This window comes from Rattus norvegicus, chromosome 5 (genome assembly GCF_021556685.1).
Source record: "Rattus norvegicus strain SHRSP/BbbUtx chromosome 5, alternate assembly SHRSP_T2T, whole genome shotgun sequence".
Taxonomy (NCBI): domain Eukaryota; kingdom Metazoa; phylum Chordata; class Mammalia; order Rodentia; family Muridae; genus Rattus; species Rattus norvegicus.
The window spans coordinates 62,267,736-62,339,092 of record NC_141538.1 but is presented as its reverse complement, the minus strand read 5'-3'; the positions used below and the strand labels follow the sequence as shown (position 1 = coordinate 62,339,092).

The 71,357-nt window shown below is 46.2% G+C and overlaps 2 protein-coding genes across 2 annotated transcripts in view; both read left to right on the top strand.

Annotated features, from left to right (window-relative positions):
* Positions 1 to 2,745, top strand: part of Spata31f1 (SPATA31 subfamily F member 1) — a 6,138-nt gene extending 3,393 nt beyond the window's left edge. The window contains 1 exon segment of the mRNA NM_001399152.1: positions 1 to 2,745. This exon segment is cut by the window's left edge and continues 1,170 nt beyond it. Coding sequence (NP_001386081.1) covers positions 1 to 2,575 — 2,575 coding nt within the window. The 3' untranslated portion in view covers positions 2,576 to 2,745.
* Positions 2,746 to 61,743: 58,998 nt separating this feature from the next.
* LOC134486931 (protein SPATA31F1-2-like) lies at positions 61,744 to 69,251 on the top strand. The gene is made up of 4 exons (XM_087551588.1): positions 61,744 to 62,863; positions 63,461 to 63,506; positions 64,734 to 64,794; positions 65,468 to 69,251. Exons 1-4 carry the CDS (start codon positions 62,720 to 62,722, stop codon positions 69,069 to 69,071), a joined length of 3,855 nt encoding a protein of 1,284 aa, XP_087407714.1. The 5' UTR covers positions 61,744 to 62,719; the 3' UTR covers positions 69,072 to 69,251.
* Positions 69,252 to 71,357: the final 2,106 nt, after the last annotated feature.

Genomic DNA, 71,357 nt, shown 5'->3' with positions numbered 1-71,357 from the left:
TCTTCCCCCTTCTTCAACTTCTCCAAATGAGTCTTTGTGTGAGCACCAGCAAAGAGCTCAGATTGGTGTCCCGTTTCTGACTCTGTCAGAATGTAAAACCTTGGAATGGCATCTTCTACAAAGACAACTTCAGCTTCAGTGGGGCCTGCCAGCTGTCATCCCTGGGTCCCCATATACGCAGAGCCACACACAGTATAAGCTGTGTAATAAAGCCAAGCCGTGCGAGACTTTAAAAGCCTCCCGGCCACGAAAATCCTTCTCAGTCCTCACCAGAGAGCTTTTCTTCATCCCACGGCACGCACGCAGGCTGCTGGAATTCCACCTGCAGAAGCAGCTGATTCACCAGCGCTGGGGGCTGCCCCAGAGGATCCAGCACTCCATTCATATGCTCCTCTCCTCTCCCGACCAGCAGTCCCTGTCCTGCATGGGCGGTAGTCTACCCGATGTGAGCATCTCACAGCCAGAGAACCCAGAAGTCGATAGGTCTGGTGGCGTGTTCTCATCCACAGCCGGCAAAGGGTCAATCCCTATGCCACACTTGTTTGCTGAGGCGAAGGCAATATTGAAAAGCCATGTTCATACCAAATGTGAACAAATCCACAAGTGTAAGTTTCCTGCCTGTGTCCAAAGCTCCCGGGACCACAGAATTCCTGGGAACATGGCAGCAGGGACTTTATTCCCAAACATTCCACAAGGTCAGCCCCTGGAGCTCCAGGCAGAAAACAACCCTGACCTACATCAAGAAGTTGTTCCCTGGAAACAAATGGACCTTGACCAGGACACACAGGCCTTTTCAGGTGCTTTCATTGAACACTGTAGGCGACCCCAAGCCCTGTCTGAGGAAACCATTAAGAAACTGGAGACCACTTTAAGGCATAAGTATTTGGCCTTCCTGTCAGGCCTGCAGGCCCTTTATTGCGTGGCCCCAACGAGAGCAATATCCCCAACTGTTGACCAATTTGTAATCACAAACATGCCCAGGCCTGTCAAAAGCCCACAGAAACCCGTACGTCAGAAGTCCCCATCTGAAGGTCCGTGTTTGAGTGGGCTTGTGTCCGGTCCTCAAGATGACAACGAGACCTCTGCAAATATTGAGGAGGAGCTCCAGCCTGGAGTACAGATGGATGGAAGGACAGAGAAGGTGCCTCCAGAGAGAGAGCCTCTCCTGAATAGGCCCTACTCATTTAACACAGAGATCATGGAGAAACTGAATTTCCACCTGAAGAAAAAGGTCCTGGAGATAAAGTTGGGACTTCCTCTAAAAGCAAATGCTCTCCAAGAGTCATCTGCAGCAGACCCAGAGAGTGACTCCATACAGGAGTCTCTCGGGAGTCCGTGTTTATCAGAAAGCACACTGTTCCAGGAACAGCCCGCCTCAGGTGACTTTCCTCCAGCCCCAGATCCAAACGAGGTCCACCTTGAACTGCCAGCTACTGCAGTGCCAGCTGCATTTCAGGAGCAAGAGCGACCGAGTTCAAGAGCAGTGCCCCATAGTTCTGCCCCGCAGGGCCCCAGGCCCTTATACTTCTACAGAAATATGATTGAGGCCCAAGTGCACTATGTTCAGATGGGAACCGGTGAGGAAACCCCCAATCTAGGGGAACCCTTTAGCACCGAGTCCCAAAGCTCACGCAAGAGTAAATCCTCCAGCCATGTCCCCACAATGACAGGCAGAAACCTGGGGAAACCCAAGGCAGCGGGAGACCTTGGAGAAGGGGATGCTGGTCTTTTGCTTTCCCTGGTCAGTCAAAAACCACACCAAGATGGAGAGCTGGAAGTGGAAAAGAAGACCCTGCACAGAACACCTCAGGGGTCCTCACAACAGGGCCATAACTTTCAGCCTGAGGGTGTCTGTCCACACAGCCCCCGGGAATCCCCTGAGCTCGAGTTCCCAGCTCCACCTCCAGAAATCTTTATGGAGATAGACTCTGAGCAGGACACAGAAGACAGTCAAATTGAGGACTCCATTGTCCTGGAAGCTGCAAGGATTGCTGAAGTCCCCCATTCTGAGGTCTCCCAGGCCTCCCAGGCCTCCCAGACCTCCCAGGCCTCCCAGGCCCCCCAGGGCCTGCCTTCTCCATGCTCACCAATTCAGAGAAAGCCTTTTCAGGCCCAACCTTGCCCGGGTCACTTTTCGCCAGGGCGTATGATGCCAGCCTCTCCTAACACTAGGCCCAGCCATCTTCCAGAGGCTGGCTTGAAAAATAAGATGAAATTCTTTTTACACTCTATTAACCCCAAGACAAAGAGCAGAACATACACGGAACCGCCCGTGGTCTTTACACCTGGAAAGGTGGCCAAAACCAGCAAAGAAAATGTTGAAAGGGGTCTGCTTCGAACCAAGAGCCCCACCAAGAAAACTAGGTCAGAGGACTTCAGAGGGCCCAAGGCCCAGTCTTTGTCCTCTGAGAAGCCAGTGATAGCTCCCTATCTAACTCCTTCCTATATTCTAGACAGTAAGTTCTGGCCCCGCTCTCGGCAGCTTGGCCCTGTCTCAGTACTGGGCAGCTCCCACTATTGTCCTCGGCACTGTCCGAGGTTGGCTTATGCCACTCAACAGAGAAACCCACCCTAGATCCCAGGGTTCACCTCAGAAATGTTGTTCTGCTAATGGAGACCACTCAGGGTGATGGCAGCCTCTAGGCTCCCCCTCTTCTGTATCCTTTAAAGAGAACGATTATTGTTATTTTCTCTAATGAACAGGTGGATTAAAGAGCCACCCATAATATATTCTGTACCTGTAAACTAAGAGTTACCTGTCTTTTCTTGTCTCTGCTGTATGTTATTAAGGAAGGGGACAAAGGAAGCAGCAATATCCGGCCCCACCCCACCCCACCCCCGTCTGGAGAGGAAATTTAGTCCCAAATTCTCATGGCTCTTTCCAGAGCACACCTTTCTTCAAGGGATACTTTTGAGTCTATATTTTTGAGGCAGGAAGTGGGATGCTGGGAGAACAGAGAGAGGGAGATACAGCCAAAAGTAAAGTAGCTAAAAGGAAAATGCACATGGTGCATATGACAGACATCACGCCTGAGTTGTGGACTCTCTGTGTTCACCTCAGTGGCGTTGGGAATATCTTCCTGAGAACCCATTCGGAAGCCTGGTACAGCCCCTTTGCCCGGTCCTTATGCTTCAGTTGTGTGGCAGCCATAGGGACCTCCTTGGAAGGAAGAGCCACGGAGGGTGGAGCACAGAGAAGGAGCTCTTGTACTTGGGACAAAGCTGCTGTGTTCCTGTCTTCATGCGAGGAAACTAGGGTCAGCCTTGTTAGCACTAACGCCTAAGCAGGAGGCTAGCCCAAGGCCCAGCTGTGTGGAGATAGGATTGTAAGGCCATTGTAAGCTGCCTGCATGGCCAAGGAGTGGATTGAACATTAAAGACTCTTCGCTAGCATTCTACAGCACCAGAAGCTATGTAAACCCATTTGAGCCTGTTATGGCCAATAGCTTGTACCCAGCCCTACTTCCATCCCCTTCTAGAACACACACACACACACACACACACACACACACACACACACACACACACACACACACACACACACACACACCTACCTCTGTCTTTTTTTTTATTATTAACGAGTATTTCTTATTTACATTTCGAGTGTTATTCCCTTTCCCGGTTTCCGGGCCAACATCCCCCTCCCCCTCCCCCCCTTCTTTATGGGTGCTCCCCTCCCCATCCTCCCCCCATTGCCACCTTCCCCCCAACAATCACGTTCACTGGGGGTTCAGTCTTAGCAGGACCCAGGGCTTCCCCTTACACTGGTGCTCTTACTAGAATATTCATTGCTACCTATGAGGTCAGAGTCCAGGGTCAGTCCATGTATAGTCTTTAGGTAGTGGCTTAGTCCCTGGAAGCTCTGGTTGCTTGGCATTGTTGTACATATGGGTCTCGAGCCCCTTCAAGCTCTTCCAGTTCTTTCTCTGATTCCTTTAACGGGGGTCCCGTTCTCAGTTCAGTGGTTTGCTGCTGGCATTCGCCTCTGTATTTGCTGTATTCTGGCTGTGTCTCTCAGGAGAGATCTACATCCGGCTCCTGTCTGCCTGAACTTCTTTGCTTCATCCATCTTGTCTAATTGGGTGGCTGTATATGTATGGGCCACATGTGGGGCAGGCTCTGAATGGGTGTTCCTTCTGTGTCTGTTTTAATCTTTGCCTCTCTATTCCCTGCCAAGGGTATTCTTGTTCCCCTTTTAAAGAAGGAGTGAAGCATTCACATTTTGATCATCCATCTTGAGTTTCATGTGTTCTAGGCATCTAGGGTAATTCAAGCATTTGGGCTAATAGCCACTTATCAATGAGTGCATACCATGTGTGTTTTTCTGTGATTGGGTTACCTCACTCAGGATGATATTTTCCAGTTCCAACCATTTTCCTATGAATTTCATAAAGTCATTGTTTTTGATAGCTGAGTAATATTCCATTGTGTAGATGTACCACCTTTTCTGTATCCATTCCTCTGTTGAAGGGCATCTGGGTTCTTTCCAGCTTCTGGCTATTATAAATAAGGCTGCTATGAACATAGTGGAGCACGTGTCTTTTTTATATGTTGGAGCATCTTTTGGGTATATGCCCAAGAGAGGTATAGCTGGATCCTTAGGCAGTTCAATGTCCAATTTTCTGAGGAACCTCCAGACTGATTTCCAGAATGGTGGTACCAGTCTGCAATCCCACCAACAATGGAGGAGTGTTCCTCTTTCTCCACATCCTTGCCAGCATTTGTTGTCACCTGAGTTTTTGATCTTAGCCATTCTCACTGGTGTGAGGTGAAATCTCAGGGTTGTTTTGATTTGCATTTCCCTTATGACTAAAGATGTTGAACATTTCTTTAGGTGTTTCTCAGCCATTCGGCATTTCTCAGCTGTGAATTCTTTGTTTAGCTCTGAACCCCATTTTTAATAGGGTTATTTGTCTCCCTGCGGTCTAACTTCTTGAGTTCTTTGTATATTTTGGATATAAGGCCTCTATCTGTTGTAGGATTGGTAAAGATCTTTTCCCAATCTGTTGGTTGCCGTTTTGTCCTAACCACAGTGTCCTTTGCCTTACAGAAGCTTTGCAGTTTTATGAGATCCCATTTGTCGATTCTTGATCTTAGAACATAAGCCATTGGTGTTTTGTTCAGGAAATTTTTTCCAGTGCCCACGTGTTCGAGATGCTGCCCTAGTTTTTCTTCTATTAGTTTGAGTGTATCTGGTTTGATGTGGAGATCCTTGATCCACTTGGACTTAAGCTTTGTACAGGGTGATAAGCATGGATCGATCTGCATTCTTCTACATGTTGACCTCCAGTTGAACCAGCACTATTTGCTGAAAATGCTATCTTTTTTCCATTTGATGGTTTTGGCTCCTTTGTCAAAAATCAAATGCCCATAGGTGTGTGGGTTCATTTCTGGGTCTTCAATTCTGTTCCATTGGTCTATCTGTCTGTCTCTGTACCAATACCATGCAGTTTTTATCATATTGCTCTGTAATACTGCTTGAGTTCAGGGATAGTGATTCCCCCTGAAGTCCTTTTATTGTTGAGGATAGTTTTAGCTATCCTGGGTTTTTTGTTATTCCAGATGAATTTGCAAATTGTTCTGTCTAACTCTTTGAAGAATTGGATTGGTATTTTGATGGGGATTGCATTGAATCTGTAGATCGCTTTTGGTAAAATGGCCATTTTTACTATATTAATCCTGCCAATCCATGAGCATGGGAGATCTTTCCATCTTCTGAGGTCTTCTTCAATTTCTTTCTTTCAGAGTCTTGAAGTTCTTATTGTACAGATCTTTTACTTGCTTGGTTAAAGTCACACTGAGGTACTCTATATTATTTGGGTCTATTATGAAGGGTGTCGTTTCCCTAATTTCTTTCTCGGCTTGTTTCTCTTTTGTGTAGAGGAAGGCTACTGATTTATTTGAGTTAATTTTATACCCAGCCACTTTGCTGAAGTTGTTTATCAGCTTTAGTAGTTCTCTGGTGGAACTTTTGGGATCACTTAAATATACTATCATATCATCTGCAAATAGTGATATTTTGACTTCTTCTTTTCCGATCTGTATCCCCTTGACCTCCTTTTGTTGTCTGATTGCTCTGGCTAGAACTTCAAGAACTATATTGAATAAGTAGGGAGAGAGTGGGCAGCCTTGTCTAGTCCCTGATTTTATTGGGATTGCTTCAAGTTTCTCTCCATTTAGTTTAATGTTAGCAACTGGTTTGCTGTATATGGCTTTTACTATGTTTAGGTATGGGCCTTGAATTCCTATTCTTTGCAGGACTTTTATCATGAAGGGGTGTTGAATTTTGTCAAATGCTTTCTCAGCATCTAATGAAATGATCATGTGGTTTTGTTCTTTCAGTTTGTTTATATAATGGATCACGTTGATGGTTTTCCGTATATTAAACCATCCCTGCATGCCTGGGATGAAGCCTACTTGATCATGGTGGATGATTGTTTTGATGTGCTCTTGGATTCGGTTTGCCAAAATTTTATTGAGTATTTTTGTGTCGATATTCATAAGGGAAATTGGTCTGAAGTTCTCTTTCTTTGTTGTGTCTTTGTGTGGTTTAGGTATAAGAGTAATTGTGGCTTCATAGAAGGAATTCGGTAGGGCTCCATCTGTTTCAATTTTGTGGAATAGTTTGGATAATATTGGTATGAGGTCTTCTATGAAGGTCTGATAGAATTCTGCACTAAACCCGTCTGGACCTGGGCTCTTTTTGGTTGGGAGACCTTTAATGACTGCTTCTATTTCCTTAGGAGTTATGGGGTTGTTTAACTGGTTTATCTGTTCTTGATTTAACTTCGGTACCTGGTATCTGTCTAGGAAATTGTCCATTTCCTGCAGATTTTCAAGTTTTGTTGAATATAGGCTTTTATAGTAATTTCTGATGATTTTTTGAATTTCCTCTGAATCTGTAGTTATGTCTCCCTTTTCATTTCTGATTTTGTTAATTTGGACACACTCTCTGTGTCCTCTCGTTAGTCTGGCTAAGGGTTTATCTATCTTGTTGATTTTCTCAAAGAACCAACTTTTGGTTCTGTTGATTCTTTCTGTGGTCCTTTTTGTTTCTACTTGGTTGATTTCAGCTCTGAGTTTGATTATTTCCTGCCTTCTACTCCTCCTGGGTGTATTGGCTTCTTTTTGTTCTAGAGCTTTTAGGTGTGCTGTCAAGCTGCTGACATATACTCTTTCCTGTTTCTTTCTGCAGGCACTCAGGGCTATGAGTTTTCCTCTTAGCACAGCTTTCATTGTGTCCCATAAGTTTTAGTATGTTGTACTTTCATTTTCATTAAATTCTAAAAAGTCTTTAATTTCTTTCTTTATTTCTTCCTTGACCAGGTTATCATTGAGTAGAGCATTGTTCAACTTCCACGTATATGTGGCGTTCTTCCCTTATTGTTATTGAAGACCAGCTTTAGGCCGTAGTGGTCTGATAGCAGGCATGGTATTATTTCTATCTTTCTGTACCTGTTGAGGCCTGTTTTTTGACCAATTATATGGTCAGTTTTGGAGAAAGTACCATGAGGAGCTGAGAAGAAGGTATATCCTTTTGCTTTAGGATAGAATGTTCTATAAATATCTGTTGAGTCCATTTGGTTCATGACTTCTCTTAGTCTGTCTACGTCTCTGTTTAATTTCTGTTTCCATGATCTGTCCATTGATGAGAGTGGGGTGTTGAAGTCTCCTACTATTATTGTGTGAGGTGCAATGTGTGTTTTGAGCTTTAGTAAGGTTTCTTTTTCATATGTAGGTGCCCTTTTATTTGGGGCATAGATATTTAGGATTGAGAGTTCATCTTGGTGGATTTTTCCTTTGATGAATATGAAGTGTCCTTCCTTATATTTTTTGATGACTTTTAGTTGAAAATTGATTTTATTTGCTATTAGAATGGCTACTCCAGCTTGCTTCTTCCGACCATTTGCTTGGAAAGTTGTTTTCCAGCCTTTCACTCTGAGGTAGTGTCTGTCTTTGTCTCTGAGGTGTGTTTCCTGTAGGCAGCAGAATGCAGGGTCCTCGTTGCGTATCCAGTTTGTTAATCTATGTCTTTTTATTGGGGAGTTGAGGCCATTGATGTTGAGAGATATTAAGGAATAGTGATTATTGCTTCCTGTTATATTCATATTTGGATATGAGGTTATGTTTGTGTGCTTTTCTTCTCTTTGTTTTGTTGCCAAGACGATTAGTTTCTTGCTTCTTCTAGGGTATAGCTTGCCTCCTTATGTTGGGCTTTACCATGTATTATCCTTTGTAGTGCTGGATTTGTAGAAAGATATTGTGTAAATTTGGTTTTGTCATGGAATATCTTGGTTTCTCCATCTATGTTAATTGAGAGTTTTGCAGGATACAGTAACCTGGGCTAGCATTTGTGTTCTCTTAGGGTCTGTATGACATCTGTCCAGGATCTTCTGGCTTTCATAGTTTCTGGCGAAAAGTCTGGTGTGATTCTGATAGGTCTGTCTTTATATGTTACTTGACCTTTTTCCCTTACTGCTTTTAATATTCTTTCTTTATTTTGTGCGTTTGGTGTTTTGACTATTATGTGACAGGAGGAGTTTCTTTTCTGGTCCAATCTATTTGAAGTTCTGTAGGCTTCTTGTATGCTTATGGGTATCTCTTTCTTTAGGTTTGGGAAGTTTTCTTCTATGATTTTGTTGAAGATATTTACTGGTCCTTTGAGCTGGGAGTCTTCACTCTCTTCTATACCTATTATCCTTAGGTTTGATCTTCTCATTGAGTCCTGGATTTCCTGTATGTTTTGGACCAGTAGCTTTTTCTGCTTTACATTATCTTTGACAGTTGAGTCAATGATTTCCATGGAATCTTCTGCTCCTGAGATTCTCTCTTCCATCTCTTGTATTCTGTTTGTGAAGCTCGTATCTACAGCTCCTTGTCTCTTCTTTTGGTTTTCTACTTCCAGGGTTGTTTCCATGTGTTCTTTCTTGATTGCTTCTATTTCCATTTTTAATTCCTTCAACTGTTTGATTGTGTTTTCCTGGAATTCTTTCAGGGATTTTTGTGTCTCCTCTCTATGGGTTTCTACTTGTTTATTTATGTTTTCCTGGAATTCTTTTAGGGATTTTTGTGATTCCTCTCTGTAGGCTTCTACTTGTTCTCTAAGGGAGTTCTTCACTTCTTTCTTGAAGTCCTCCAGCATCATGATCAAATATGATTTTGAAACTAGATCTTGCTTTTCTGGTGTGTTTGGATATTCCGTGTTTGCTTTGGTGGGAGAATTGGGCTCCGATGTTGCCATGTAGTCTTGGTTTCTGTTGCTTGGATTCCTGCGTTTGCCTCTCGCCATCAGATTATCTCTAGTGTTACTTTGTTCTGCTATTTCTGACCGTGGCTAGACTGTCCTATAAGCCTGTGTGTCAGGGGTGCTGTAGACCTGTTTTCCTGTTTTCTTTCAGCCAGTTATGGGAACAGAGTGTTCTGCTTTCGGGCGTGTAGTTTTTCCTCTCTACAGGTCTTCAGCTGTTCCTGAGGGCCTGTGTCCTGAGTTCACTAGGCAGGTCGCTTGGAGTAGGAAGGTTTGTCTTACCTGTGGTCCCAAGGCTCAAGTTTGCTCATGGGGTGTTGCTTATGAGCTCTCCATGGGGGCAGCAACCAGGAAGATCTGCGTCGCCCTTCCCGGGAGCTTCCGTGCACCAGGGTTCCAGATGGCGTTTGGTGTTTTCCTCTGGAATCAGTAATGTGGGCAGAGTGCAGTCTCTTCTGGTTTCCCAGGCATGTCTGCCTCTCTGAAGGTTTAGCTCTCCCTCCCACGGGATTTGGGTGCAGAGAACTGTTTATCTGGTCGGTCCCTACAGGTTCCGGCGGTGTCTCAGACGCAGGGGACCTGCTGCTCCTGTGCTCTTATCTCCAGGAACCCAGAGGCTGTATACAGTTTCCTCTTGGGCCAGGGATGTGGGCAGGGGCGGGCAGTGTTGGTGGTCTCTTCCGCTCTGCAGTCTCAGGAGTGCCCACCTGTCCAGGCGGTGAGGTCTCTCTCCCACGGGGTTTGGGAGCAGAGAGCTGCTGCGGGCAGGGATCCGCGGGTTTGGGAATCCCGCTAAAAACCGGAAGTGTCCGGTCCTAGAGGAATTTTGCCTCTGTGTGTCCTGAGTTCACCAGGCAGGTTGCTTGGAGCAGGAAAGTTTGTCTTACCTGTGGTCCCGAGGCTCAAGTTTGCTCGTGGTGTGCTGCCTACGAGCTCTCCGCGGGGGCAGCAACCAGGAAGATCTGCGTCGCCCTTTCCGGGAGCTTCCGTCCACCAGGGTTCCAGATGGCGTTTGGTGTTTTCCTCTGGAATCAGTAATGTGGGCAGAGTGCAGTCTCTTCTGGTTTCCCAGGCGTGTCTGCCTCTCTGAAGGTTTAGCTCTCCCTCCCACGGGATTTGGGTACAGAGAACTGTTTATCTGGTCAGTCCCTTCAGGTTCTGGCGGTGTCTCAGACACAGGGGACCTGCTGCTGCTGTCTACCTCTGTCTTTTAATCTACCCTCTCTTCTACCACTCGTACTCTCCCAATAGGTTTTGTCTGCACATACATCTGCACACCAGAAGAGGGCGGCGTGAGACTACAGTCATAGACAGTTGGGAACCACCATGTAAGTGCTGGAGATTAACCTGAGGACCTCTGGGAGAGTAGCTGGTGTTTCCAATGGTTGATCCATCTCTCCAGCTCTTAATTCTATGCACATGGATGCTTATCCCGCATATATGTCCATTAGGATACACAGTGTGGAGGCACGACTGTGTATTCAGTTGATAATTCCGTATGGGCAGAGAGCTAAATACTAGAAGGTCTTGGTCCTGTATTTCTAGGGCCCAGCTCCAGTCTTATACTTTTAAATATCCTTCCTCAGCTGCCTAAGGTAATCTAGAATTGCATTTGATTCACTGCAATAAAGATCCGAGGGCCAGTAGCTGGTCAGGAAGTGGAAGGCAGACAGAGAAGGATGCTGGGAAAATAATTGAGGCAGGGGAGATGCAGCCAGCAGACTAGGAGGCGAAGGGACAGACCAGAGCAGAGCAAAGGGGTAGAGCTGGCCACGTGGCAGGGCAGGGTGTCAGGATTAGTACAGTTAGAGTAGTTGGGAGACTGCCTAAGCGAAAAGGCTCAAGCTTTAAATACTAAGTCTGTGTGTCATCGTGTTGCTGGCAGGTGCGAGATAGGCCCATTCTAGATGTGTGTACATTACATATATGCATAGGCCCAGGAAGGGCAGAAAAGGGGATCCGACCCTGTAGAAGGCACAGTGGGTAGGCTGTGAGGGGGATCAGCAATTAGGATGCCCACGTGAGATTTGCCTTTCAACTATGCTCAGTTTATCTACACAAGCATTCCTTACACTACCAAGTCAATACAAAGGCTAAACAGATACCAAGTAGGGAGCAGCTGGGTGGGTGGACACCCTGGCACAGTTCTGCATGGAGACTTTGCTCCAGTTAGGTAGAGCTTGGCGACTCAACCCATGTCTGCCATGAAGTCATCCAGCCGTGACAGACCAGGAGGATGGCACTTGTAGAGGTCCCAGAAGGTCCTGGAGAGCTTCCAGCCAGATGCTAGTTCCCATAGGCAGGCGGGCATGTGCTCAGCAGTGGTACTGGAGACAGTCAAAGCTGGGGCCACACACAGGCAGCCTCAAAGTTGCCTTGCTGACGGCCTTAAGATGCTGTCTTGGGAGCACAACAGAACAATGTGATCCCAGGGGCCACTCTCAGACTTCCATTATTTTGTATCATTTCATTGGATCTTAGCTTTCCCCTATCTGGGGGCTCACTGCTCAGTCTGGGTTACTGACCCAGCAATTCCTCTTTGGGGCTAGGAAGGACATCAAACTCTGTCTTGGGCTCAGCTCCCGTCTGAGCTTGCTTATGGCCGACTCCTAGCTCGAAGGCAGATTATTCTAAGTCACATGAACTGGTTTTCAAGTTACACAAAATGGTTTCACTTATGTTCCTAACAGATCTGTTGGAGCTGGAATTACAGGGAGTTGGGAGTAGGTTTGTACATTCTGGAAATCAAACCCTGGAAGAGCAGCTTGTGCTCTTTCTTAACCACTGAGCCATCTCTCCACACAATATAGTTTCATAGCGGATAACGGTACTGATCTCAGTCAGCTAAGTCCCCTCCCATGATGTGTGTGGTAATCGCCCACCAGAGGATAATTCCTGCACCGTCTCCCACCAAAGACAGTTCCACAAGCCTGATTGCACCACGTCTTAAGTTAGGTCAGTCTTCTTTCTCCTCACCCATCCGGCTTAGTCAGGGTTCTCACTGTTGTGATGAAACCATGACCAAAAGCAAGCTGGAGGTGCGGGGTGGAGGATGGGGGGTGGGAAGGATGTATTTAGCTTATATTTCCACACCATAGTCCATCACTGAAGGAAGCCAGGACAGGAACTCAAATAGGGCAGGAGCCTGGAGACAGGAGCTGAAGCAGAGGCTATGGAGGGATGCTGCTTACTGGCTTGCTCCCCATGGCTTGCTCAGCCTGCCTGCCTGAATAGAACCCAGGACCACCAGCCCAGTAAGGACACCACTCACAATGGACTGGGCCCTCCCCATCAGTTACGGATTAAAAAATGCCCTACAGGTTTGCCTACAGCCCAATCTTATGGAGACATTTTCTTTATGGAAGATCCCTTCTGTCAGATGACTTTAGCTTGTGACAAGTTGACACAAAACTATTCAGCACACCACCCATTTCCTCACCACGCCCACTGCACTTTAGAAGGCACCAAAACCCTCTGCCTAGATTTCAAAAGACTTTTATGTTCTTTTGAAAGGGTACCATCTACTCAATAGCCACAAGATATGATCAAGATTCTGGAGTTTATTAACATGTAAGTCTACAACCAGATTGTGAGGTGCAAAGGAAAGGCCATTTCCCCAAATTCTGAGGTTTAGACAAAAGCCAGCAATCCTTGGGAACTTGTGAAGTCAGTTCTCCTCTACCAAAATGAGCCATTCCCCTTATGGCAGAAGGGACAAATGGGTATCTTTGGTGCCTGTTAGTATACCGAAGCCCATGCTGGCCTCGTCTTCCTCAGTGTCAGGAGGACGTGTTGCACACTTCAGAGTCCTTGTCCCAGCTCTTTTCGGCTCCTCCCCTGCTCTTCACTTCCCCAGCTCACAGGCTTCCCTCCCTCAGGGACTCATTCTTACCCCTTGGCTACGCTCTTGCCCTCTCTCCTGCCTGCACTCCCCTTGTCTTCCCCTCCTCCTTTATTTCTCTGCTCTGCTCCTGCTTCTCCTGTGGCTGGCCCCAGTCTGCTGACCATGTTCACTCTACTGCTTCTCTCTCTGCTCTCTGCTGTAGACTTTTCAGATGCCTCTCTGGCTGCGCTCTCTCTCTCTCTCTCTCTCTCTCTCTCTCTCTCTCTCTCTCTCTCTCTCTCCCTCCCTCCCTCCCTCCCTTTCTCCCTCCCTCCCTCCTTAACCATACCATGGAGCTGTCATGCTGTCAGTTTAGACGTAGACCAATCATCTGTCTTTTTTGCTCTTTTGCTGGCAGTGTCCTTACTTAGCTATTTCAGGAACATCTGTTTATTACTAATGAAAATGTTTTGTTCGGTTTTTCTGAAATCCTTGCAAGGAAATGGAGAAAACAAACAGGTTGAAAGGCAAGCCGGAGGAGACTGTAAGCAGAATCTAAGAAACATAAGCTCCAAAGTTGCCTTGTCCACATGGGTTTAAGCCAATAGAAAGTCTTTATTAGCCTGTCAACAACTACACTGGGTGTCCAGGATCCCAGTGTAGCCAACCAGAATCTTTCTCGGGTGAGCTTTTAAGCATGAAAGCTGCATTCTGGATTGACATACTTTAGTCAACAAGGACTCTTACCCAGAAGCAGAACTAGAGAACCCAAAAGATGAGGTTAGTGCATTTAGAGACTTTTCCTGAACTGCGGGCTTTGATGGATTAGGTCTTTCTTTCCGTTTTGGCTGGTGGTGCTGTCTCCATGCTGAGTATTAAGTGCTGAATAGCACTCCATCATGGAGTCAGTTGTGCTAAGGTCTGGGGCCTCTACAATCCAATCCCTAGCAGTGAGTGGGTGATTCATCACCAAAGGCAGCTTTGGTGGTCCCAGATGCAAAGACATCCACATTATCTTCAATTTCCCTTGAACCTGTGAGCACAGAAGACTGGTTTTCCTCTTTAATTACTCAGGATGGGACAAGCATTCGTGTCCCTAAGAAGACTGGAAACTTAATCCTTCTTTAAAGAGCCTTGGCTCAACAATGGGGCTCAAGGCTATGCTTGCAACATAAAGTCAAGATTTGAGTTGGAAAGAAGCTTTAACTGAAGTGGCCAGAGAATGACTTTAACAAAGATGACAAACATGAGTAAAAGAGTGAGAGAGAGAGAGTGTGTGTGTGTGTGTGTGTGTGTGCGTGAGTGTGTGTGCGTGAGTGTGTGTGTGGTGTGTGTGTGGTGTGTGTGAGTGTGTGAGTGTGTGTGGTGTGTGTGTGAGTGTGTGTATCTGTGTGAGTGTGTATGTGAGTGTGTATGTGTGTGTGAGTGTGTGTGTGTGAGTGTGAGTGTGTGACTGTGTGTGAGTGTGTGTGAGTGTGTGTGAGTGTGTGAGTATGTGTGTGTGAGTGTGTGTGTGTGTGAGTGTGTGTGTGTGAGTGTGTGTGTGTGTGAGTGTGTGTGTGGTGTGTGTGTGGTGTGTGTGAGTGTGTGAGTGTGTGTATCTGTGTGAGTGTGTATGTGTGTGTGAGTGTGTGTGAGTGTGTGTGAGTGTGAGTGTATGTGAGTGTGTGTATCTGTGTGAGTGTGTATGTGTGTGTGAGTGTGTGTGTGTGCGTGAGTGTGTGTGTGTGAGTGTGTGTGTGGTGTGTGTGGTGTGTGTGAGTGTGTGAGTGTGTGTGAGTGTGTGTGAGTGTGTGTGAGTGTGAGTGTGTGAGTGTGTGTGAGTGTGTGTGAGTGTGTGTGAGTGTGTGAGTATGTGTGTGAGTGTGTGAGTGTGAGTGTGTGTGTGAGTGTGTGAGTGTGTGTGAGTGTGTGTGAGTGTGTGAGTATGTGTGTGAGTGTGTGTGAGTGTGTGTGTGTGTGTGTGTGTGTGTGTGTGCATGCGCAACATTTCGATAGTCTGAGTATTTTGTTATTTATCTATTTTTGACAATTTTTAGGTCAAACGTCTGACCCCTTGGGGGAAAGATACAAATTAAGGTCAAAGTTACAAGGATGGAATGTAGAGAACAGTCCTCGCCTCTGGCAGGTCGACATTTCTAAGCCCCAGTTTCTTTTGGGGGTGGTTGTGTTCGTTAGGTGTTATTGCTGGGAAGCCACCATGAGAGTCTTATAAAGGAAAACATTTAACTGGGGCTGCTTACAGTGTCAGAGGTTCAGTCAATTATCGTTGTCGGAAACACGATAGTGTGCAGGCAGGCATGATGCTGGAGACTGAGCCGAGAGTTCTACTTCTTGATCCACGGGCAGCAAGGAGAAACTGTGCGCCACACTGGGTCTAACGCCAGTAGAGGAGACCTCAAAGACCACCCTAACAGAGACACACTTCCTCCAACAAGGCCACACCTCCTAGTAGTGCCACTCCCTATGGGCCAAGCATTCAAACCCATGAGTCTATGGGGCTCATTCCTATTCAAACCACCACAGTCGGGGAGGACAATTCTACGTGTATATCCAAAACCTCAATTGGTATTATAATTAATTTAACATATTAGTAAAGACGATTCTTAAATCCACTTCTCTGGCCCAGTATTTCCTATGAGTTCTAAATCATACAAATGGCTTTTTTTTTTTTTTGGTTCTTTTTTTCGGAGCTGGGGACCGAACCCAGGGCCTTGAGCTTCCTAGGTAAGCGCTCTACCACTGAGCTAAATCCCCAGCCCCACAAATGGCTTTTAAAGCAAAATAAAACCAAAACAAAAGCAAAGGAGCCATAGTTCTATATTCCTCCAGAGATGGTGTGTATTGATTAAAGTTTTCTAGACAACATCTTTCTCATAAAACAGCACCAGGGAATGGTTTCACCACTACATTTGTTTGCTCGATGCAGATGGGCACTGGGCTCTAATCTTGATAATTCTCAGCTACCCCTCTCCAATTTGCTGACTGTCCTTGGAATTCAGTTTCTCTCCTTACTTGTCTTAGTAACTACATCAGTGTTTTGAGTACTGTGGTGGCCATAGGAAATGGCATTATTAGGAGGTGTGGCCTTGTTGGAGGAGGCGTGGCTTGTTAGAGAAAGCGTGTTACTATATAGGTGGGACTTTGAGGTCTCCTATGCTCAGCCTCTGCCCAGTGCGATGACTAGCTCCTTCTCCAGCACCATGTCTGCCTGGATGCTGCCATGTTCCCACCATGATGATAATGGACTGAACCTCTATAACTGTAAGCCAGCCCCAATTACATGCTATCCTTTATAAGAGTTGTCTTGGTGATGGCATCTTCACAGCAATGACAGAAATGGAGGAAAGAGCTGCCAGACTGAAGTGACACTTGGGAGGGGGAAGTGTAACATCTGTGGTCTGGGTCTGAAATGCACTTGAAAGCATGATGTGCTGCAAGCACGGTCCCCAGCCTGAAGTGCTGTGTTGAGTGAGCGTGGCTGTCCCTTTGGGGGCATTAGAATTGCTATGAAGACAAATTGCTCTGGGCTTTTCTGTGAAGGGTTATTCAGATCTCCTTAACTGAGGTGGGAAGAACCACCCTACATGTGGAAGGTACCATTCACGGCCTGTGATCTCAGACTCTGACTGCCATGACTTCTCTATTAGATAAAAACCCTTTCTCTTTTAGCTGTTTTCATCAGGCCTCTTGACACACCAAAGAGACAAGTAACTAGTGCCCCTGGCAGGGAGATGTGGCTGAGGAGGGCTTAGCAGAAGGTGAGGTCTATGGGTGTGTGCATGTGATGGGGAGACAGAACTCTGCCCCCTTGTTTCCTGGCCCTTCTGAGATGAGCAGTTTGTCTTGACCACACACTGCTGACGATGAAAAGCTGCCTCATCACCCAACACAGCAAAGATCAATGACTCTGATCTAAAGTCTCCAAAACCAGGGCTGGGGAGATGGATCAGCAGTCAAGAGCACTGGAGGACTTGGCCAAAGGACCCTGGTTCAATTCTCATGCACCCACATAGCAAGCCCCAGCTGTCTATAGCTCTGGTTACAATGAATCTGATGCCCTCACAGACATATGCTCAGGTAAAACATCAATGCACATGAAATAAGTAAATAAAATTTCTGAAACCGTGAGTCAAAGGGAAGTCTTCCTCCTTTATAAGCCCCATGGGTATTTTCTTTTTCATAGTAACGTAAAGCTAGTATGGATGGTGTGTCCGATTCAAGAGATTGGTCCTGACTAAAAGCACCAACGTCTTGTCGGTGGTAGAGAAATGGTAACATTAAAGATGAGACATTCTTCTCACAAATAAATGGGTACCAAGCAGAGACACAGACAGATGATAGCAGGGAAGGGAACCATGAAGTTGGCAAACTGGAGATAAGAGAGAGATTCTGGAATGAACACACACACACACACACACACACACACATCAGTGTTGTTCCTCTAGAGAACACTAAGGCCACAGGAGGACTTAGGCAGTTGTTAGCAGGTGGATATAACAACACAGTGGAGGTCACTGGTCATGCTTGCGAGGCAGATGCTCTTGGGACACAGGGAAAGCTTAGGTTGTGTGGAGCCTGCTCGACAAATCTGAACATTCAGAAAGGGATGGGGATAGAAGGGAGTGTCTTAGAGCTTGAATTCACAGTGTCCCACACAGGCTCATGTTCCAGTACCCAGTCCTCAGTTTCTGGCACTGTTCTGAAGACTCTAGAGACATTAGGACAGTGGATCTTAACCTTCCTAGTGCTGCAACCCTTCAATACAGTTCCTCATGTTGTGGTGACCCCCAACCATAAAATTATTTTTGTTGCTCCTTCTTAACTGTAATCTGCTACTGCAATGAATCATAATGTAAATATCTTTCTTTTTTAAAAAAAGTTTATTTATTAATGAGAACACTGTAGCTGTCTTCAGCCACACCAGAAGAGAGCATCGGACCCTATTACAGATGGCTGTGAGCCACCATGTGGCTGCTGGGAATTGAACTCAGGACCTCTAGAAGAACAGTCTGTGCCCTTAACCGCTGAGCCATCTTTCCAGCTCCTACATCTGTGTTTTTCAATGGTCTTAAGCAACCTTTCTAAAGGGTCTTTCCATACTCCAAAAGGGGTCATGACCCATGGGATGAGAATGCTTTGTTAAGAGTTGAGGCTGCGGGGTTGGGGATTTAGCTCAGTGGTAGAGCGCTTGCCTAGCAAGCGCAAGGCCCTGGGTTCGGTCCCCAGCTCCGAAAAAAAGAAAAAAAAAGAGTTGAGGCTGCAATTCCACCAACAATGGAGGAGTGCTCCTCTTTCTCCACATCCTCGCCAGCTTCTGCTGTCGCCTGAGTTTTTTATCTTAGCCATTCTGACTGGTATGAGGTGGAGCTGGTACAACTTCTCTGGAAATCAGTCTGGAGGTTCCTCAGAAAATTGGACATTGCACTACCTGAGGACCCAGCTATACCTCTCCTGGGCATATACCCACAAGATGCCCCAACATATAACAAAGACACATGCTCTACTATGTTCATAGCAGCCTTATTTATTTGTAATAGCCAGAAGCTGGAAAGAACCCAGATGCCCTTCAACAGAGGAATGGATACAGAAAATGTGGTGCATCTACACAATGGAATACTACTCAGCTATCAAAAATAATGACTTCATGAAATTCATAGGCAAATGAATGGAACTGGAAAATATCATCCTGAGTGAGGTAACCCAATCACAGAAAAACACACTTGGTATGCACTCTCTGATAAGTGGATATTAGCTCAAAGGCTCAAATTACCCAAGATGCACAGACCACATGAAACTATAGAAGAAGGATGACCAAAATGAGGATGCTTCACTCCTTCTTAAAAGGGGGAACAAAAATACCCATAGGAGGGGATAGGGAGGCAAAGTTTAGAGCAGAGACTGAGGAACACCCATTCAGAGCCTGCCCCACATGTGGCATATATATATATATATATATCCACCAAATTAGATAAGATGGATGAAGCTAAGAAGTGCATGCAGAACCGGAGCAGCAGAGCAGGTCAAATACAGAGGCGAATGCTAGCAGCAAACCACTGAACTGAGAACAGAGCCCCTGTTGGAGGAATTAGAGAAAGAATTGAAAGAGTTGAGGGGGCTTGAGAGCCCATAAGAACATAAGAACAACAATGCCAACCAACCAGAGCTCCCAGGGACTAAACCACTACCCAAAGAGTACGCATGGAGTGACCCAGGGCTCCAAGTATATGTAGCACAGGATGGCCTTGCTGGGCACCAATGGAAGGAGAAGCCCTTGGTCCTGCCAAGGTTGGACCCCCAGTGTAGGGGAATGTCGGTGGTAATAGGGGGTGGATGGGGAGGGGAACACCTTATAGAAAGGGATGGGGAGGGGTTAGGGGGCTTATCGACAGGAAATTGGGAAAGGGAATAACATTTGAAATGGAAATAAGAAATGCCTGATTTTAAGAGGGGGGGGGAGGGAGAGAGAGAGAGAGAGGGAGAGAGAGAGAGAGAGAGAGAGAGAGAGAGAGAGAGAGAGAGAGAGAGAGAGGAGTTGAGGCTGGCTGAAGCAGCAGAGTTCGTAAGGTCATAATCACTTCTGGTTGTGGACCCAGCTTCTTGCTTCCAAGTGTGGATTGATCCCCACAAGCTCCTCCCACCACATCTTCCCTGCTGTGCTGGCCTGAAATTCCCTGAAACCATAAGCCAGAACAGGTCTCCTTCCTTCAGCTGCCCCATGAGGTAATTTGTCACAACAATGGTGAGAAAAGCAACTGATACAGAGTAGATGAGACTTAGTCACTGGGAATAAGGAACATGGGGGATGACGGCACAGATACCATGGACCTCTAATTGTATATCTCACGTCTCTCAGATATGTTCTTCTTCCCATCTGTCATAGCGTAGCAAGAGCAGAAGAAAGAGTCCTTGAAGTCCTTTACAATGTGGAACTAGAAATGTGGATATTCAGGGTTTCTAAGAAAATACTAACCAATCTGGTCAAACCAAGAAGGAGTAACAGAGGACTTGCTCATATGACAGGACTCCATATTGTCCAGCACTATGTACCTACTTCTAGCAGAGAATTCAAGAAGTGTGTCTGCGTCTCTTCTCTGAACAGGGATGAGCCTATGCCTAAAGATTAGAAGCCCAGCCCATAGCTGGCACTAGGGACACGGGCCTAGGCTCCAGGTGTTTTCCTGAAGCGTCCCAAAGATAAAAGGAAGTCTTGTGACAGTCACATCCTCTCTGCCTGGTGGGAGCTGGGCAGAGAGCCACACATGGAGGAGTCTGGGGACAGGAGGCAATAAAGGGAATTGACTCAAATGTCATGGTGGCCCGAGGTAGGAAGGTGGGTTACCATGCACACATCCTGGTTTAGGGTGGAGCAGGTCCTTCCGATGGCTCCCCGCAGGCTCCTGCCTGTCATAATCCACCATGGGCTCAAACTGCTGACCAAATTCCTAAGCAAAGGTCTGGGGAGATGAACTGCAACAGAGACTTTCGGGAGCCTGAGTTCTCTGCAGAGAAGTGAGCTAGAGGACAGAGGCGGAGGCCATGACTCAGCAGAATGCTGATGGAGGACAGAGCCTTCCCATCCCATCCCACAATCCTAGCACAATCGCACTCATTCCCTTTCCTTAGACTTGAGGGAGGGAAACTCTGAAGAAGCAAAAGCCTCATCCAGGCACAAATTCAAGGCTTTACTATAAGGGAGATGACTCAGTCACTAAAGGGCTTGGTGTGCAAGGATGAGGGCTTGAATTTGAATCCCCAGAACCCACATAAAGGCAGGCAGAGAAGCATGCACCTGCAATCCCAGCCTCCTGCAGCAAGATGGGAGGCAGAGACAAGGGAAGCCTCGTGTTGTTGAGCTTAGCTGTTGAGATCAAAAGAAAGGGCCTCAGACTAGGTGCAAGGTGAGGCCCTAAGCCTCAGGTGGTCCTCCAAGCTCCATAGCTACACAGGGTCTCACACTCATACACATGGAGGTGCCCAGGCAACATGGACACACATGCACACGTGTGCGCACACACACACACACACAGAAAGACGGAGACAGAGTTTTCAAGAGCAATTCACTAACTCACTACTCTACATCAACATTTGGTTAGAAACCTGTAGTTCACTCCTGATATGACATGCTGTTGTAAATGGCCCAGACCTTTCAGAAGCTCTTCCTTGGCGTCTCTAGAAGGGTAATTCAAAGTTGTGTAGAAGAAGCTCTGGCAACTGATCATAGGCAGGAGGAGAAGGGTAGCCTCTTTATGTCACGCCTGTTAAATGCTGGGCTGTTGAGGACAGAGCCTACAGCTGCCTCACTCTTGTGCCTGCTCACTGCAAGCCGGGGAGGGAGGACAGAAGCCTCGGGATGTGTAAGTCACGTGGGAGCAGTCTGCATCATGGAGCGGTGTTTGAGTCTCTCATGTTTTCCCAACCTACAGAGGCCTAATGTTCCAACTGGAATCGTCTGCCCATGACTTAGGCCAGGAATGTCATAGAAGGAGGGACAAGGACGATTTCTGTGTCCACTGCAGAGAGAGGAAGGAAGTGTGTGGTGAGCATGGTGGTATTATATCTGTGATCCCAGTGTTCGCTAGGCTGAGGAAGGAGACTGTGAGCTGAAAGCCACCTTCAGACAATGACACACCCAGGAAGAAAGAACCTCTGCTGAGGAATCGTCTCCATCAGACGGGCCTGTGGGCACATCGGCAGGCATTTCCTTGATTTGCTCATTGGTGTAGGAGGGCCTAGCCCACTGTGGGCGGTGCCACCCCTAGGCAGGTGTTTTTTGAGAACGGTAGCTCAGCTAGCCAGAAGGGCACACTAGCGTGCTTCATTAGTTTCTGCTTCAAGGTCTTGTCCTGATGTTCTTTCTGCCTTGGTTTTCCTCAATGAAGGACTGTAAACTTGAAGTTAAAATAAGCCTCTTCTTCCCCAAGTTGCTTTTGGTCTTGCTCGTGGTCTGTTACTTTTATTCACAGCAACAGAAGCCAAACTAGAAAAAGGAGAAAGAAGATGTGGAGGAGAAAGAGAAAAAGCCAAAGGAGGAGGGCGGGAAGCATTGAGGGAAAATGAAAACAGCTGGAAATCAATGGGCACACACGTTCTGGATGATGTACGCACAGCTGACCAGACGCACAGCAGGTCTGGCCGGGTTCAGAAGGCTGCTCGTTCCCATGGCCAGAGATAACAAGGACGGAATTCTCACGACATGTTGGGAAGAGAGCATGGGGCAGGGAAGGGGACCTGGGAAGGAGTCAGGAGAGGTCTTGTTTTGGAAGGGTTGGATGTTGCAGCAGGCTGCCGCTTTCCCACTCCACATAACTTGGGTCATTCCTCAGATAGAAGAACCACACTGGGGATTTCCAGAGTGTAGCACTTCCAAGGTCAGGCCCGCTTCAGAGGGTACAGGGCCAGGGGCCTGGGCAGGCAGCCTGACCCGTGGGAATCCAGACAGCGGGAAGGGAAGCCATTATTTGCGGTAAATAGTGCTCGCAGCTGGGGTGTGTCAGGTGGAAACAGGGAGGGCAAAAGGAGAGGCTGAAGCCAACTCACAGAAAACAGACACCCAGTCACACACAAGTATGTCAAAGGTAACCGGGCCAGTCAGAAGCAAATTCAGGGAACACAAAACCATGTGTTGAAAACATACCTGTACAGACCTGTGAACACCCCACACAGGCGTGTGGGAGCAGACACAGACATTCATGCAGACACAAAGATTCATTTGTACACACAGTGCCGTGGCCCATTGCACAGACCCACAGTCACAAGTGCACTCCAAGCCCCTCTCCTCCACTAAACCTCTAGGCCTCTTCTGACCTGGCCCCTCCTTCCCCCTGCTAAGCCTTGTTTGTAATTTTTATCCTATTTCGTCCTTTATCGGGATAATCTGAGATTCCCGTGCGTCCCGACACTTGGCTTTGGCTTGTTCTTATGACTGTCCAGTCAGGCAGCCGATCCACTGCCTTCTTCATTCAGTTATGTACCTTGAAGGCCCCAGTGTACTCTGTGCTGGTGTCAACCAAATCTGTTCATGTGGCCAAGTAAGTCTGACTGATGACTGTGATGCTCTCCCTGTTTGGGGCAACTGAATGGCTATCAGCTCTATTGACGACTACAGAGACACTCGTAGCCATCAGGCACAGAGGACCCAGAAAACAGCCCAACGTTCCCGCCTAAACCAGAAACAAACAAGACAACAACAAAAAACCCGCAAGTCTAAAGCTGTCTCGGCTCGAACTCTCATCATGTCCTTCCTGGCTCTTGTCGGCCAAACAGACCGTCTTTGAAGTTGAAAGGGACCCAGAGAGCTGGCTTGACAATTTAAGGGCTCTGGCTGCTCTTCCAGAGGACCTGAGTTTGATTCCCACCTCTCCTATCAGGAAGCTCACAACTGCCTTTAACTCAGGCTCCAGGGAACCTAATGCTCTCATCTGGCCTCAAAAACACCCACACACTGGTGACATGCATGTTACAGGTGCACACACACATACACACATAAGAATAAATAAATAAATAAATAAATAAATAAATAAATAAATATTTAAAAGATTCTCTTAAGTAAAAACAATTTTTCTAAAGACGTTATAAACTAACCTTCCACACGGTTTCTCTCCTCGACCATTGCAGTCCCAAGGCTAGATGCTAGCAGTCCTCTATTTCATTCCTAATAACATCTTAATATCAAATACAGCAGGGCTTTAAATTTTTTATTGTGTTTTAATTTTTTTATTTAATTAGTGTGTGCGAGTGTGTGTGTGTGTGTGTGTGTGTGTGTGTGTGTGTGCGCGCACTTGTGCATAACACTCGTGCTACAGTGCGGGTGTGGAGGCTAGGGAACAACTTTTGGGAGTGAGTTCTAGTATTTACCAGGCATCACTTCGACTGTGAGACTTAGTGGTGATTACCTTCACCTGCTAAGTCATCTCACTAGCGTAAAATACTCTAGATCTTTCCATATAAGGATCACAAATTCAATTCCAAACCCCACTTTGACGTCAACAGGATCACAACGACTTCGAATCGCCCAACTCTGGTCTGTGACTGCGTCAATGCTGTTCTAAGCTACCGTGTGACTCAAGAGCCCGCAGAGGCTACACCTTGGATAACACAATCCTCTATGCTGGCTGGGCGCAGGTATTTCACACGCACATGAAGGGGTTGTATCACTTACACCCACGACCAAAGATAGATTTCTTCAGGAGCAGCTGCACTGTCCTTGGGACATTCTGTTTTTGGAGGGCTCAGCAGTCTGCTGAGAATGTAAGAGGATCAAACTGCCTCTAACCCTTGTTGGACATACAGGCCAGGGCAGTTGGCCCACCCCAAAGCCTCTTCTGGAACCAGCCCAGTCCCTGAGCTCACATTCCCGCTCTAGACCTTCAGGCAATCTGGTTCCTGCCAAATGGGAACAGGGGCTGCCCTGGAACCCAGAGCAGGCTGAAGTAGGTGTGGCAAGGGCTGAGAAGGAATGTGTGTAAACATGCATTTCTGGGACACAGGAGCAACAGTTGACTACTGCTATAGCCTGGATCTGAAATGTCCCCCTAAAGACCTGTGGGTTAAAGGCTTGGTCCCCAGCAAGGGGTGTATTAAAAGGTAATGAATGCATTAAGAAGTGGGGTCCAGCGGGAGGCTTTGGCGGTGCAGACGATTGGAGTGAGGGCCTTGCACTTGCCAAGCAAGGCTCTAACTCTGAAGTACAACAGTCCTGGTGGGTAGCTCTATTCCGTTGGATCCTGGTGCTCAAGGACGTAGTTGAACCCTACCCACCCACATCTCTCTTTCGCTTCTTGGCTATCATGAGATGATTAATGAACTCGGGTCAGCGTCCCCTCCCAGCCATTCTGTGCAGCCTTGTCACAAACAGGGACCAAAGCAAGAAGTCAAGCAAACAGGAAATCCCTGATAATCACTCCACACAAACTTTCCTTCTTTTGCCTCATTTTTTATTTTGTGTGCAGGAATGCTTCATCTGCATGTATGCCTGGGTAGCACTTGTGTGCCTGATCTCTGGGGAAGCCAAGCCAAAAAAAAAAAAAAAAAAAGAAAGAAAGAAAGAAAGAAAGAAAGAAAGAAAGAAAGAAAGAAAGAAACAGGAGTTAGAGACCAAAGTGAGGCACCCTGTGGGTGTTTTTCAAATTGAACTCAAGTCCTCTACAAGAGCAGTAATCACTCTTCCCGCTGAGTTATCTCTTTGGCCCCACCTTTCTTCTTTTTAAGTTAATTTGTCAGGTGTCTTGTTACAGTAACAAAAACCTGAATGACAGAAATGCCATTCTGTACCAGGTATCTCGAAAAAGTCCTTTAAATGATTTTTACTTTTTTATATTCTCTTAAGCCTGTGATAGGTCTGGTCTGACCAATTCTTGAGATGTACATAAAGTCTTTTCTTGTTATACCAAAGTAGTTTATTTCCTCTTAATGACACTAACGTTTTCATAGTCAGATTCTTCTTGTCCAAAACTTTAAAAACACTTCTAATTTCTAGCCAAATTACGTACTTTTCAAAACTTTCCACTTGTTCCAAATTCTCACTGTAAACCTGGCTAAAAGCATTCTGACCATACAACGGGCCAAAGGCTTCCATGCTGTTTCAAAATTCCCTCCGAGTTAATTAGTTCATCGCCTTTAAGTTCAGCCTTACACAAGGTCTCGGGGCACAAATAAACTGTAGGTGATTTCTTTTCTCGGCTAAATACATAAATAGCCTTGGTCTATTTCCCAAGGTTGTCTCCTCCCAGCTGAAACCTCTCAAGCCCTGTGGCCTTCACTGACCACATTCTTGTTGCCATTCTGATCGTCTGTGTAAACTGAAAATTGACATGACTGCTCCATGGTACGGTTAATTCTTTATTGTAGATGTGAGAGAGAGAGAGAGGGCATCCAGAGGGTCTGGAAGTCCAGAGCAGAGTGAGAACGCAGTAGACTGAGCGTGGTCATCCAACTGGCCCTGACCTTGAGAGAAGCAGGAGCAGAGCAAAGAAGGGGGTCAGAGGGAGAAAGAAGACAAAGAAGGACCAAAGGAGGGCGAGGAAAGAAATCGAGAGAGAGCACAGAGCCGAAAGAGCGGGGCTATAAAGGAGAATGGGTATCGTCAGGGGAGTGAAGGTGGAGAGGATGTGTGTGTGTGTGTGTGTGTGTGTGTGTGTGTGTGTGTGTGTGTGTCTGTAACTGAGAAGAGCCGAGAGGCCAGCATGCACAGACAGCCATTTGTCCCCTCTGCCAATGATCAGGAAATGGCTCGTTTTTGGTAGAGGAGAGCTGGCAGCACACGTTCCTGAAGAATGCTAACATTTGTCTGGCAGCCAGAATTTGGGGAGATGGGCTTTCTGGCTTTCCATTCCTGACGACTACCACATCACCCACTAAGCCTTGCCTACAGCATTCCAGGGCTTCTCTAGACCGCTGTTCTAATTCCCGCCATAAACCTTCTGAAGCAGCCAAAAAGCTTCTGAACCACATGGCCAGGTTCAGCTGTGGCAATGACCCCACAAAATCTGGTCTTGATTTTCTGTATTAGCTGCTTTTCTACTCGCTGTGTCGAAGACCTGACAGAAACCATCTGTGAGAATAAAGCTTTATTTGGTTTATGGTTTTAGAGACTTCAGTCTGCAGTCCCTTGCTGTACTGGTTCTGGGCCTGGGGTGGTGAACATCATGATGGTGGGACAAGAGAGCGAAGAGGGGACTGGAGACCAGGTCCAACCTTCAAGTGTCCTTCAAAGGCCCTACCTACAAATGGCCTCTCAAAATAGGGCCGGTAACTGAGAACTATGCAAACAACACATGAATGTGCGGACAACGTTTTACATACAAATCATAACAGATATTATATGAATAAAAGTTGGAGCATGTGTGTTTGTGTCTGTCTGTGTATATGTGTATGTATGTATATGTATGTATGTGTGCCTGCGTGCATGCATGCATGTGTATCTGTACTGGAAAGTGTGAGTTCTGGTCAGGCAGTCCTGTGTGTCTATTGTCTTTGTCTCCAATGCCAGAGAGTGTAGTTCATGAGACAGAGAATTGGGGAAAATGGTGACTGTGAAGTGAAAGCCTGTAACAATAAGCTGAAACCTTAAACATACGCTAGGTCACCGTGATTGGCTGGAATCCTCGTCAGTTCTGGTCTTCTGATGTTGGCAGTGTGAGTATACTTCTGAGCTCAGGGCTCTTTGTTATGGAGTTAAACACATGCCCTTAGCTCAGAAACGAGAGAAATTGGTGGGGATCCAGGGAAAAGTGTACTTTTCAGGTAGTTGTGATACCGAGGGAGCCTGCGGGCTCTTACAGACTTAGATACTGTCTTCCTTCCGACAAGCTAATCCAGCTCACATGAGACATTTCTACAGCAATGATGAGCTGCAGGACTCCCAGTGGGTGACTGAAATCATGAACAGCCCCAACCCCTATGCATGTTCTCTTTCCCACTCGTAGATATCAATGAAAAATCAAACACAAGATGAGTCAGTTATAATAGTTACATTAAATACAAACGTCTTTAAAATCCCCGAAATACACAGAGATTGTTAAGACTGGACTTTAAGAAACAGTACGATCTGATGGTATTTTGCCTCAACAAACGTAATCTGAATATATTAGTCATGAGTAGGTTAAAATCCAAAGGTTGGGGAATAAATACTATGATGACATTAGCCAAGAGAAAGCTACAGTGGACATGTAATATTAACTAAAGTGTGTTACAGAGCAAAAATTACCAGGACCAGGGAGGGGAGTGGGATAGGGAGTTTATGGACAGGAAACTGGGAAGAGGATAATATTTGAAATGTAAATAAAAAAATCCAATAAAAAATACCAGGATAAAAATAATTGCAGAATGATAACAGGCTCAATTCAATGAAAGGACATAAAAATCTTGAACGCTTAATCATCTAATAACAGTTCCAAAATACACAAAAACAGAATCTGGTAAGAAAAATATATTTATGATTAAAACAGATTAAAATAAAAAGAACAAATGATTAAGAGGGAAAATATTCTGGGGAGACGTGGACTGTAGATTTGAACATAAGGGCCAAGCAGTTGGCGTGATTGCTATTTATAAACGGCTCTCCAATAACAGCGAGACCTACGTGGTTTCCATAGGTACGCCAAACATTTTGCATGCTACACCACATGCTGGCCCACAAAACAACTCAGAAAAGTCTAGGAATAGGACAGTGCACAGCATCACAGGCCTGTTAGAATGCTACAGCAGGCTATATCTGGCTAGTCCTCAAATACGCAGAAAGTAAATGTGAGAGCCATAGATCCTGAGCTATGATAGCCAAAGGTGTGACCCATAAGAAAGCAGTGATGTTTGACTTCCTCAGAAACAAGAATGTCTACCCTCTAAAAGGTTTCTTTTTTCTTCTTCTTCTTCTTTTTTTCGGAGCTGGGGACCAAACCCAGGGCCTTGTGCTTGCTAGGCAAGTGCTCTACCACTGAGCTAAATCCCCAACCCCCTAAAAGGTTTCTTGAGAGAGTAAAACAACCAAATACTTGCAAACCATGTATCAAATAAATGACTTAAATCCATAATATGTAAAACCCAAGGACTAGGATGATGCCCCATGGACAAAAGCATTTGCTGTGCATGTAAGAGGTGAGTTCAAGTCCGCAGCGGATAAAAAGCTGGAGCTTACCACACTGCTGCCATCCCAGCACGGAGGCCAGAGTCAGGTGGGTCCCAGGAGCTGGAGGCCAGCCTGACTCTCCAAACTATGTCTCAGGAAAGTAAGGTACTGAGCCAGCAAGATGGCACAGCTGGTGAAGGCGCTTGTCGTCAATCCAACAACCTGATTTTGATCCCCCAGAGCCCAAATGATAGGAGAGAAATGACTCTCGCAGGTTGACCTCTTACCTTCTCCACATGTATGCACCTACACTCTCATATGCACACACACACACACAGAGAGAGAGAGAGAGAGAGAGAGAGAGAGAGAGAGAGAAGGATAGATAAATAGATAAATAAATATAAAATAAACAAAGACCTTGACATTATTAGTCATTGAGGAATTACAGTTAAAATCACAATGAGGTATCATTTCACACCTATTTAAATGGCTCAAATTTAAAAGTGACTATGGAGAGATGCTCAGGGGTTAGGAGCACTGGCTGCCTTTCCAAAGGATCCAGGTTCAATCTGCAGCACCACAAGGAGGCTTACAGCCACCTATAACTTAAGTTTCAGGGGATCCAAGGCTCTATTCTAGTTCCTATAGGTCCCAGGCATACACATGGTACACTGACATACATGTAGGCAAACACTCATACATACACAGAAAATAGAATAATAATAAAAAGGGGGTTATAAAAAGAAGAGAAAGCAAAGAAAAAAGGAAAGGAAAAGAAAGGAAGGAAGGAAGGAGGGAAGGAAGGAAAGAAAATGGACGTCAACCTCCAGCGAAATCAGGGCTGCTGAAGTTCTTGTACTTCTACTGAGGATCTAAAATGGTACAGTCACAATGGAAAACGGTCTTGACATTTATGGCAAAGTTAATAAAACATTTATTATATGTCCCATCAATCCCAATTTACTTAAGAGAAATGGATGCACAGTTTGTGTAAACATTTTATGTGAGTTCTTGCAAAAGGCTTAATTTATTATAACTAAACCCCTGAGACATTTTAAATACCCCTGTAAATGTTTGAGTGGCACAGCCCCAAACAAACATAATTCAGAAAAACTAAAACAAAAATCAGAACTAGTTTTTAAGAGGAAAGAAAATGGGCAGGCAGCCTAGAAACTTTCTCAAGCTCGATGTTAAGTGAGTGCAGTTTTGTTGCTCTGGTTCCCATGCCAACAGCTGAGGCCAACCTGGTCTGCATGGTGAGTTCCAGGTCTCTCTCTCTCTCTCTTCTCTCCCTCTCTCTCTCTCTCTCTCTCTCTCTCTCTCTCTCTCTCTCTCTCTCTCACACACACACACACACACACACACACACACACACACACACACAAACTAAAACAAACAAATGGATTATCTTCTCTAAGGGACTAGAGTGACATGTGAACTATAAACTATGCTCTTGACTGCAGTGGTCCGAGAGCAGACTACTGATGTTGTTTTTCTAAGAGTCTTTGCAGATGGAAGGTCAGAGACGGACAAATGCTAATATGCCTGACTGAAGAAAGTTAAATGGTGCTTGCCTGTACCAGGCTCCAGCGTCAGTCCAAAGCTCAAGAAGAAGGGAAAGAAGAGGAGGGGAAGTTATTGTAAGTTCACGTCTTCCAAAAGTCCTGTTGAAAATTCAGTGTGATGGATCAACAGGTAGAATTTATGTAGATTCTGAGATGGAATAGAAAAACAGGGAAAGATTAAGGGCATCTGAGAAAGGAGAGAAGAGGGGAAGGGAGGAGAGGGAGGAAGAGACAGACAGAGAGAGAGACAGACACAGAGCCAGACAGAAACAGACAGAGAGACAACCTCACCCTCTAGACTGGTTTGTGCCACTTGCTGACAGTGTCAAGAATTTTGACACAGTTGACTAGTGTGTTGGCCTGTGCAAAAACCAAAACAAAACAAAACAAAAAAACCATTCTACACTTTCTTTCTAAAAATATCACAAATGTGACTCTTAGAACAGCTAATGGCTAATGCCTAAGGTCAAAACAAAAACCACCTTTTTCTCTCTGGGCGATTCTTCAGCTTCTCTCAGGAACGTTTGCCTCTCGCTGTGCACCAATAAACACAGTCCTGCTGCAGCTACAGCTCTTCTTTTTCTTACCCCTGTCCCTTTAAGCTGCCCCAGAGACCTAACACCTTCTGTCAGAAATTGAGTGTGTGAACACTTTTTAAAGTCTTAGGTGTAGATCCCGAAAGCACCAAATCCACCTCACTGCTACTAAAATGCCTGCTTCAGCAAAGAAATATTGTACCTTCCCTTATCAGTGAATAGAGGGGGAAGGGCTGTCCTGAATGTGGGCAGCGCCATCCTTGTGGCCTGGGGTCTGAGACTAATAGAAAGGAAAAGAAGGAGCTAAAGAAAAAAGGGAGAAAGCGCATTGAACACCTACATTCTCTCTGCACCCTGATTGATTAACCCAGATGTGGGAAAGTAGCTCACCCTCCTGTCCCAGATGTGAGCAGGCAGCGCCTCGTGCTCCAGTCGTCACAGCCAGGAGCCACTCCATTTGCCATGTCTTCCTCGCATAACGGACTATACCCTTTAACTGCGAGCCAGGCCTCCCTTCTTGTCGGTCATTTAGTCACACCAATGAGGAAATAAAAATGTGGTGTTTGAGGGTGGGGAACAGAGTCTGAGAGTGTTTCGTGTTTCCAGAGATTAGCAGGTGAGTCTTGGTGAAGCTCCACCCTGAGTGTGGACATATACCATCCAATCAGGACAGGATGAGAAAAAGCTAAAACAAACAAACAACCAGGAAGAGGGTAAAGTTTGTGGTCCGTCGTAAGTAGGGGTTGATAAACAGCCTTCCTCACCTTAAATGCTAAAATCCCAGATTCTCTGGGCTTGAGTTCCAATGAGTTAATAGCAGTTGGTTCTAAGGTCTGTGGCCTTTGGTCCCAGTCTGAGGCTTTCAGATGTGGACTGTGCCGAGCTTCTAGAACCCCGGGGTCTCCATGGGTAGTCGCTCTTCTCAGCCTCCGTGATGGCACGGATTGGCTCCCTTGTCCCTTCTTCTCATATATTTATGTATCTTTTTGGTTCCATCTCTCTGGAGAACCTTAACACACCAATTTGCTTCTAAATCGGTTCACTACACTTAGTTCTGAGATTCTGAGAGTCAGAGGATGCAGCCAACAGAAAGGTCTTTGGGTTACGGGGAGTTGTCTGCTTGTTTCTTTGTTTGTTTTGAGATACATTGTAGCTCTGTCTGGCCTGGAGCTCATTATGTAGACCAGGCTGGTCTGGAACCCACAGAGACCCACCTGCCTCTGCCACTTAGATTACTGTAATTAAAGATGTGTGCCACCACACCCGAACCATAGCTAAAGTTTTTGATGCTTAACTGAGGTACACATTAACCTTATTCACCAAAATCATCCTGGTTGAAAAAAAAATTAAGTATCCCAGGTATGCTCTTAGGGTACTTGTGCACAAATCATCTGTAACATCCAGAAAAACATGCAGTAGTGACAGTCGACGACAACTATTCGGAATCTGAGGTTTTGCTTCTAAGTTAACATGTCTTTCTCTTTATTTCCCATGAATCCTGGCAGAAAAATCGGGGCCCCCCTCCCAAGTCAGAGGTAGTTTAAGAACTTGACGATTCACAGCACAGCCACGGCAAAAGCTTAAGCAATGTGTCTTGTCCCAGTTCCCCCCAAGTTCCACAGGCGAGGTAAGGGCCTATGATAGACGCCTGCCCATGCAGTGTGCTACACTGGAGTGAAAGAAAACAGCACTAACCAGTCGTTGCTTTCACAGCAAGACAAAGCAAGCCTCATCTTCCTCCAAGAGGAGAATTACCTTATCCTCAAGCTAATTGAAAACAATGTTGCTAAATGTCCCAGGTTAAAGAGAAAGAAATAAAGTCTGCTGATTTGTTTGTTTGTTTGTTTGTTTTTAAAGCAACATGATACAAGCTAGAGTCATATGAAAAGAGGGAACCCCCAGTTGAGACGTTGCCCCTACAGCTAGAGAGCCGGCTCAGCACTTAAGAGCACACGCTGCTCTTCCAGAGAACCGGAAGTCAATTTCCAGCATCAACGTCGGGTGGATTACAAGGACCTGTAACTCCAGCTCCAGGGGACCTGACACTTTGTGGGTTTCTGAACTTACAGGCACACACACACACACATACACACACACTTAAAAAAATAAACAAGTTCTCCCATCCCGCCTATAGGCAAGCCTGTGGGGGTTTTGTTTTGTTTTTCATTGATGGTTAATAAAGGAAGGTCAAGCCCATTGGAAGCAATGCTGTCCCTTTGTCCCTTTGCAGGTGGTCCTGGGGTGCATAAGAAAGTAAACTTGGTGAGGAAAGGTTTATTTCAGGTTTTGGTGACAGTATTTTATCACAGCAATAGAAAGAGGAAGAAAGGATGGGATAACTAAGTTCTCCTTCTAGCCACACCCAGTAAGAGCATGCAGGAGTTCTAAGGGGCCAAGGCAGGACGCCTATCCCAGGGTTGATACCCAGTGGACAAAAACAAACAGTTCTTAAGACGAGGGTAGGGGATCAACCAGCCAAATTTCCTGGTGCTAGAAAGTTCCTGGAAGAGTCATTTGGTTTAAAAATAAAATCGATTAACTAAACCTCCGTTCTTGACTAATGCTTGCTTTCTTACTTGGTATGCAGAGCTGGGGCTTTCCTGCATCACTGGGGAAGATGCTCTCAAACCCTGGCATGGCGGCTCATGCCTGTGATCCCAGCACTGGGGAGGCTGAGCAGGAGCCGCAACAAGTTTGAGGCCATTTGGATCACATAGTAAGGTCCAGACCGTCCTGTGAGAAGGCACTGGAGTAAAGTGTAAATGTTGAGGAATTTGGGGGTTGGAAAACTTCAAGGAGGAGGGGCACATGGTGGCCCAGTCACAAACACCCAACACTCAGTAGACACCCCCGACCCATGTCTTAATCACTGTTTCGTTTTGGTGAAAAGACAAAGAACCAAAACAATTCTTATAAAAGACAACGGAGAGCTTTACAGCCTGATCCATAGGCAGCAGGCAGAAGGAGAGAGGGCGAGACGGAGAGAGGGAGAGAAGGATGAGGGAGAGAAGGAGGGAGTGGGAGAGGGAGGGAGGGAGGGAGAGAGGGAGGGAGGGAGGGAAACTGAGCCTGTTCTGGGCATTTTAAACCCAGTGACACTTCCTCAACAAGGCCACATCTCCTAATCTTTCCCAAATAGTTCCATTAACTGGAGACCAAGCATCCACACATACGAGATTATTGGGGTTATATTAGCCACTGTCCTATTGCTGTGAAGAGACACCATGGCCAAGGAAGCTCTTGAAAGAAAACGTCTAACTGGGGTCTTGCTTATGATTCCAGAGGTTTAGTCTATAATCATCATGAAGGGAGGATGGTAGCTTGCAGGCAGACACTGGGGTAGTGATCCACATCTGGATCCACAATCAGGCAGGTCCAGAGATAGAGAGCCTGGGCCTGGCATGGGCATTTGAAACCTCAAAGCCCACCCCCAGTGACACACTTCCTCCAACAAGGCCACACCTACCCCAATAAAGCTATACTCCTAAGGCTTCTACTCCTTTCAAACAGTCTACTCCCTGGTGACTGAGATGCCGCAGTATGATGGCAGCTGCCAGCAGCACGGTGGGATTGACTTTATCCTGCTACTGGGTAGGCAAATTGCTGCCAGGCTCCCATCTCAAAAAACTGCATACGCTCACTAAGGAACACATTAGCTCCTCCAACAATGCTGGCAACCAAATTATCAATAATGCTCTTGTAACGATCGCGTGTCAGGATTCTGCACCAGCTGCATGCAGTAACTGTCTCTGATCGTTGTCTCAAACTTGATTTGTGTGTCGCGATAGTCAGTTCTCCAGAGGATCAGGACTCACAGAATGGGATTTATTAGAATGACTTACAGGCTGTGGTCCAGCCAGTCTGACAATGGCTGTCTACCAATGGAAGGTCTGAGAATTCAGTAGTTGTTTGGTCCATTAGGTTAGATGTCTCAGTTGGTCTTCAGTATCTGCCAGAATTCCAAAGAAGTAGTTGCCGATGCCAGCGAAGGGATGGAATTGCCACAGAGAGTGAGAGCAAGCCGACAGAGAAAGCAAGCTTCCTTCTTCCATGTCCTTTATATAGGCTTCAAGAAGAAGGTGTGGGCCAGATTAAAGATGGCTTTTTCCACCTCAAAATATCCAGATTAAAAATGGGTCCTCCTACTTCAAGTGATTTAATTTTTTCTTAAAGTCCCTCATAGCTGTGCCAGCTGCTTGAGTTTCAGTTGATGCCACATGCAGTCAAGCGGGACAACCAAGAGTAGCCACCAGTGGCATGCAGTTTGGCAATTTTCTCACATCACTGCAGGAACAACTCAACCCCAGGTCTCCTGAGTTGGACTTCTGGACATCTATGACCTTCCCTGACCCTTCTTGAAGAAAAAGTCAAACACAAGCTTTGCAATCAAGCCCTTGAGCATTATTAGTTCTGGAGAGAATCTTCAACGACTCAGTTACACCCTTCTGGCTCTAGTGATCCAGAGAGCGACAGTCCTCTTCTGTCTGCTCACAAATGGTATAGGTATAGTCTGCTGAGCTGAGCCATGCGCCCAGGAAGCGACTTCACTTGGACTTAGCAACCAAGTCCAACTTCTGCCTCAGCTGCTCATCACACAAAGCCAGTTCTCCATGTGCTCCATGGTGGGGGGTGGGGGGAGTCTTTCCAGGGATGGCAACTTTGCCCTTCGTGGATCCCAGCACCTGCTCCAACTTCTCAGAAGCCACTCTGCACCTGGCTCAGAGGGTACACCTGGAGTTACAGCTGGACATCCACAGCTGTGATGGTGATGGTTTGTATATGTTCAGCCCAGGGAGTGGCACTATTAGAAGATGTGGCCCTGTTGGAGTAGGTGTGGCTTTGTTGAAGGAAGTGTGTCACTGTGGGTGTGGGCTTTAAGATCTAGCTTCCTGGAAGCCAGTACTCTGCTAGCAGCCCTCAGATGAAGATGTAGAACTCTCAGCTCCTCCTGCACCATGTCTGCCTGGATGCTGCCATACTTCCTGCCTTGATGATAATGGACTGAACCTCTGAACCTGTAAGCCAGCCCCAGTTAAATGTTTCCTTTATAAGACTTGCCTTGGTCATGGTGTCTGTTCACAGCCCATCCTAGGGGCCAAACCTCCGACACACAGACCTTTGGAAGGAGCATGTTTAATTTCCAAACTATGGCAATTCTACAGATTTTCTTTAATTTAAAAAAATACATATGTCTGAGACTCAGTCTTCTCATCTTTGTGGCTTAACAAAACCTATCAAAAAATATAATGCCTGAAATCAATAAATGTCAGACGTGTTCCAAAATAACAAAATTTTCAGAGCTGAAATTCGACTTTCTCAGACAGCTTATGAAATTCTAATTTCCCTTATATAGCACTCTAGGCCAGTGGGCCCCCCAAGGCACAGTAGAAAGCTATGTAAGAAGTTTAGATAGGACAGGAAACCACGGCTCAGCGATTAAGAGAGCTCACTGTACAACCATGAGGACCAGAATGCTTGACCCCTGCACTCGCCTAACAAGTCAAGCACCTGCAAAAGTCCATGACTCCAGTTCCAAAGGATCCAGTGCCCTCTCTGGCCTCCCAGCACACAGGCATCTGTATCTGTGTGCCCAGTGTATGCACGTGCACGTGCACGCACACACACACAGATGAATGAAATCTTTTTTTAATTTTATTGACCCTCTTCTTTTTCAACGCCTATGACCTCGGATTTACCCATAAATTCTCTCTTCGGCTTTATGAGTTCTTTTTCATTTGCAAATGGTAGAAATACAACTCAAACAAACCGGAAAAGATGAAGAACTCATTCATTCGTTGACATGACAGGAAGCTGGGCTTCTAGAGGCAGAACCCCGCCCCCAGGACAAATTCCCTTCAATCATAGGTCTATCTGAGACCTTTACTATCCTTACTCTCCTATGGAGCTTGGGTTTTGCCAGGTTAGGAGAGTAAGAATATGACTGGAGATAATCTCAACTTAGCAGCCCGAGGAGAAAGTAAGCCTCTATCCCTGCTCCCTCCCTCCACTCCCACCCCTCCTCTACAGTAACCTTGTCCTTACATGTTCTGCAGACCCAAGGGAAAGAGCTGATGTGGAATGAAGGCTACTGGCCTTTCCCTTGTTTAAAGAAGGGGAGAGAGAAAGCAGATAGGTCTGGGGACTAAGTGGACAGTATCCACTAGATATTAATCCTTGAAGCTTTCAGCACTGAATACATAATGCTGCTGCGGCAGCAGCGGACAGCAGTGGCGGTGGCGGAGGCAGAGGCGGAGGCGGTCACCCCTGCTGGTGCTTCCAGTATTGACCTTGGTGCTGACTCTTGTCTCCAGGCTGAGAATTGTGTACGTCATAGGAGATGTCCAGATTCCTATTGAGTCCTCCAAGGTTTCAAAACAGGATGCTAAGGTTTTTGAAGGCCTTGAGTTTATGCAACATTATCTCTGGCTTAGAATCTGTGCCTCTAAATGTAAGGGCTGTGTCAGCGAGATGGCTCAACTTAAAGGTACTTGCCAGCAAGGCTGACAGCCTGAGTTCCATGCCCAGGTGCCACGTAGAGGAGAAAGAGCACCAACTTCTATTGTCCTCTGACTTCCACACGAGGACTGTAGCATGTTTGCATGTGCCTGAACACACACACACACACACACACACACACACACACACACACACACACTGTAATTTTTTTTGTAATTTAAGATTTATTTTTATTTTGTGTAAGGATGTTTTGCCTACATGTGTATCTGTGCACCACACGTGTGCATTGCCTGCTGGGTGTTGGATCCCCTGGCACTGGAATACAGATGGCTGTGAGCGGATGTGTGGGACCTGGGAAACAAACCTAAAGCCTCCAGGAGAGTTGTCAACACTCTCACCCACTGAGTCACCTCTCAGCCCCACTAAAACAAAACAAAACAACAACAAAAGCAATGAAGGGATTTCTTCCAGAAGTTATGTGAATTGTGAATTTTCTAAATATAAAGGAGTTTTAGCAACATCATGGTACTCTGTCCTCTAGACATGGTCGGATCGTTGCCATATTGAAATAAAAAGCAGCCATGATTGCCCACAGTAGGCTTTCACAAGACTGAGTTCATTAATTCCCTTGAACTTGAGGATAGGAGCAGGAAGTGGCATGGGGGCTCACTAGAAATTGTTGGGGATCAGTGAACACCTCTAATCCCAACACTTGGGAGGCAGAGGCAGAAGGAGCTCTGCAAACTTGAAGCCAACCTGGCCTACACCTCTCGTTCCAGGACAGCCAGGGCTATGTAGAGGGATCCTGCCTTGACACACGCATACACCCCCAGTTGCTGGGGAAGGAGATTTTTCTTTCTTGGTGTAGCTCTCCATGCTGCTGTCAGTAAACATGATTAAAACTTGCTTTGCCAAACTGGACTTGGATGGAACTATTCTTCCAGGCTTTCCTTAGGGCTGCATCTGGAGTGAACGGTGCTTCTTCACATGGGGCTGGGGGTCACATAGCAATAATTCATACTAACGTGGATATCACTGCTTTAGACTACTATGTAGAACTCTCCCAGCTCTAATATGTGAGTCTTGTTTTAGGACTTAAAGGGGTCTTCTACACAGAGCTAGTTCTTACTGAGCCAAGAATATGACTGTTTCAGTTGGGGATGGCATTCCAGTCATCTCCTATCCTAAATCTCTTCCAGGGAGACTTTTCCGGAGTTGGTCCAGTTCAGGTTGTTATTTGCTTTGTTCCACACACCTAGGAGAACAGCACGCCGTCCCTGCTTCAGGGTACACGACTGCCGAATTTCACAGGAAAGTAGCCCTGGCTCTGTCTTCCAGCCAGCCTTTCACACCCCACATTCTAGTGCTCACCCTTCTGCTTTGCTCTGAGGCAGCACTGATCTTTCTGTTTGGTTTGGAGCATATATCAGAGGATTCTTTTGAGGAACAGAACCAAAAGTTTATAACAAGGAAGATCTATTGCATTGCTTTGCACAATACCAGTTGCAAGTCCAAACATGGCTGTCTGAGTGTTGGCAAGGCTGAGAACCAGAGGCTCCTAATCCAGCCCTGAAGAGGCCTTGGAGGTTCCTAGAGAGCTGTTGTTATTCAGTCCATACTGGGAAGCTGAGGGACCAGGTTTTCATGCTAACAAAGGATGGGGGTGACGGCAGGAGTGGCAGCAGAGTAGATGCCCAGGTCAGCAAGGAACTGAGGCAGATAGGCCCAAAGCACCTCTCTCGGTCCATCAGATCTCTTTATACCTGGACTGCCACTCCACACACTCTGGGGAAAGGTCTTCCCTGCTTGGTCACATGTTGCCGGAAATGCCAGCACAGAGCACACCCAGAGACATGGCTGTTACTCTAGATCCATTGAGTTACCAACAGAGATTAGCAATTACAAGATGTTTAAGCTAAAAGATTGTTTGCTTTTTTCAGACAAGGCCTCACTGTATTGCTAGGCTGACCTTAGCAATCATCCTCAGCTCTCAGGCTAAATCATCCTCCTGCCTCAGTCTTCCTGGCCTTTTAAATGAATCAGAACATACTGAGCCCAGGAAGTCCATGAACCTTTGATTTGTTAAAAGAAATTAGAAATGACTTTTGATTTGTTAAAAGAAATTTGATTTTTTTTATTTGATTTGTTTTTTGATTTGTTAAAAGAAATTAATGACTTCCCACTAAATAAGTTTGATTAGATACTTCCAGATATACTAAAAAGATATTCATCTTTTTAGATGTTCTGAATATTTCCATGGCTGCTCCCAGTTTTCCAGGGCAGGAAGTATTTAGTGGCATCCACCTGAATGGTGACAATACTGGCACCACCTGGAATATAGCTCTTGACTGACAAGCTGAACTTGTACCAAAATCCCCCCAGGATCCTCTTTTGTAGCCTGGAAACTCATCTGTGTCTTCTTCCGTGACGGATAGTTACAAATAACAAGTATTTTTAGTGTCTCAGTGATAGAGTGCATGACATGAACATTCCCTGAGATGAGACGGCCGGTGTGTGTGTGTGTGTGTGTGTGTGTGTGTGTGTGTGTGTGTGTGTGTGTGTGTGCGCGCGCGTGTGCGTGTGTGTGTGTGTGCGTGTGTGTGTGTGAGGTGTGTGTGTGAGTGAGTGAGTGAGTGTGAGGTGTGTGTGTGTGTGCGAGTGTGTGTGTGAGGTGTGTGTGTGAGTGAGTGAGTGAGTGTGAGGTGTGTGTGAGGTGTGTGTGTGTGAGTGAGTGAGTGTGAGGTGTGTGTGAGGTGTGTGTGTGTGAGATGTTTGTGAGGTGTGTGTGTATGTAAGGTATGTGCATGTAAGGTGTGTGTGTGTGAGGTATGTGTGTGTGAAGGGTGTGTGTGAGGTGTGTGTGTGTATGAGTGTGTATGGGTATGAGTGTGTATGTGTGAGGTGTGTGTTTGAGTGTATGTGTGTGTGTGTAAGTATGTGAGTATGTGTGTGTGTGAGGTGTGTGTGAGTGAGATGTGTGTGTGTGAGATGTGTGTGTGTGAGGTGTGTGTGTGGTGGGGATGGGGGTGTTGGGGAGGTGTTGGCGGGGCAGGGGACCAGTGGGGAGGTGGCTTTCCTTACTGAACCAAAGCCTACTACAGTTCTAAGCAGAGGTGGTTTGTGGTCTGGCTGTTTGTGAAGGGGAATTTCTAGTCTGAGTCAGTAAAGAACCAGCAGAACTCATCCACCTCCGGGCACTGGCACTATGCTTTGAGTTTCTGTGTTGGGTAGCCAGATCGAACAGGGGGCCAGAGGGTCTTCCTTCTCGACAGTTAAGATGCACAAAGAACAGAGAAGCCCTGTTCATTAAAGGGATTTCACAGGTTTTTTAAATCAGACTTACCTAATTGTAAGTCAGACCTTTTTTTAATGGGTATATGTGTTTGCTTGCCTGTCTGTATGTGCACCGTCTACATACAGGTGCCCGCAGAGGCCAGAAGAGGGCATTGCATTGGGTCCCCTGGAACTGGAGTTACAGATGGTTTTAAGCTGCCACGTGGGTCCTAGGAACAGAACCTGGGTCCTCTCCAAGAGCAGCAAGTGCTCTTAACCTCTAAGCCATTGCTCCAGGCCCAAGTCAGACATATTTAATCCAGAATTTGTTTCACTTGAGAGAAGGCTTTGCCGGGCTTAAAATAGTTTTCTGTTTGGGTCAGAGAATAGAAAGAATGGACAGCATCTGGAACTAGCACTTGGAGCACTTGGTCCCTCTAACCCGATCCTTTCTGATGTTTGCTCTGCACCTTTCTGTGTGTTTACCTGGCGTCCACACCTGCTCTTTGATCCAGTGCTATTTTCACAGACAGAGCACTCTGTGAACATTTAAACAATCCGATGACTGTTTTTAATTGAATCATTTATTTTCTCTCTGCTGAATTTTAACTTTTTAAAAATAAGTTCTATGCCATTATGTCTGTAATGGCAAAGAGATGCAAATCCCCTAGACGTCCATCAGCAGATGACTAGACAAGGAAAATGTAGTACAGACACACCATGGAACCTATCCAGCTGTCGAGAGAAAGGAATGGGAAAATGGATGATCTGGGAAGTCTAGTATTAAGTGTGGTGATCCAAACTCAGAAAGACAAAGACCACGTGGTCTTTCTTATATATAGATCCTGTCTGTGAACGTGTGTGTGTTTGTGTGTGCAGGGTATAAATGTGGACAAAATATAAGGCAAGCTAGAAAGAAGACCAAGAAAGAAAAATGTAGGTGCTGAGGAAAGATGGCAGGACACAGGCAAAAGGACACAGGATTGAGAAGGGAACACAGGCCATTCGGTGTGGCACACACCTTCAATCCCAGCACTTGGTGGGCAGAGGCAGGTAGATCTCTCTGAGTTCAAGGCCAGCCTGGTCTACCGGACAGCCAGGGCTACACCGAGAGACCCTGTGTTGAAAAGAAAAAGGAACAGCAGCACAGTCTGGGGAGAGGCCAACAGGCAGCAGGGGTGGAAGGAGAGCCAGCAGCACACAGGTCGGGGTCCAATACTTTGTGTGCTGAATTTGTAAATAATGAAGAATACTCTGGAAATACTTGTTTTGGTTTACAAGTATTTCCTGCCAACCTTGGCTTTCCTCTCCATTGATTTTTGTTCTTATCATTTTTAATTATGTGTAGGTGCGTATGTCTACATGTAGATATGTTGTGGGCACCAGAAGGTGGCTTTCATTTGAGTTATAGACACTCGTAGGCCACCTGACATGGGTTCTAGGAATTAAATTCTTGGAAGAACAGCAAGAGCCCTTAACCACTGCACCATTTCTTTAGTGCCCTTCTTCTCGCTTTCTTTCCGTTTTTAAAACGGTGTCTTTGGAAGAATTTTTTTTTTTAATTTCGATAAACTCCAGTATTTTTTATGGGCCACACATTCTTTCAGTATCACATCCAAGAGTCCTATCCTGGCTCATGCTCACAAAGATTGTCCTCTGAAAGCTTTACAGTTTTGTGTGTCGCATTTCAGCATAGCCTGATTGAGTTTTTGGTTTAGGAACTTGGTTTTGCTTCGCTGTCCGGGTTTAAGAGTCTAACCACGGCCTCCAGCAGACCAGACAAGCCCCGTAGCACTGGGGCACGCTATAAACTAATTTTATATGAGGTGTGAGGTTTAGGATGTGGTTGACTTTTTGTATAAGGATGTCGCCATCAACACCACTTGACGAAAAAGGATCTTTGTCAAATTTCTGTTATATGGGAATTCAAATATTGGCTGCTGTGCTGGCTAGATCTTCCACTGTATGTCGTCTGTGGACTTTTCTCTTTTACTGTGTATTTTATAGGAAGTCTCACAACGGGATGATATGATCCCTCCAATATTCTTCCTTTTAAAAGTTATTCTTTTAAAAATAAGTTATTCTTTCTTTTAGGAAAACCACCTTATAATGATATGGTTTGGTGATCTCACCTTTTATGTGACTGTCTTATATAATACCCCCACATATGCTGGTAACCTCTTCATGGCCTGGAGATGGAGCCCGATAGAGGTCACTTTTCCATCATGTATGAGGCCCTGAGTTCAATTCCCAGCACTGCAAAACAAAACATTAGTCACTTGTGATAGGCTACCTTGGCCATCAAGTTGATTGGACTTAGAATCACATCTGGAATGTGTCTACAATGGAACCTTCCAGAAAGGTTTGACCGAAGAGGGAAAAACACATCCTGAGTGTGGATGGTTTGCCAGAGTAAACCAGCAGGACAGGGTACCAGCATCCCAATGTCTGTTTCCCGAGAGCAGGCACCCAGGTGACCAGACACCACAAGTCCCTTCTTTGCCATGGCGGACTGCACCCTTACACTGTAGGACAAAATACACCCTTCCTATGTTGCATTCATTGGGTATTTGACTGCACAATGAGGAACGGAACTGTTACAACAGAGTTACAGTCTCTGCTCTCAGTGACCAGCGCTGCAGTCGAAGAGGGAAGGCAACTGGGATACTTTCGCAGAATTCACGTTGCCGTTCTTTCTAACGTTCTAAGGTCCCTTTGACTACTGTTTCTCTCCAAAGCAGTAATCGCAGAAGAGGTCTTCCAGCGGCAGACTCTCCACTTTCCTTTTACCTCAGTCTGAAGATTATTTCAGTACAGAATTCTGCCTCCATGTTTCCTTTCAGCATTTCAAAAGGATTGCTCCACTTTCTTCCGGCTGTCATGGTTTCTCATGGGAACCTGTAATCACTGAAGTTTTATTCTGCTTCATGAATCTGTTGCCTTTTTTGTTCTGGTTCTTTACAGAACATCTTCTGTGTCTCTGTCTTTCATCCCATTGATTATTATGTGTCTGGGCAGAAAGTCCTTGGTGTTTATTCAAGTTCCGGGTATTTTAGGCTTCTTAAGTTGGTCTGTTTGTATTGTCCTCCAAATTGAGAAATTTTTAGAAAAAAAAATTTTTTTTGAGGCGAGGTCTCACTGTGTAGCCCTGTCTACCCCAGAACTCACTAGGTTGACAAGGCTAACCTCAAACTCAGAGAGCCACTTGCCTCTGCCTGTACAGTGCTGGGAGGTACGTGTCAGCATTCCCAGCTAAACCCAGTTCTTACAGGGATTTTCTGATTTCCTCTGTTCCATTTACTCTTTCTATCAGAATCTTCAGTATTTGGCTAACTTAGCATTATTTATATTTTTTCTATCAGATTTTTTTCCTGGTTTTTCATATACTGAATAATTGCCTTGATCCTAGCCATCTTGAATATTGTTTTATGGGCCTTCAAGTCTTACTTTAACCCTATGTTTGATGTTGGTGTTTTAGCTTTAGCAGACAGTAGATCCAGCTGGATCCAGACTAAGCGGCCTTCTGCGACCTGAGCTTCAGTGTCAGCTCAGTCTTCAAAGCCTTGCCGCGCTGTTCAACTCTTGCCCACGCATTCACCGCCCAGTGTCCAGTGTGGGCTTTGAACACCTCTGCTCCCACAGAAGAGCTCTCAGCGCCTGCGCACACTGCTGAGGGATGGCGCAGCGCTCTGCATTCTGGAGGCGAAGCCGCTATGTAAACACCTTTCGAGACTGCCTCCTCAAGCCGCTAGCCTCCAATATCCACCTTTGCAACTCTCTTTTCCTATCCCGCAGTGTTTCATTTGCCTCCTCTACTTTTATCGCTTCCCACAAATGTCTTAGGACCAAACAGCAGGAGGACGCCATAGGGGTTCACCCTATTCTCTTAGCTCCTTGAAATGGAAACTGCTTTGACTGTCATTGCCAGAGCGATGGAAGATTTTTGAACCAGGACTTCTCCTGAAGTCTCTCTGCCCGTGCTAGTGTGTAGGTTGAGCTTTCAGAGTGGATTAAATTTAAGTTGGAGACAAAAATTTATACAGCCGACACCGGCGCTGTGGTTCTGAGGTCCTGCCTTTCTCTCCACTCCCGCTGCTCCGGCTCGGCTCATCGCTGAGGTTTCCAGCTTCCGTGAGCAGAAGAGGTTCCCTGGGATGCGCTCAATGCATTTCACTCAGACCTAAGAGCTCCTTTGATAGTCCCGTTTCTGCCCTGCAAAGGCACAAATAGTTTCTGGGTCTGTTGAATGTGATCCCCAAAGCTTGACAACGGTTCTTGATGTGAGAGAGTCCCAAAAGCTAGGACCCCCAGTGCACAAGCTTTCTTCCCTCTGGAGAGTTAAATCTTGATTTTTTTTTTTTTTTAGTTTTGTTTTACCAGAGAAACATTGTGTTAGTGCTCACCTGGTCTTACTACAACTGTAATAAAATATTGAATGATTTTAAAGCTGCAGATTTTACAGTTTTAAAATTACCACAATGGATACTATTGTGCAATGATATGTTCCTCTTAAATAAAATACAAACTTTTTAAAATAAACACTAGAGCCAGGTGTAATGGCACATGCTTCTAAAACCATAACTCAGAAGGTAGAGGCAGTTGGATTTTTGCTTAGGCCAGCCTGGTCTACATAGTGAGTTCCAGGATAGCCAAGGCTATGCAGAGAAAGACACTGCCTCAAGAAAAAAAAAAAAGGAAAACAGAAAAGAAGGGAAAAGGAAGAAAGGAAGGAAGGAAGGGAGGAAGGAAGGAAGGGAGGGAGGGAGGGAGGGAGGAAGGAAGGAAGGAAGGAAGGAAAGAAGGAAGGATGAGAAAGGGGAAGCAAACGGAGATTGCCTAGATTTTGCGTCTAGTTACTATTTTTTATGGCACTTGTTTGCCTTCTGTCTCGGGGGAAACAACTGCTCTTTCTCACTGTGGTTCTTACGTGGACTCCAGCTCTTGCCGGGCTCTCCCTTGCACAACGGAGGAAACATTAGAATATCTAATCTAACATCTAACTGGATGCTCTTGTGAGGACCCAGGTTCAGTGTCTGGCACCCACATGGTGGCTCCTATACCATCGTAACTCTAGTCCCAGAGAATCTGGTGCTTTTTGACTTTCGAGGCCAACAGGCAGGCACGTGGCACACATACATGCATAGAGGCAAAACACTCATACACATAGAATAAAAATACATTAAGAATAACAGATGTGAAGTAAAACCAGAAGGCAGCAGTCCTTCTGGGACTGGAGGTCTCAGGGTAGGGTGGTATCCAAGGGGGGCTTCCCCTCGTCTGAGGAGGAGGAGAGGGAGTAACTGGGGAGGGATTTTTAAGGTTGGGACTGGGAGGAGAGGAGGGAGGGGGTTAGCACCAGGTGTAAAATGAGTAAATTAATGAATGAAAGGAAAAAAAAGCAGGAAGCAAACTGAGTGAAAACATTTGCCCTGTACGTCAAAGGCCGTGTTTAAGTTTGTGCAGGGTTCTTTGACGCTCGGGGAATGCCTATGCTCGTCTTCACATCCTGTTGACTTCCGAAAGGTGGAGTCGTCTGAACACAACTGTAGGGTTTGAATGAGAATGTTCCCCTAAGGCTCACGTATTTGAACACTTGGTCCCAAGAATGTGGTGCTTTGGGGGAAGTTATGGAGCCTTCCCAAGGTTCCTAGTTGGCAGAAGTACCTCACTGAGAGCCGGCTTCGAGCCTAACTCCATCCCATCTTTCTCCCTCCTCCCTCCCCTACATGTGGAGTAAGATGATCCTTCTGCCGCCACGGTTTCCCCACCGTTGCTTTGCCTTCCTCACAACGATGGGAGTCCATCCTCTGGAACCATAGGCTGAAAACACTCTTCCCCAGGTTCCTTTTGTTTGTTTCTTTGGTTGGTTTTTGAGACAGGGTTTCTCTGTGTAGTCCAGGCAGATGGCAGAGATTGCTTCTGCGGGATTTAGATGTTTATTCTTTTGTTAAATTTTTTCATCTTTTGAATGTTTTCCCTGCCTGCATGTCTATGCACTCATCACAAGTGTGCCTGGAGCTCATGGAAGCAAGAAAAGGGTGTCGGTCCCCTAGAATTAGATTTACAGACAGCAGTGATGGGTTCTGGGAACCGAACCTGGTTCTTCTGGAAGAACGGTAAGTGCTTGTTACTGCTGAGCCATCTCTCCAGTCCCAGGATCTTATCATATCCTTGTGTTACCAGTGATCTGGAGTCTTGGCATCATATTCTAGGAATTGAAATAAGTACACGCAGACTGAAAAGTAACCAGGAAACTGTTCAAAATCAAGATGATGGAATAGACAGGAAGTCTGCTAATAAAAGTGGCCCAGGTCATATGAATGAGAAAGCACTCGAGGGTCTCACGTTCATGCCTGGGCCATCTTTTATGGGGTCTGAAGAGCAAAGGAGCTGTTTACTACAAATCACAATCCGATGGTTCTCTTTGTGATGGACAGGTTTGAATTGCATAACCTTCATTGCACATGAATCTTCCCACAATGCATCTGATTTTTAATCATATGCACAGCCAATCATGCACAGGCATAAAATGGTAAATAGGAGCTTCTCCCTCTTCACTCAGAGGACACAGCCTGCCCTGTTGTGCATCTAAACTAGTTCAGCCTGTGCTGGTCCTTGATCCATATAACTGGAGAACCTCTGGATAGAAATTGTCAGTTTGATGACTGTTAAAGGGAAAAGAAATTAGTCCATTGTTTGGAGAGAAGTTTGTGCAGGCAACTTGATGCAGGTGGGGACGGTCTCAGTTGCTAGCGTGTTGCTAGGTGCTCAGGTGTGTGCACTGTACTTGCAAGTGTGGGTCCTAGGCTGCTAAGCATGTTCCTAGAAGACGGGTCTGTGTATTGCCCAAACCAAGTGGAGTCTCTGCTTACTAAACTGATTCCTATGCTTCCCTACCTCACTCGTGTGTGTGTGTGTGTGTGTGTGTGTGTGTGAGAGAGAGAGAGAGAGAGAGAGAGAGAGAGAGGGACAGAGACAGAGAGAGACAGAGACAGACACAGACACAGAGAGACAGAGAGAAGCAGAGACAGAGACAGAGCATGCTCATGTATATAAATGTATATAGAGGTCAGTATCAGGTACCTTCCTCAGTCACTCCATCTCAGTTTTTGTGACAAGGTCTCTCCCTGAACTTGGAGCTTGCTGATTCAGCTAGACTGTTTCCACCTCCCAGCACCACACCTGGCTCTTACACAGCTTCGAGGATCAAACTCAGGCCTTCACTTAGGACAAGCACTTCACCAACTGAGCCTTCTCCCCAGCCCTTATTACCACAGTCTTGGTTTACGGGTTAGCATAGCGTGCCAATACACTACGAGAATTTTATCAAGAGGGGTGGAAGCTGTTAGCTTGAATACAGAAGTTGGTATAAGGAGCTCCTTCGGGGACTAAAGATAACCCAGCTCCTTTATTTATCACATATATTCACTGTGCAAAGCCGTGGGTCTTCATGGTGTTTTTGTTCAAGTCTGTTGACCAAGTCCTTTCCCTCTTATCCTCCCCTGCCCCTTTTACCCCTTCCTGATAGTTCCTTTCCTCTGGCAAAGTAGTTTTACCTCTATTTTCATGCCGTGTGTGTGTGTGTGTGTGTGTGTGTGTGTGTGTGTGTGTGTGTGTGTGCAGGCTCCACCTAGGAAAGGAAACCTTTCGATTGTCTTTCTGGGAATGGCTCATGCTACTTTATATGACCTCCAATTCCATCCGTTTTCCTGCAGACGGTGTTCCCGTCTCCCTCATGGCTGCATAGAGCTTCACTGTATGCATACAGACCACACATCTTACCTTTTCCTCCTCAATGGATGCCTAGGATGAGTCTGTCGGTCATTGTGAACAGTGCTGTTGGGTAGCTCACCGGAAGTGAGCAGGCCTGAAAGGCACTGAGGGTGGAACCCGCATCATGACCAGCTTTAAGCCCCTCCTCTGTGTCCCTGGTAACCCCAAGTTTTAAGAGAGCAGGAAGTGGTTCAATTTAAAATTTGAGATTTTTTTTTTTAATTACACAGAAGCACACACACCAGAAGCGGGAAGACAAACTTGCTTCCCTCCCCTGCCATGTGGGTCCCAGACATCAAACTCAGGCCATCAGGCTTGGAGGCAAAGACCCTACCTGCTGAAAATATCACATGAAAGGAAGGAAGGTAGAGATAGCGGGGATGCTTCCTCCCGGGAGAGCACGACTGTTTTCATGTTTGTTTGAATGTTTTCCTTAATTTTTTTGAGACAGAGTCTCTTTCTACAGCACTGGTTTTCATGGAACTCTCTGTGTAGCCCAGGCTAGCTTCATACTCACAGAGATCCTGAGTACTAGGATTTAAGGAATACACCATTACACCCAGCTCTATAGATCTAATAGAAAGATAAGGGGAGCACCCCAAACTGAAAGACACTGGACAGAGAAGCAGACAGCATTAATGTAGATAATGACTTAACCACAGACTTGTTAGAAAAATGCAGTAAAAAGCACCTGGGTACTTTAGTTACATCCTCGATAGAGTTAGGTAACAAAGAAGTACACTACTGAGAACAGAGGATGGATGGGCCAGTTTATATTTAAGCAAATAGCACTGACATAGATATCTGGCAGGGTCCAAGATGGCTGACAGTGGATATCCAGGGGTCTAAGTCAGCACAAAATGGTGGACACTAGCCTGAGAACCCCAGAGTAAACTGGGATATAATTTGTTATCTAACTTCTTGTGGTGGTTTGAATATGCTTTGGTCCAGGGAGTGGCACTAATAGATGTGGCCTTGTTGGAATAGGTATGGCCTTGCTAAAGTATGTCACTGTGGGGGTGGGCAATGAGACCCTCCTTCTAAGCACTTGGGAGCCAGTCTTACCCTAGCAGCCTTCAGATGAAGATGTAGAACTCTCAGCTCCTCCTGCACCACCCCTGCCTGGATGCTGCCATACCCCTGCCTTGATGATAATAGACTGAACCCCTGGACCTGTAAGCCAACCCCAATTAAATGTTGTCCTTATACGAGTTGCCTTGGTCATGGTGTCTGTTCACAGCAGGAAAACCCCACCTAAGACACTATTTGGCAGAGCCCCACTTTTGTGGGGGTTTATATGAATATGGCATTGAAATCAAGGGCATTTGTCTGAACCTCACCAGCCTGCCTGTGTGTCCCTCTGTAGGCCTGTTCATCCCTCTGTAGGCTGTGTGTCCTTCTGTAGGCCTGTGTGTGCCTGTGTATCCATCTGTAGGCCTGTGTGTCCATCTGTAGGCCTGTGTGTCCCTCTGTAGACCTGTGTGTCCCTCTGTAGACCTGTGTGTCCCTCCATAGGTCTGTGTGTCCACTGTAGGCCTGTGTGTGCCTGTGTATCCATCTGTAGGCCTATGTGTCCATCTGTAGGCCTGTGTGTCCCTCTGTAGACCTGTGTGTCCCTCCATAGGCCTGTGTGTGCCTGTGTATCCACCTGTAGGCCTGTGTGTCCCTCCGTAGGCCTGTGTGCCTACCTCCATTCACCTTGGTTGTGGTCTACATGTGTCTTTGTCTTCCTGTGTGCAGCACATGTGTACCAGCTTGTGCCTAGTGACCTGTGACAGCCATCACCTGGGTAATAAAGAATGTCGTGCCTGTCTACAGCTCCTTGCATCTTCTTTAACCTTGTGTCCTTCCATGACTCACATCCTTTCCCGGGTTTGGAACTTGAACCTCACACAGAGCTTAACGGTTATTATAGCTACAGAAAACTATAATTAAGAAGTAAAAAAGGAGCAGATATGGTGGTTCATTGCCTTTGATTTCGACACTCAAGAGACAGAGGCAGGTGGATCTTTGTGAGTTCAAGGGCAGCTTAGCCAGGATCAGGCTAAGCAGGTATACATGGGGAGATATTGTCTCAAAAGAGAAAAAAAAAGTAGTAAAAGAGGAAGGAGGAGGAAAAGGAGGAGGAGAAAGAAAAGGAGGAGGAGGGAGAAGAGGAGGAGGAAGAGGAAGAGGAGGGAGAGGAAGAGGGGGAAGAGGAAGGGGAGGAAGAGGAGGAGGAAGAGGAGGAGGAAGAAGAGGAGGAGGAGGAAGAGGAGGAGGAGGAAGAAGAGGAGGAAGAGGGGAGGAGGAAGAGGAGGAAGAGGAAGAGGAGGAGGAGGAAGAAGAGGAGGAAGACGGGAGGAGGAAGAGGAGGAAGAGGAAGAGGAGGAAGAGGAAGAAGAGGAGGAGGAGGAAGAGGAGGAGGAAGAAGAACTGGAAAGAGAAAAAGAAAAGTAGGAATGAGAGGAAAACCTTAAGATGAGGACAAGAGAGAGAACACAAGAAAGAAACAGGTGCAGGAAGAGACCATCACGAAACTGGCACCAAAACAAAACAATGGAGAATTAACAGTAGCTGCCGTTGCCCCATGACATAAGCACCTCCAACTTCCTGCCATTTAGGGCTTAGACTATGTAATGAGAGCGAAGCCCTCCAAGACGACCTGGAAACGCACGGACTTGGAATTGTTCAGAGAACATAGCTTCTTTTACAGCCACAGACAGTGTCATCCTTGGCTGGGTTCTTGATCGGTTGGGATGCATTTTCCCAACCTTTCAGACCTCGACACAGCTTGTGAGTCTCTTTTTAAAGGCTATCATCATTGGAGTTATAAAATTGAGGAACTTGTTAACAAAGTCCCTTGGGCTGGTTCTCCCTGACCTTGATCCAGTCTGAGAGGTGTTCATTCTTGCTTACAGATTCAGCTTCCTGGTGGTAGGAGTTCATATCATAGTCGTGTGGTTACTAGAAATCTTCATGCAGGCCAGGAAGTGACCCTGGTCTTCAGAGAAATTCATGCCGGGCTGTGTTGCTTCCTGATGCCCTCTTGCTGCACGTGTCCTTTCTGCTCCAAGGGGTGCACTAGCTACAAAGCCTCTCTTTCTCTCTCCCCTTTTCCCTCTCCTTCCCCTTCTCTCTGTCCTTCTCCTAAGATCTCTTTATTCTATATCTTAGGCCTGCAGGACTTAACACACACTCTTTAGTGAGATAGTTTTCCTCTGTTGGAAATCTTGTAAGAGTAGTTAGGAATAATATATGATAAACATTTCAGAGGACAACTGCGAAACTGTGTCTCTCATCTCAGGTTCTTTCAGTTTTAGTGAAAGGAAAGTCAGCTAGGGGAGCATGGAGGTCATGAGGACAGCTGAGAACCCACACAGGACATGGCTCCTTCCAGACACCGAAAACTTAAGCCTCGTAGCAAGCCCCCAAACCATTTAAGGAGATGACCAGCAATTTCTCTTCTCTGTTTATATATGGAAGTGCTCGTTTGACTTGCAAAAAAGAAGACAAAAATGTCATTTTATGATTATGATGTTATAACAGAAATGTAGGAGTGTGAAATTTATAATGTTATAGACAAATTTAGTATGAAATGCAAATCTCACAGTAGAGCAGGCTGGGTATCTCAGTCTCGGCCTAAGCTGGGACAGGGTCCCTGCCTACCCAGCTCAGCTCACTGAAGAGGAAAGTGTTAAGAGGGTGGTGATTCTAAGGGACCTGGGGTAATTTGCACCTCATAAATCTTTCTCGAGACTCCTCTCAAGAACTAATATTTACAGTAGTGACTTGTCCCTGTGCTAAGTCACTTGGTAGTTAACAGTTGCTACTTGGGATAATACAGACTGCTACTTAGAGTGACTGAGACAGCTTAAAAAGACAGGATAACCTCCCTACCTGATCTTTCAAAGGGTTCCAGCACCATATGCTGCTTTTTCCATCTCTTCACCGGCTTTCCACAATTATTGACTGGATAGGAGGTCACCTATTCAGTTGGTGACCAAACAGTAGTAGATGAAGACACCAGAATTCTTGTTTTTTTTTTTTTTTTTTTTTTGGTTTTTTTTTTTTTTTTTTTTTCCGGAGCTGGGGACCGAACCCAGGGCCTTGCGCTTGCTAGGCAAGCGCTCTACCACTGAGCTAAATCCCCAACCCCCCACTTCAGAATTCTTAAAGCCCATATCTTGTAGTAGGGACAGAAAATAAGCTAATAATTTAAATGTGTGTGTATGTGTGTATCCGAGTATATGTGTGTATGTGTGTGTATGAGTGTGTGTGTATGTGTGTGTATGTGTGTATTTGTGTGTATGTGGGTGTTTGTGTGTGTGTGTGTGTACATGTGTATTTGTGTGTGTGTGTGTTTCATTATTCGAGACAGAGTTTCTTACTCTGTAGATCAGGCTAGCCTCCAGCTCAGAGATCCACCTGCCTCTGCCTCCTGAGTGCTGCAATTCAAGGCATGAGTCACCATTACACAGTCTAGTTTTAATATTTTGATAGTGAATTAAATTACATTAAGTTATTTTTTCTTAGTAGCCCTTCCACAATCATTTTCCCCACCAAACCACATCTCCCTCCAGCCATTTTCCCAGAATAGTCCCAGGGGAGGAGAGAGAGAAATATCTGTTAAGGGACAGATGGTAAAAGGGAGACTCTCTCCACACAGAAAGAACTTTCATTAAAGGCAGAAATATACAGAGCTAGGGAAATAGTCCTTTCCATACATGGGTGAGGACCTGAATTCATACCCCTAGCATCCACACAGAGGCCCACATCTGTAATCCCACGGATGCTGTGGAAGCAGACAGAGCAGGCAAGTTCCTGGAGTCCATCAGCCAGCCTAGCAAAATTGGTGAGCTCAAACTTCACTGAGAGACCCTGCCTCAAAAAAATAAAGCAATTGAAGAAGATACCTGATGTGACCCTGTGGCCTAAACACACACACACACACACACACACACACACACACACACACACACACACACACACACAGAGTTTGGAAGATTGTAATAGAAATATTTAGATAAAGAGGATGGTGACCTTAGACCTCGGTCCTAGTGTACTTTCTGCTGCTGTAATAAAATGGATCCCAACCAGGTTCTTCTGAAACTTCTAGGTAAACTTCAGGCCATCTCACTAGGGCAGCCAGGGCCTGGGTTCAAGGCAGGAACCTGGAGGCAGGAACTGAAGCAGAGACCACAGAGAAACACTACTTCCTGGCTCGCTCTGTGGCTTGAATCTCAGCTTCTGTTTTTATATAACTGAGGGATCCCTGCCCAGGGGCTGCTGGGCCTTCCCACATCAATCCTTAATCAAGAAATGCCCTAGAGGTGTGAGTACAGGCCGGTCTGATGAAGGCAATTACTCAGTTAAGGCTCCCTCTTCTCAAGTGACTCTAGTTTATGCCAAGTCGACAAAAGCCAGCATACCTGCAAAGCACTGTACAGGCACACATAAGCGCAAAAGGCTTCCTTTGGTGTGTGTGTGTGTGTGTGTGTGTGTGTGTGTGTGTGTGTGTGTGTGTGTGTGTGTGTGTGGTGTGTGGTGTGTGGTGTGTGGTGTGGATGCAAACTCAGGTACTCAGCTTGCACAGTAAGTACATTACCCATGGAATCACCACACAGTCAGCCCATCATTTTAAAGATTTATGCCTATTTCATGTGTATGGTGATTTCCCTGTGTGTATATGCATGCCTGGTGCCTTTGGAGGCCAGCAGAGGATATCAGGTCCCCTGAAACTGCAGTTACAGACCCCGTGGGACTGGGGATCAAACCCGAGTCCTCTGTAAGAGATCTTAACTGCCGAGCCAGCTCTCCAGCCCCAGGCCCTCATTTTCCAGCTGATTAACGATCTGCCCCATATTCCTCCAATGCTGTTTTTACAGTTAATCTTAAGTCTCACCGCTTGATTTTTCTAGCTGTCCCTCTTTAATGCCTTGTTTTTCATGATTTACGATATTTTCTCAGTGGTTGCTCTTATATCTCTCATCAGATCTATTCTAATTTAATTCTGGCAATATACAGGAAATTGACTCCTATATATGTGTATTTCTTTCCCCTTTGTGATGACTCCGCAGAATATGCCTCTTTCCCCTTCTTTCACGTCCTCCCCTTACCCCCTCCTCTCTCTCCTGCTTCTCCTCGTCCTCTTCCCTTCCTCCTCCTTGGAGTTGAACCTAGGGCCTTGTACATACTGAGCAGGTGTTCTGCCGCTGAGAAACACCCCATCCATCCCCGAGTCACAGTCCACAGTTTCAGCAGGACTGGGATTTAAGCGACCTAACAAGGCTACATGAGCTCCCCAGGCGACCCCTGAGCTGCTTTCCAGCTGCCCATTTGAAATGTTACATTTTCATTTTCTCCTGGTTCCTGCAAATACAGACAGCACTGTTTTTAAAAAGTCGTTGGTGATTCTGATGAAAAACCAGACTTGAGGTCCACCGGAGCAACTGACCCAAAGATTCCAGCCAGTGCAGAGATTGCGCATCTCCGGGGGTCCTCGGAGTATAGGCTGTGCGGGTGCCGCCCTCTAGCGCTTCCTGTCTTCTGTCTCCTGATCGCCCTGCACCAGAACTAATTGGCCTGAAGCTCAGGCAGTCTCGCTGTCTGACACTATGCTAAGGTTTCCCGTCGAACTTACAGAAGTTTAGGGCTTTGGTCATTAACAAAGATGCTTATGTATATTAAAAAACAAATAAACAAAAAACACACAAAAGATCCCTGTTCTCAGAACTTTAGTGCATTCTAGGTGTCTATTAGTATTTTATGAGCAGAAGACGCAGGAGCTGCCAGTCCCTTCTGCCTCGCTTTCTTTACAAGGCGTGCGACCCTCCAGCTGCTTCTGGGCATAACAATGGAAGCAGGGTCCACCTTCAGTTTGTTTCCTAGAAACAAATGAGTAAGGGTCCCTTACTATGCACCCCTTCTCTCCCCCAGAGTCCTCAGGGGCATGTCATAGGCTTCATCGCCCTTGTTTCCTGCTCAGACAGAAGACAAGACAGACGTGGTGACCCATACACACACTACTAAAATGGTCTTGCTATGTGCACTGTATGAACGGCACCTTTGTTCAGTAACTCTGGGCCCACTGTGCTCTCCACACGGGCATCTTCTGTCCACGAGTGCCAAATCAGCAAATAAACCCACACTTTAGGGAAGTCTGCAAACATGCGTTTTGCCCTAGCACAGTCCCAACTCCTCAGCCTGAGACAGAAGAGCAGCATCAGGGGAGTGTTCGAGCGCCCTACCATCTTCTCCCTGGCAGTCACCTGTCTTTTCTGGAGGCCTATGGAGTAACTTCATGTGGCCTCCTCGGCGATTAGGATTTGTGATTTCTTAGGAGTTTGAGGACCTTTTAATTGGTTTAGAAGCTGCCCTAGTTTGGGTTACTATTGCTGTGAACAAAAGCAAACTAGGGAGGAAAAGGATTACTTGGCTTCCACATCATAGTTCATCATTGAAGGAATTCAGAACAGGAACTCACACAGGGCAGAAACCGAGAGGCAGGAGCTGGGGCCGAGGCCATGAAGGAGTGCTGCTTACTGCTTTGCTTCTCATGGCATGCTCAGCCTGCTTTCTTTAATTTTTTTGTAGTTCCCCATAGTTTAATCTTTTTTATTAATTAACTAACTTATTCACTGTACATCCTAATATCAGCTCCCCCTTCCTAGTCACCCCTCTCTGAAATCCTTCCCCAACTCCCTCCTTCCCTTCTCCTCTAAGGAAGGGAGCCCCTCCCTGGGTATCTCACACACACACACACACACACACACACAATACACACATACACACACATACACACACACACATACACACATACACATACACACATACACACATACACACATACACACACACATACACACATACACACACATACACACATACATACACATACACACACACATACACACATACACACACATACACACATACACACATACACACATACATACACATACACACAAGTCACTTCAGGACTAGGTGCATCCTCTCCCACTGACAAGGCAGCCTACTTAAGAGGAAAGAGTTCACAGGCAGGCAACAGAGTCAGGGACAGCCCCCACTCCAGTTGTTGGAGGACCCTCATGAAGACCAAGCTGCCCACCTGCCACACTTGTGTGGGGGCCTAGGTCCAGCCGATGCTCTCTCTTTGGTGGGTGATTCAGTCTCCAGGAGTCCCCAAAGGGTCCAGGTTAGTCGAGTCCGTTGATCTTCCTGTGGAGTCCCTGTTCTCTTCAGGTCCCTCAAGCCTTTTTCCTCATCCCGTAATTTCTTGTAGATGTGAGATCCACCAGCCCAGGGTGGCCCCACCCACAGTGGGTTGGGCCCCTCCCCATCAGTCAAAGATTTAAAGCTTGAGAGATTATAAACATTCCATCCTATATATATCTGTAATGTATGTCAAAGTATGGTTTCCTGGATGCTTCATACCAGAGCAATAGGATGCAGGAGTGAAAGGACTCAATAAACATGAAGAAAACCAGCCCTACTCTGGTGACATGAATAAAAACGCCCCTCCAAGATGGCCCCCATAGGCCCATGGGGAGGGCACTATCAGGAGGTGTGGCCTTGTGGGAGGAGGTGTGGCTTTATTGGAGGAAGTGCTTTGAAGGGATGGGCTCTGAGACCTCAAAAGCTCAGACTACTTTTCCTGCTGCCTGTGGATCAAAATGTGGAACTCTCACCTACCTCTCCAGCACCATCTGCTTGCATGCCACCGTGGTGACAATGGACTAAAACTCTGGACTGTATGCTGGCCTCAATTAGATGTTTTCCTTTATAAGAGTTGTGGTAGTCATGGTGTCTCTTCACAGTGATAGAAACCCTAACTAAATCACCTGCCTAGAGACACTCTTGTCAGCCATTCCTAGGACCCCAGTGGGGCACATTCCCAAAATGTTCGTGTCTACCTGTTTAACCTCTTAAACTTGTGGTCCAGAACCTTGAGCTACCCACACCTGTCAACGGTCCTTCTTTCTTGAACTGTCCTAATTGAGTTTTTTGTTTTTTGTTTTTTGTTTTTTATCAACTTGAGCCAAGCTAAAGTCATCTGAGAAGAGGAAATTACAACTATCGAATCATGGAAAGTGACTCCGTAAGTTGGTCTCTAGGCAACCTTGTACGGCATTTTCTTAATCAGTTATTGATGCGGGAGGGCCCAGCCTATTGTAGATGGTGCCACTCCTGGGCCGTTGGTCCTGCGTGTATAAGAAAGCAGGCTGAGCAAGCCATGGAGAGCAAACCAGTTATCAGTATCCCTTCATGGACTCTATATCAGTTCCTGCTGTATCTGGGTCCCTGTCCTTGAGTTCTTGGCTTGACTTCCTCAGTGATGGACTATTGCCTGGAAGTGTAAGCTGAATAAAGCCTTTTCTTCCCCAGTTGCTTTGGTCGGGTCTTTATCACAGCAGTAGAAACAAAGGCAATGACTTGAGTTGGAAGTACTCAGGAGCATGCTCCCTAACTGAGCATGTGCAGACATACGCTCACTCCTGATGTGCTGCTGTCTTATATGACTATGGGTAGGCCCCCCAAATAAGATCCTCCTGCTTCCTTTGTTTGTGGAGGGCACTCTTTTGGAAATTATTCTCCCTGATGACTAGTCATTCAAATGTGTGGATCTGTGGTAGTCTTTCTTATTCAAGCCAACCACACCACTCCTTAAAAAAAAATGATGTTTAAAATGCAGTCCAATGTATCCATCTCGCTTCATGATTAGTGCTTTGTAATTCTTAAAGGAATTTTGTTTACCATGGAGAATTTCCTAATGAAAGGGTTGGAGACGCAACTCAGTGGGAGAATGTTTGTCTGGTGTGCTCAATCCCTGGGTTACATCTGCAGCCCTACTTTTTCTTAAGCCACAAAGAAGACATTCTATGTTGTAGTCTAGGAGCCTTATGATTTGTTGTGACTTTCCTAAAATCACGGAGTAGTCCATTTTCGTTTGCCATAACAATGCAACAGATGACATAATTTATGAAGAAAGCTTATACAGAGATCATTGATTACCTCAAAGTTCTGGAGCCTGACAGCAGCATCAGCCTGGGAAGGCCACAGTAACGCAGAGCAAGCTAAGCACAAAGAGCTTGACTTTGTAACAAGGCACTCAAGCAACGACTTACTACTTCACTGACAAATTAATTCACAAGTGGATTAGTAAATTCACCAGGACAGAGCCCTCGTAACTCAATCACCTCTTTCTTATTTTTATACAGTCTCGAGACTGTAATATCATGTAATATATTTAATACATAATTACAACGTCTCTCCCTTCCTCCCTCCAAGCCCTCCCGTAAACCTTTCTTGTTCTTCAAATTCCTGGCCCCTGGTTTTTCGTTGTTATTGCAGGCATATACATGTATATAAATATATATTCCTAACTATAACCTGCTCGCCAATGAGTATGCCAAAATGGATAGAAAAAGTCCACAGGGCATCAACCCTACACAAAAGGATACAGGCAACTGAGGGAAGCTGGGAGGGGTGCTCTTCCCAGGGAAGTACACAGCTAACAATTCTCTAGTTCCAAATGGTCACCCTTTTTATCCCACGTGCTTCCCTTTCCTCCTCTCCCCTCCCCACTTCCTTCTTTTCTCTCTGTATTTTGTGGCCCCATCTCTTAATAGAAACTGTATCTCATCATGCATTTTGCTGGAATTATTCAAGCCACAGGAGAGCCCCACCCAAAGTGAGTCAAAGCACACATAATGGACTCTGGCTCTATGGAGTGTTTCCTTCTGTTCTCTTTTCTCAAGGTCTCGTTTTTTTTCCTGTTTGTTCGTTTGTTTGTTTTACACAGTTAGGCTTGTAGTACTCAATATTAGTTTCACATGCTGCCCCCTCCCCAACCTTATTCTAACTAGCACTTTTTTTTTTTCTTTTCTTTTTTTTGGAGCTGGGGACCGAACCCAGGGCCTTGTGCTTGCTAGGCAAGTGCTCTACCACTGAGCTAAATCCCCAACCCCTCTAATTAGCATCTTAGACAGGGGCTCTGTTGCTATGGTAAAACAACACAACCAAGAGAAACTTGGGGGAGGAAAAGGGCTTATTTCATCCTGTAGCTGTAGCCCTTCATCCAGGGAAGTTGGGGCAAGAACTCAAGGCAGCAGGAAGCAGGAGCTGATGCAGAGGCCATGGAGGAGAGCTGTTTACTAGAATGGAGGCGGTTTCCCACTTGAGAGTTCTTCCCAAATGACTCTAGCTTGTGTTAAGTTGACAGTAAATTAGCCCGGACACTTAGCTACATCTTACTATAAATACCATTTTTCCAAAGAGCTGTGGAATTCTTGTTTTTTTTTTCTCCCAAGAGACAGACATGCAGCTTTGTTCTCTCCAATGAACTAGTTACCCGAGCAGTGAAGGTGACAGAGGAGAGGAAGACAGCCAGCCTCTCTGCTACTCTTGGTGTGGCTAGCGATCTTAGAAAATGAAGTTTTCCATGTCAAAACCAAATCAAAGAAACAAACAAACAAACAAACCAAACAAGCAAAAGACAGGTACGCAGGAGCAGGAAGGGAATGCCGGAACAGAAATCAGCACTTCCTCAGTCCAAGAACCTGATATTCGGCCCGCATCTGACAGCTCCTGGGTCATCATGGAGATGGTCCACCAGATAGCAAGTCTCCACTCTACTCTCTCCTCCACTTCCGGGTGTTCAGTACACCCTGATGCTCACATCAGCCCACATCAGCAGCCAGATCAGCTTCTGCCCAAGGCTGATGAGTAGGCGGTAAGTCTATCTGCTGCTAATGTGTTCCTTTCAAGTTGTAACTAACCCCTAGATTCCTGTGGAGCACCTGGCTGGCGGAGTAAGTGATTGATGAGTTTGTCATGGATCTGGATAAAAACAAACCTTTCAGAGTCAAAACAGATACCCCTCCTCCACCTACTGGGAACGTCCCAGAGCCAAAGATTCCCTAATCTTGGCAGGATCAGTTCTTTTTTCAGAGAGAGAGAGAGAGAGAGAGAGAGAGAGAGAGAGAGAGAGAGAGAGAGAGAGAGAGAGAGCTTTCAAAAGTGGACTCTTTTCTTTCATCCACCACATGGATCCTGACAACCAGGTTTGTCGGTTTGTCAAGCTTGGTGGTGACTGCCTTAATCTCTGAGCTGTCACCTGTCACACCAGACCCCAAATGTGCTCTCTTTCTTTTTTTAAATGTGCATGGGTGTTCTCCCTGCATGCATGTTTATGCACTATCTGCTGCCCGGGGAGGCAAAGAGAGGGCCTTGGAGAACCAAGTTACGGGTGTTTGTGAGCCACCATGAGGGCGCTAGGAATCGAACCCTCCTCTAGAAGAACAGCCAATGCTCTTAACTGCTGAGCCATTTCTCTGGCTCCCCAAAATCTGCTCCACAGAGCAGGGGCTCTCAGCCCCTTTCCCTTGACTCATCTGACAGCTGATTTTCAATTCCCCGGTGTATGACAGTGCGTAATTTTTGCAACTGAAGCTCTTTCTCTCCAACACAGAGAGGCCTGCGTGAGGCAGAAATATCACACTGTAAGCTTAGATCACCTTTCATTCTCATCATGTAAAGCATTTGAAGATTTGGGTTACTAAATATAATATTATTTAGTAATATCACAAACATGTGGAGCTTCTTGGTTGTTAATTGGTTTCTCATTAATTTTGAAAAATTATTAGCTATTTCTTCTAATATTTCTTTTGTTTCTCTGTGTGTCTGTCTGTCTCTCTCTCTGTCTGCCTGTCTATTTCTAAGATGTCTGTTGCATTTATAATAGACTTTTTGATATATGTCACAACTCTTGGATGCTTCGTTTTGTTTGTTGTTGTTGTTGCTGCTGCTGGGGTTATTTTTGTTGGTGTTTTTCACTTGTATTTCATCCTGGATAATGTCCACTGAGTTATCATTAGGCTATTGTTTTTTTTTTCTCCAGTGTCAAAACTATCTTGGCAAGCAATCTCTGTTAGCATATTTTCTATTCTCAGAATGTCTACTTGATCCTATCTCCGTGTGGAAATTACCCCTTCAATCAGAAAGACTACCACATAATAAGATTTTGTTGAAAGATACCTGGTGCTTGAATAAGAAATGCCTGTCCCCCATAGACTCCTGTACTTGAAGACTTGGTACCCAGCTGATAGTCCTGTCTGTGTGTGGAGAGCAGCTGTAGACACCACAGTCCTCCCAGACACACCAATGCAGCACACTGGTACGACTCTATCTGAGACTTGAGTGTTTACTCATGTGAAAGCATGGCCAGGGTGATGAATACTCACAAGAAAGGGGATAGTGGCCATTTCTGTCTGCGGCTTCCAATGCTTTGTTGCTTATGGCTGGATGGATGGCGTTGCCACATCAGCCATAACCATCCCTTCTTACAGTGTTGATCTCTGGTCGCCCTTTATTTGAAGCATCGAAGCTCTCCATTTCGGAGCCACACCATGCTGTGCCCTCTCTAAGCTCCTATGTGTCTCCAGGTGTGGAGTTAGTGCGGGTGACTCTCTCCCAGACACTCTCTCTCACACGGTGCCCTATGTGCCAAAGAACTCAAAGATTCTGAAGACAAGTGACAGTACAGTGTAGAAGAGGAAGCTGAGCAAAGAGGTTGAGATGGGATTGGAGACAGAGGAAGTAAAGTTAGGGGGAGGGAGTGTGCGTGCGTGTGTGTGTGTGTGTGTGTGTGTGTGTGTGTGTAGATAGATAGATAGATAGATAGATAGATGATAGATAGAAGATAGATTAGATAGATAGATGATAGATAGATGATTGATAGATAGATAGATGATAGATAGATAGATGATAGATGATAGATTAGATAGATAGAAGATTGATAGATAGATAGATGATAGATGATAGATAGATAGATAGATAGATAGATGATAGATAGATGGATGGATGGATAGATAGATGATAGATAGATTAGATAGATAGATGATAGATAGATGATTGATAGATAGATAGATAGATGATAGATAGATGATAGATAGATTAGATAGATAAATGATAGATAGATGATTGATAGATAGATAGATGATAGATAGATGATAGATAGATTAGATAGATAGATTAGATAGATAGATGATTGATAGATAGATAGATAGATGATAGATGGATGGATGGATAGATAGATAGATAGATGATTGATAGATGATTGATAGATAGATAGATGATAGATGGATGGATGGATAGATAGATAGATAGATAGATAGATGATAGATGGATGGATGGATGGATAGATAGATAGATAGATAGATAGATGATGGATGATAGATAGAGATAGATAGATAGATGATAGATAGATAGATAGATAGATAGATAGACAGACAGACAGACAGACTTTTACAGATGACCAGTGAAACACCACTGGAACAACCTCTGTGGAACAGAAGGCTTTGTGATGCAGTCTGGTGCCCTAATTCCATCCTCTGTGAGGCAGCCATGACAATGCCCAGTGCTGTGAGTCATTAGGCACGTAGGCTCCGGAACGACTAATACAGAGATGACTGGTCTCCTCATGTCGATGAGGGTTAGGCCATGTTGAGCCTTGAATGTTCTTTCTGGGACATCAGTTACCCTTTATGTACCTACACCTCCATATTCATCATTTTCCTACTTGCCTGGCAAATAAGACGGAGTTGCCAGAGATTGAGTTTGGAACCTAAAAAGAGCTGCTACCGGGTAGGAAAACGCTGAGTGTAATTGAACTACCTTAAGCCTAGATAAGTAATTTTTACATTCTAAATGCTTCTCCAGATTGCCCCCGTTTTGTGCCAAAGGACTTAGAAAAGAAAGTGCTTACAAGGGACCTATAAATAATTCCTTACCACCACCACCTCAGTGCCGCCCGCAACGTACTCCAATTGAAAAGCCAACAGTCTTCCTGTTTGTCTTGGGCTGGGAATTAGATAACAGAGAAACTACTGCCCTGGGTCTCAGAAGACCTTCCAACTTCCGGGGGAGCGGGGTGCACTTGGAGGACTTTGTGAGCAGAAGTCCTCAGGCTGTCAGATGTGTCTCTGCGTCTATTCGGCCCCTCCCCGCTGTGCCGTTCCTTCCCACAGACGTTCTTATGAGAGTAGGGACGTGAGGAAGGACAGCAGAGAGCCTCAAGTGAGTCAGAGATAGGCAGAGAGGGGAAATGATCAGGTGGAAAGAAGGGCAGAGACGTTAGGGGGCTTAGGAAATAGAGGGAAATGTATATGATCTGTCTCTCATTTTGGACATAAAGAAGAAAATGGAGTCCTGGCTTTACACTGTAATGCTTTTCTCTTTAAGCATCACCGAAAAGTCAGGCAAAGGGCTAGAGATGCAGCAGCAAGAGGTAAGTGTCTCCGACTCCCCACCCCCTGTCAGCTCCCCCACCTCTGTCCCCAGAGCCCCTGCTGCCTACAGCCAGGTGTTCTAACTAGTGACACTCTGAGATCTACAACTGTCACTGACCCAGAGGACTGTGGTGGGTGGGGATTGGGAGTGTTCCAAAATGGTCTACCTAATTTCCTTGACACTGAGCAGTAAGAACGTGATGGGGATGACTTATCATAACTACTTCCTCTCCTCACACTGGGATGGTGTGCCTGGCAGAGCAAAGGAAGAGGTTTTTTTTGTGGTTTTTTGTTTGTTTGTTTGTTTGTTTGTTTGGCCTACAGCCTCAGAGCTTATCCATCCATCCCAGCAGGAAAGGTATTGAGTGGCCTGCTCACATGGGGCACATCTGGAAGCAGAGTTGCAGGCAGAACAGAAAGTGGGCTGTAACCTTAAAGGTTAGGGCCCTGCCACTTGCAACGCTCTCTCTAGGCTCTCTCTAACTGGGCATGCTCAGTACAGACAGCATTCCTCGTCCGACTTTCTGTATCTCTGGCATCCATCACTACCATCCTGGGACCTCCATTATAACTCGAGCCTCTCTCTCTCTCTCTCTCTCTCTCTCTCTCTCTCTCTCTCTCTCTCTCTCTCAGTTCCACACACAGGCATCCAGTCACCATGCCTTTCATGACACGATGGACGGAATAATGTGCCAAAAACAAATTTCTTCTCCCTTAAGTCACTTGGCAAGATGCTAGGTATTTTGTCATAGGACAGAGGAAGATGGATTAAGAGATAGTTTTATGGGGTAAGGGTTAGTGGAGGGTAATGATACCCAGAAGGGGACTTCCTCTTCTCAAAAAGAAGGGGAAAGTGGAATGGAGGGGGGACTTGTGTGAGGGGTACTGGGAGGAAGAGCTGATAATGGGTTGTAAAGTGAATAATGATGATGAGAAGGAGAATGATGATGATGATGAACTAGTTTTATAACACTATAAAATTTAACTTACTCAGTCATCCACAAAATAGGCATAGTACTGGTGATCCCCACTTGCTTGTGAAGCCCAGGTGAAATTGAGCAAGGACAGCACATTGTAAATGGTGGTGCTATACACAGACCCGCCAGAGAGCACCGAGCCCAGGCGCTCAGCTTCCCCTTGCGGAGATCAGGACTGACCATTCAGATTCCTGTAGGATACCCCTAATGTGCCCGTTTACCACATGACACTGTGTCCTGATTCCTCAGCCAGGAGACTTTCCCGAGAAGAAGCTGAGAAGCCGTGGGAGCTGCTCTCTGCCTTGAAAAGGTGATCTCTTGACCTCTGTGGTCTAAACACTGATGACTTCGTGGCCTGATCTGGGCCAGGGGTGAGGAAAGGGATAACTGAGGGAAGGAGAAACACACCAGGAGAAACACACCGTGCAGGCAGGTTCACCAGCTGAGAGGGTTGCCGGAGCAGAGAAGGGTCACAGCTCAGCAGGGAAGAGCCACCCATACCCAATCTGTATGTTAGGGTCTCAGCAGTTCTGAATTTCAGAATGGACTAGCGCATGCTCTGTAAAGGACATTGCTGGGGTTGTACCCAGACACCCACCTGTCAAGAGAGTGAATTCAGCATAAAGAGGTCACTATGTCATACCCACTTCCTGCTGCTCCCTTTCAAGGGCAGAGCCCTGGGTCTGGCTGAACCCTGCTGATATTACCTCCTGCCTGTCCTCAGAGTTGGGGAGCAGTTGCTGGGAGGCCATCACCCCATCACCTTGCCCTCTACGTAGTTTCTGGAGAGCATGAGTGATTCCCATGAGTTTCTGGATATAGCAGCAGGGACATCCCACACCTTGAATGAGGACCTCACTTCCTACAGTGCAGGGTTAGAACTTGTGGGACTGGAGAAAAGGGCCCAGAAATCTCCAGACACATTCTTCCAAAGAGGCAGACAAAATCGTTCATTAATGGTTGTCTTATTTCCCTCTTCCAAGCCAAAGCTGGATCCCCAAGGAGGGAAGTGTGCGGCAGCTCCTGTGTTTAGATCCCGGCTGCCAAATCTGTGAGGCTGCAACTCTAGAGATTCGGCAGTTGCTGCAGAGTGAGAAAAACCAGCTCTCCCCTGCTTTGTTGGGACTGCCACAGGGCTCTGCTTGCCTGGAGATGTCGCCCATGTCCTTTCAACAGAATACAGAGTTTCATTCCAGGCACCAAAGAAGACATCTTCCACTGGTACCTGAAAACCAAGCACTAACAGAGCTAACAGAACACCTAACACAGTTGTCCAACACAGTTGGTGTCCAAGAATACTGGACTGATCAACTCCAGCTAGAGCAGAAATTGCATCTGGCCGACATGCCCATGGTCTCAGAGACTATGGCTTCATCAAGATTCGAGGAGCCTATGGTTCTAATGATTAAGGAAAAAATAATGCAAAGCAAAGTAAAGCTTGACCAGGAAAGCCAAGACCTTCATCACGTGGAGTCCTCTGTGTCTTTACTATCCCTGGACCCAAAGATCACTGACTTGTCACACACCGTGTCCTTACATATGGACTCCATGCTGTCTTCCCACATGCCAATACTTAGTCCTAAAGTCCGTGGGCTTCTTGAACTCCATGTAAAAAAATGGATACACTTCCAGAAGTGGGGTCTTCCCAGACGTGTGGAGGAGTCCCTGAGGCAGCTTCTGCCAAGCCTGACATTGCTTTGTCGATCTCGAGAAAATTCGTCTTCCTACATTCTGAGCTCTCTGGTCACCAGGGACACGGTTGGGATCGTTTCTCACAAGACGAACAGCTTGTATCTGGCCAGCCAACCCACCCAGAACTTCTGGGTTTCTGAATGGCCTGTTATAAACCTGAAACAAGGAAGGCCCTGGCACCAAAGCCACACTTGCTTGCCCTCTCATGGAGCTGAACATTTAAATAATTTCTATCCACTCCCTGAGGCAGAAGCTAATGACTCAGGGGACAACGAGGACGACGATCTTCAGAGCGAATATTATAGCCAGTTATTCTGTGGCCTTCCGTCTCTTCACAGCGAGTCCTTGGATGTCACTCCCTTGAGCCCTCCAGGTATCTGCAAGAAAAAGAACATGCCCAAGCCTCTCATAGATGCTCAGCCCTCAGGGGTACTCCCAGGCCTTTTCTTACCCAAAACACCATCTAAGTCAGCCCTGCCCTCTTCCCTGACTTCTCCAAACAGCAAGACTCCCTACGAGCAGGAAGGAGCGCAGATCACCGTCCCGTTCCTGACTCTGGCTGAGTGTGAAGCCTTGGAGAACCACCTCCTAGAGAAGCGACTCAAGCTTCAGTGGGGCCTGCCAGCTTTCTTCCTACAAAACCAGTACACCCTGACCCAAAGACCGTGTGAAGGACAAGGTAAAGATAAGACAGTGAAAACTTTCTGGGCAAGGAATCCCTTCTCATATTCCACCAGGAAAATCTTACCAGAGCACACACGCCGGCTGCTAGAATTCCACCTGCAGAAGCAGCTGATTCACCAGCGCTGGGGGCTGCCCCAGAGGATCCAGTGCTCCATTCATATGCTCCTCTCCTCTCCCAACCAGCGGTCCCTGTCCTACACGGGCAGTAGGCTATCCGATGTGAGCATCTCACAGCCAGAGGCTGATGGGTCTGGTGGCATGTTCTCATCCACAGCGGGCAAAGGGTCAATCATAATGCCACACTTGTTTGCTGAGGCGAGAGCCACGTTGAAAAGTCATGTTGATACCAAATGTGAACAAGTCCACAAGGGCAAGGTCCCGGCCCAAGTCTGTAGCTCTTGGGAACGCAAAATTCCCGGAGGCTTGGCCTCAACACCTCCCTTCCCTTGTATCCCACAAGGCCAGTGCAGAAAGTTACAGGCAGAAAGTAAACGTAACCCTGACCTACATCACATAGTTGTTCCCTGGAAATCGAAGATCCTCAGCAAGGAGACACAGGCCTTATCGGGTACTCTCTTTGAACATTGTAAGCGGCCCCAAGCCCTGCCTGAGGAAACCATTAAGAAACTGGAGACCACTTTACACCACAAGTATCTGGCCTTCCTGTCAGGCCTGCCTGCCCTTTACTGCGTGGCTCTCTCTAGACCTGCATCTCCAGCAGTCACTAGTCAACCTAGACCCAAAGAGAAGATGCCCAGGCCTGTTAGAAGCCTATCAAGAGCTCCGACTCAAATCACCCCACTTAAGCCCTGCGCTCAGGATGATGGTAGGGTGTCTGCGGACGTTGTGGAAGAGGTCCAGCCTGGAGAGCAGGCGGATGGAAGGACAGAGAACGTGCCTCCAGAGAGCCAGCCTCCCCTAGGCAGACCCTACTCACTAAACACACATATCTTGGCCAAACTGAATTTCCACCTGAAGAAAAAGGTCCTCGCAATGCAGTTTGGGGTTTCTGAAAAGGAGAGGAGAGAGCACAAAGAGTTAGAGACAACAGGCCTTGAGAGTGAATCCATCCAGGAGTTCCTCAGGAGTCTACACATCCCAGAGAGCACTCAACTACAGGAACAGGCCATGGCAAGTCCATCTCCCCCAGCCCCAAATGCAAAAAGGGTCCAGCTTAAAAAACCGGCATCTCCTGCAGTGCAGGCCCTGAAACAGAAGCAATCTACTTCTAGAGCAGCGCCCTGTGGTTCTGCCCAGCAGGGCTCCAAGGCCTCGCAATTCCGAAGGGACACGAGGAAGACCCAAGTCTGTCTTGACATGGAAACTGGAAGGAAAAAGCCCAACCTAGAGAAACCCAAGGCAGTGGGAGACCTTGGAGAAGGGGATGCTGGTCTTGGGCTTTACCTGGTCAGTCAAAAACCACACCGGGACAGAGAGCAGGAACTGGAAAAGAAGACCCTGCACAGAACACCTCAGGGGTCCTCACAACAGGGCCATAACTTTCATCTTGAGGGTGCCTGTCTGCACAGCTCCCAGGAGCCCCCTGAGCTCGAGTTCCCAGCTCCACCTCCAGAAATCTTTATGGAGACAGACTCTGAGCAGGACACAGAAGACAGTCAAAGCGAGGACTCCATTGTCCTGGAAGCTGCAAGGATTGCTGAAGTCCCCCATTCTGAGGTCTCCCAGGCTTCCCAGGCCTCCCAGACCTTCCAGAGCCTTCCAGAGCAGGCCTTCCAGAGCCTGCCTTCCCCATGCTCACCAATTCAGAGAAAGCCTTTTCAGGTCCAATCTTGCCCAGGTCACTTTTCACCAGGGCATATGATGCCAGCCTCTCCTAACACTAGGCCCAGCCATCTTCCAGAGGCTGGCTTGAAAAATAAGATGAAATTCTTTTTACACTCTATTAACCCCAAGACAAAGAGCAGAACATACACGGAACCGCCCGTGGCCAAAACCAGTAAAGAAAATGTTGAAAGGGGTCTGCTTCAAACCAAGAGCCCCATCAAGAAAACTAGGTCAGAGGACTCCAGAGTGCCCAAGGCCCAGTCTTCATCCTCCGAGAGGTCAGTGATTGCCTCCTTGTTAACAGCTCCCCATATTCTAGACAGTAAACTCCGGCCCCGCTCTCGGCAGCTTGGCCCTGTCTCAGTGCTGGGCAGCTCCCGCTATTGTCCTCGGCACTGTCCGAAGTTGGCTTATGCCACTCAATAGAGAAACCCACTCTAGCTTAGGGTTTACCTCAGAAATGTTCTTCTGGGAATGGAGAATGCCCTATGTGATGACACTTTCTAGGCTCCCCAACCTCTGTATCCCTTTAAGAGCACACCGTTGTCATTTTCCTCAATGAACAGGTGAGGACCGCGCTACCCAAAATGTATTTTCTATCTCCGAATGAGTTGTCTGTCTTCTTTGTCTCTGCTGTAATTATTAAGAGAAGGGGTGAAGGAAACGAAAATGCCCTCATCTCAGGAGGGAGATTTAACCTTACAAGTCAGTTTTCCTTACCCCAACCTAGAATGTGAATTAAAACGCTTGACCAGAAAGGAAGTCTCTTGTGTAATATACATTAAAGATAAAGGTCATGCTTGAATTCCTTCACCGCACTCTTTGCCTGTCTCACATTTTGGGGCCAAAGGTAAAGTGATGTTCTCAGTTTCATTATGAAAGTCAAAGGCTGGATGAAAAAGAAATTGATTAGTTAGTGACTGCGGAGGACCATCGAAAAGATTCTTCACGTTGGGACTTTTACTTAAGTCCTATGACCACCAGGATTACTGGGCCCTATTTATACATGAACATTCCCAACGGTCAGCTCCCACCAATCTAGAAGAAACTAGGTGCCCAGCATAGTGACACGGGCCTTTCATCCCAGCACTTGGGAGGCAGACACAGGCTGATCTCAGTGAGGTCGAGGCCCACCTGGCCTACCTAATGAGTTCATGGCCAGCCAGGGCTACACAGCGAGGTCCTGTCTCAACAACGAGAGTTTCACAGAGACTATCCTCCTCCTTTTCCAAAAACATCACTTCCGCCCATGATCCTGACTTTGTCATCTATAGCCATCACGAGACACAATATTTTCCCTAAAAGTTTATTAAAAATGTACTCAGCTCTGATAATGACTATTTCCCATCTAAGTCTGAAAAGTCTGAAAACTTGTCCCAGGAACGGATTCCTTCTGGCTGGTATCTAATGGCTCCGTGAGTGTTTTAATTTCAGAGATTCCTTTGTTTCTTGTTTGGGATGACAGCTGCCAGTGCATAATGACGTCATTAGTGACATAGTCTCGCCATCGCTTCGCTTTAGAATCATCGATGCCGTAGAGTGTGGAGCCCTGACACAGGACGAAGTACTCAGATGAGGATGAGGTCTCCAGAAGTGTGACTTTGAGAAAGACCTTGTACTCGACGAATAAGTTAACTCTGGGCCAGGTGTTGTCTCTCATATCAGAGACCACGCGAAACACAAGACACGGGCTTTGCAAGACAGAGTTTCAGAACTCTGGCTAGAGTCACTCATATGTCCAGATTGCCTACTCAATGCCATTATTCAGAAATGAACTCCTGAGGACCCCACCCTGATTAATCACCTGGAACAACTGCTCCACTCAGTGTTTCTTACAGAGTTCAATGGCCTCCCATTTCCCCAGTAGTGCTGTCCTTGACTTTTTTTACCTGAGTTCACATCCAACTCACCAGTCAACGCCGTTATCTCTCCCTCAAAGATGCAGGCAGACTCTGGCCTATTGCCCTGCCCTCTGCTGCCCAGCATGGCAGCAGTGCACCGGAGATGATCAGAATCCAACTGGTGGCACAGGAACCTGAGAAAAGCTACTAATACGATTTCAGTCTGGAGGCCACCAGCTCAGTATTTCCCTAGCCAGCATTCTAGGAGGCTTGTGGACATAAATGCACTCTACGTAAGAAGACTCCAGTGACCAGAAGTATCTCAGATTCGCAGGGCTTAGATAAGCTTAGCTTTTTCCCTTAATGTAGAGTGTAGAATCCCTGGTCCAGCAGAACCTTTAGGGATTTTTTTCTCTGATGGGTCCACATAGATTAGCTTTACACGTACATTTAGAGAAGAGTAGGGATATCATAGTACATTCATTCACCTGATACTCGGTTTCATCTCGTATACACTGTGGCAAAAATGGTTAAAGCAATCAGATACCGGCCAGGTTTTGGGGCTGGAGAGAGGGCTCAGTGGTTGAAGTACTAGCTGCTCCTCCAAGGGACTTGAGTGCAGCTCCCACCACCTATGTGTTGGCTCACAACCATCTATAACTTCAGTTTCAGAGGATCTGGCCCTTTCCTGGTCTCCAGGGGCGTGCACATGGTACATAAATAATCTTTAAAAAGAAATCTAATCCTTTAAGATGAAAAAAAATGGGGTTGGGGATTTAGCTCAGTGGTAGAGCGCTTGCCTAGCAAGCGCAAGGCCCTGGGTTCAGTCCCCAGCTCCGAAAAAAAGAAAAAAGAAAAAAGAAAAAAAAAA

Bases quoted from the DNA above. Each gene is read 5' to 3' on its own strand.
- LOC134486931 (XM_087551588.1), top strand. From the start codon at position 62,720: ATGTTGAGCCTTGAATGTTCTTTCTGGGACATCAGTTACCCTTTATGT. The intron at 63,507-64,733 runs GTAAGTGTCTCC...CTGATTCCTCAG, and splicing joins TAGAGATGCAGCAGCAAGAG to CCAGGAGACTTTCCCGAGAA. The intron at 64,795-65,467 runs GTGATCTCTTGA...CCCTCTTCCAAG, and splicing joins CTGCTCTCTGCCTTGAAAAG to CCAAAGCTGGATCCCCAAGG.